The sequence below is a fragment of the Anas platyrhynchos genome, chromosome 30 (assembly GCF_047663525.1).
Source record: "Anas platyrhynchos isolate ZD024472 breed Pekin duck chromosome 30, IASCAAS_PekinDuck_T2T, whole genome shotgun sequence".
In the NCBI taxonomy this organism is placed as follows: Eukaryota; Metazoa; Chordata; class Aves; order Anseriformes; family Anatidae; genus Anas; species Anas platyrhynchos.
The window spans coordinates 1628469-1689416 of NC_092616.1; the positions used below are offsets into that span (position 1 = coordinate 1628469).

At 44.3% G+C, this 60948-nt stretch overlaps 1 protein-coding gene across 1 annotated transcript; it reads left to right on the top strand.

The window, feature by feature from the left end:
* Positions 1–20511: 20511 nt before the first annotated feature.
* LOC113841894 (acid-sensing ion channel 2-like) lies at positions 20512–60731 on the top strand. The gene is made up of 3 exons (XM_038172067.2): positions 20512–21075; positions 59520–59756; positions 60663–60731. Exons 1-3 carry the CDS (start codon positions 20512–20514, stop codon positions 60729–60731), a joined length of 870 nt encoding a protein of 289 aa, XP_038027995.1.
* Positions 60732–60948: the final 217 nt, after the last annotated feature.

Below are 60948 nucleotides of genomic sequence, written 5' to 3' on the forward strand. Positions count from 1 at the left end.
GATTTTTCGTTCGTCTTCATTGCCAGCTAGGGCTATATTTAGGCTTTCTGTGAAAGAGTTAACCTGGAGGGTCCAGTTGCATGTGGGGCTGCGTAAAGGTTCCCCTGGGGAGTTCACTTGTACCCAAAGCTTTCCTTTGGGGGCACTTTTGGATGGGCGAAGGGGGCTCGCAACGCGTTTTCTGGAGCCTGAGTTTTCAGTCGTCTCCCATGCCGGATAGGGCTTATTTAGGGTTCCTCAGAAAGAGCAAACACGGAGGTTCCAGTTGCATGTGGGGCTGCGTAAAGGCTTCCCTTGGAGTTCAGTTGTACCCAAAGCCTTCCTTTGGGGGCACTTTTGGATGGGCGGAAGGGGCTCGAAATGCGTTTTCTGGGGCCCGAGTTTTCAGTCCCCTCCCAAGCCTGATAGGGCTATATTTAGCCTTAATGTGAAAGAGCGTACACGGAGGTTCCAGTTTAATGTGGGACTGCGTAAAGGCTCCCCTGGGGATTTCACTTGTACCCAAAGCCTTCCTTTGGGGTCTCTTTTGGATGGCGAAAGGGGCTTGGAATTCCTTATCTGGGTCCCGATTTTTCAGTCGTATGCGATGCGGTCTAGGGCTATGTTAAGGCTTGATCGGAAAGAGCAAACCCGGAGGGTCCAGTTGCTTGTGGGACTGCGTAAAGGCTCCCCTGGGCACTTCAGTTTACCCAAAGCCTTCCTTTGGGGGCACATTTGGATGGGCGAAGGGCTCGCATCGCGTTTTCTGCGGCCCGATTTTTTAAAACATCTCCGATAATGGCGAGGGTTATGTTTAGGGTTGCGTGAAAAGAGCGAACCCGGAGGGTCCAGTTGCATGTGGGGCTGCGTAAAGGCTCCCCTGGGGAGTTCACTTGTACCCAAAGCCTTCCTTTGGGGGCACTTTTTGATGGGCGAAGGGGGCTCGCAACGCGTTTTCAGGGGCCCGATTTATCAGTCGTCTCCGATGCCGGCTAGGGATATGTTTAGGCTTGCTCTGAAACAGTGAAAAAGGAGGTTCCAGTTGCACGTGGGGCTTCGTGAAGGCTCCCCTGGGGAGTTCATTTGTACGCAAAGCCTTCCTTTGGGGGCTCTTTTGGATGGGCGAATGTGGGCTCGCAACACGTTTTCTGGGCCTGATTTTTCAGCTCTGAAATAGTGAACCCGGAGGGTCCAGTTGCATGTGGGGCTGCATAAAGGCTCCCCTGAGGAGTTCACTTTTACCCAAAGGCTTCCTTTAGGGGCACATTTTGATGGGCGAAGGGCTCGCATCGCGTTTTCTGCAGCCCAATTTGTTAAAACATCTCCGATAATGGCGAGGTTTATGTTTAGGGTTGTGTGGAAATAGCGAATTCGGAGGGTCCAGTTGAATGTGTCGCTGCGTTAAGGCTCCCCTGGGGAGTTCACTTGTACCCAAAGCCTTCCTTTGGGGGCACTTTTGGATGGGTGAATGGTGTTCGGAACGCGATTTATGGGTCTGGATTTTTATTCGTCTCCGATGCCAACTAGGGATATATTAAGGTGTGCTGTGAAAGAGCGAATACGGAGGGTCCAGTTTCATGTGGGTCTGCGTAAAGGCTCCCCTGGTGAGTTCACTTGTACCCAAAGCCTTCCTTTGGGGGCACTTTTGTATGGGCAGAAGGGGCTCGCAACGCGTTTTCTGGAGCCCGAGTTTTCAGTCGTCTCCGATGCCGGACAGGGATATATTTAGGCTTGTTCAGAAAGAGCAAACACCGAGGTTCCAGTTGCATGTGGGGCCTCGAAAAGTCTCCCCTGGGGAGTTCACTTGTACCCAAAGCCTTCCTTTAGGGGCACTTTTGGATGTGCGAAAGGGGCTCCGAACTCTTTTTCTGTTGCCCGAGTTTTCAGTCGTCTCCAGAGCCGGCTGGGGCTATATTTAGGATTGCTCTGAAAAAGCGAACATGGAGGGTCCAGTTGCATGTGGGGCTGCATAAAGGCTCCCCTGGGGAGTTCACTTGTACCCAAAACCTTCCTTTGGGGGCACTTTTAAATGGGCGAATGGTGTTCGGAACGCGATTTATCGGGCCCGGATTTTTATTCGTCTCCGATGCCAACTATGGATATATATAGGTGTGCTGTGAAAGAGCGAACCCAGAGGGTTCACATTTCATCATATCATGCAGCCCTGGCATTGTTCCACATTGACACAAATCAGAATAACACATTTCACAGGGTCTGTTCCAGAAGCAAGTGATCAGATTCAGCTCCTGAGTCGGCATCTCAGGGTCAGGGACTCAAGGTCAGGGCCTGGGGTCAAGGCTCAGGGTTGGGTCTTGGGGTTGGGCCTCTGGCTCCTAGGTCTGTTCTAGGAGTTGCCGCCTTGGGGTCAGTTCTGGGTGGCAGCTACGGGGTCAAGGGTCCAGGGTGATGTGTCCGGGGTCAAGGGTCCTGGTCTGGGACTTGGGGTTGGGGCTTGGGGTAAGCTCTGGGTCTGGGATCTGTTCTGGGGGTCACTGGCTGTGTCAGCTCCATGGTGGGGTCTCCGGTCTTGAGGGTCTGGAGTTGGGGCTTGGGGTTCGGGCTCAGGGTTAGCTCTGGATTTAGTTCTGGGGTCTGTTTCAGGGGTCAGGGTCAACCTTGGTGTCAGGGCTTGGGGTCACCTCTGGGTCAGTCTGGGGCTCGGGGTCAGCTCCAAGGTTGGGGACTTGGGTCTGGGGCTCAGAGGTAGCTCCAGAGTGGGGGCTCTGAAGTCGAGGGTCCTGGGTCAGCTCTGTGGTCAGGAGCTCGGGCTCAGAGTCTCAGTGCTGGAGATCAGGGCTGGGGGCTCAGGCTCATGGCTTGGGAACATGGGCTCAGCATTGGGGCTTGGGGTGATCTTGGGGGTCAAGGGTCCAGGATCAGGATGTGGGGTTGAGGCCCTGGGTCTTGAGTCCAGGTCCAGGTCCAGGGCTCAGGCCAGGGTAGGGGCTTGGGGTTGGGGCTTGGGGTGAACTTCGGGGTCAAGGGTCCAGGGTCAAGGGTTCAGGGCTTGGGCCCAGGTCCAGGTCCTGTGCTTGGGGTCGAGTCCAAGTCCAGGATTTGCGGTTGGGTCTGAGGCTCAGGCTGAGGTCCAGGACCTGGGGTAGGGCTGTGTTCTGAATCCAGGGGTTGGGCTCAGGTCTTGGTCTGGGTCCAGGGCTCAGAGCTGGGTCTGGGTCTGGGATGCAGGGTCTGGTCCAGGTCTGCATCTCAGGGTTTGTTCTGGGTTCAGATCTGGGTCTCAAGGTCAGGGCTGGGGCTGGGACTCGGGGCTGGGGCTCAAGCCTGAGATTCAGGGATGGGGCTCAGGGTCCAGGGTCCGGGGTCGAGGGTCTGGGTTTGAGGGTGTGGGGTTGGGCCTCAGGGTTAGCTGCAGGTCCCGGGACTGTTCCAGGGGTTGGGATCTGTTCTGGGGGTCAGGGGTCGGGGTCAGCTCTGGGGTCAGGGTGAGCTCCAAGGTCAGCGGTTCAGGATCAGGGATTTGGGGTTAGGGCTCAGGTCAAGGCTTGGGATTGGGATTCAGGGTTGGGGCTCCAGGTCCGGTGTCCATTCTGGGGGTTGGGGTCAACCCTGGGCTGGGGTTCTGGGATCGAATGTCGGGGTTCGAGTGTCCAGGGTCAAGGGTCCGTGGCTGGGGTTCGGGGTTGGGGCTCATGGTTGGGGCTCAGGGTCAGCTCTGGGGTGGGGTCTCTGGGGTCAAGGGCCTGGGCTCAAATCGCCAGGGATGAGGGCCCAGGGTCGACGGTCCAGGGCTGGGGCTCATAGTCAAGGCTTGGGGTTCTCTGGAGGTCCAGGGTCTGTTCTGGAGGTTTGGGGTTAGGGTCTGTTCTGGTGGTTGGGTGTCAGGGTCAGCTCTGGTGTTGGGGTCTCGGGGTAAACTCCAGGGTCTGGGGCTCAGGTTTTGGGGCTTAGGTCCAGAGTTCAGGTATGGGGTTCACATCCAGAGTTGGCTCTGGCGTTGGGGCTCGGGGTCAGGGCTCATGGTCAGGGCTTAGGGTCAGGGTTCGGGGTCTGAGGCTCAAGCTCCGGGTTCAGGACTCAGGGTCAGGACTCAGGGTCAGGGGTCGGGGTTAGCTCAGGGTTTCATCTCTGGGGTTCAGGTTTGGGGTTCAGGTCCGGGGTTAGCTGTGGGGTTAGCCCCATGGTAGGGGCTTTGTTCTGGGGATCGGGGATTGGGTTCGGGTCTGGGGGTTGGGGGTCAGTGTCAGTTCCAGGGTCGGGGTCAGCTCTGGGGTCGGGAGCTTGGGGTCAGGGTTCAGTGTGAGGGCTTGTGGTCAGGGCTTTGAGTCTGGGGTCCATTCTGGGGGTTGGGGGCTCAGGGTCAGCTCCAGGGTCAGGGGCTCGGATCAGGGGCCTTATTTGATCTTCTTTGAACTTCCTCAATGTTCTATAATAATCTTTGACTTTCTTTAAACTTTTTCAGCCTTCTTTGACATTCTTCGAACTTCTTCAAACTTCTTTCAAATTCTTTGACCTTCTTTGACCATCTTTGAATGTTGACATTCTTTGAATAACTTTAAGCTTTGACCATCTTAGATCTTCTTTGACCTTCTTTGACCTTCCTTGAACCTTCTTTGAACTTCTTCGACCTTCTTTGACCTTCTTTGAACTTATGTCACCTTCTTTTACCTTCTTTCACCTTCTCAGACTCTCTTTTTCTGCCTTTTGACCTTCTTTCACCGTCTCTGACCCTCTTTGCACCTTTTGGCCTTCTTTCAACTGCTTTCTGACTTTTGACCTCTTTTTGACCTTCTTTCCACCTTCTCTAACTCTCTGTCTTTTCGTGTTTTTGTGCTTTGAACTCCTTTCACCTTCTCTGACCCTATTTAACTTCTTTCTGCCTTTACCTTTTTGACCTCCTTTCACTTTCTCTGACCCCTTTTACCTTCTTTTCATGTTTTGACCCTCTCTAACCCTCTCTGACCCTCCCTGCAGCGTTTGACCTACCCTGAACTTGTTTTCATTCCTGAACTTCTCAGATATTCTTTTCCCAGACTTCCAGCCATCTCATCTTCTCTGACCATCTCTGACTACGTATTTGCCTTTTGACCTTTTGTGACCTTCTTTGACCTTCTTCAATCTTCTTCAAACTTCTTTGACTTTCTTTGAACTTCTTCGACCTTCTTCAACATTCTTTGACCTTCTTTCACCTTCTTTGATCTTCTTCAAGCTTCTTTGAACTTCTTTCACCTTCTTTGGCCTTCTTTGACCTTCTTCGTCTTTCTTTCACCTTCTTTCACTTTTTCTGGCCCTTTTCCTGCCTTTTGGCCTTTTTTAATCTTCTCTGACCCTCTTTCTGCCTTATGACCTTCTTTCACCTTCTTTCTGCCTTTTGACTTTCTATCACCTACTTTCACCTTCTCTGACCCTCTTTATCTTCTTTTTGCTTTTTGACTCTCTCTGACCCTCCCTCCACCATTTGACCTACTGTGAACTCGCTTTTATTCCCGAACTTCTCAGATATTCTCTTCCAAGAGAACTTTCAACCTCCTCACCGTCTCTGACCCTCTCTGACTACATATTTGTCTTTTGACCTTCTTTGAACTTCTTCAAACCTCTACCACCTTCTTTGAACTTTTTTTTGTCATTATTGATTTTATTTGACCTTCTTTGACTGTCTTTGACCTTCTTTGACCTTCTTTAACCTTCTTTGACCTTCTTTGACCATCTTTAAATTTCTACCTTCTTTGACCTTCTTTGATCTTCTTTGACCTTCTTTAACCTTCTTTGATCTTTGACTTTCTTTGAATTTCTTTGACTTTCTTTGTCTTTCTTTGACATTCTTTGATCTTCTTTGACCTTCTTCAAACTTCTACCTTTTTTGACCTTTTTCAACCTTCTTTCATGTTCTTTCACCTTCTCTGGCCCTCTTTCTGCCTTTTGACCTTCTTTGACCCTCTCTACCTTCTTTTTGCCCTTTGACCCCTTTTTGTGCTGAATTGTTCAAGCTACAGGATTTACATACATTCAAGACATACATAGTCATTAGATTTCTGAGAAATATTCAACATATTCATAATGTTTCCCATAACCAATTAAAATATGTAAATGCCCCTGATGCATATGCAATTGTTTCTAATGGTGGTCTTCCAGATGTCTGTGGTTGTTGTCAACAGTCTTCCTCACTATATTCTCTGCTTGAACCCACTTCTTCATATACTCGGACCACCATGTTCTTTCTTATCTCGTTGTTTCAACTTAGGCATACATACTAAGCTAAGTCATTTACACATCCAAGGACATGGGCATACAATGAGTTCCTAACCTATTTTTTCAGTCATATCCTCCAGGCCTAGGTTTTGTTGTCCCTCTCCCCTGGGATACAATTCTGTATGGTCTTACAGGTAAGGATGACTAATGAGTGAGTAAGGTAACACTAGAGATACGAAGTTTCTAAACTTCCTTCTATCTAACTAAACATAGTAAATGTTTGGCCTATCTGTTTCATAAAATATTTTGGATTTGGCTCTATTATTCTATTATGGAGAAAACTGTATGTCCATCTGATTCAGTATCACTAGCCTCTAGACATTGCAGCTATCTCTCATGCACACACCAACACTCACTCTAGTATCTGATTTTTGGGACACACACAATTCCTATCCCTGTGGTTGATGAGGATAATCTTACTGAAACATTCCTGCATTCCGTGCACACATATCAATTAAGGTGTCTGACCAGGTTTGTTTCTCATTGTTGCTGTGGGGGCCCAGGGAACACAGTCCTGGATGACCCACTCAGGGGTCGCTGATGTTCAAAGTATTCTTGGGCTAAATTAAGGTGACATAACACCAAATTATCCATCAAATTTTTTTACTGATGACAGAAACGGTTCTGGCAGAAACTGATTAAACCTTGTTTTTAACTGGAGCTATTTAAACCTTTTTATTTTTTAAAAAGCTGAACAGCCCATAACATACACTGTTGGGGAGAGGGAGAAAGAGAGAGTTAGAAAGGTAGAAGTAAAGGTCCAGATAACCATCCTGGGTTCCAGCGACATCTCTGCTCCAGTTGTTGTTGTGTCTGTGATGGTGGTGGGTGCATATGATTTGTGCACCTCTGATTTGTACACCTCTGATTTGTGCTGATATGAGTTAATGCCAACCTCCAGCTCTTGCTTCATATACTAATTATTCCAAGACTGTGTCCCAAGACTTTCTTGAAAGGTTGTTAGTGTGGTGGTTGCTGATGCCTTTTCTCCTGCAGCTACAGAAACACTGGTGCTAAGGTGTCTCAGATGCTTACCAAAGACAAGAAAATAGGCTCTAGGACAGTGTTATTGCACCTGTCCTTGTCATTTATTAACCAGGTATGTGTCTCTCTATAGTTGTGTTTATGGCTTCCTCCTTTTCTCATCATTTTGTTTTCATTGAAAAGGCCCTTGACCACATACTCTTAAGGGAACAGATGTTTTCTCCTTCCATATAATTTTGGAGTATTTACTGGATATCAGATCTTACCCTGGTTCTGGTCCAAATGAGCTGACTAGATCTCTTGGCATTTATCTTCAAGGGTGGATGGGAGTAGGAGGATGATGGAGACTAATGCTTGGGTGTGACCTCACACATTAGGAACAAACTTTTGTTTTCAATCCATGCTGTTAAAATATGGAAAAATATATATTTTACATATTTTAATACACCCCATTACCTGTGTGGCCTAATTTATTTATTTTTCGAGGTCCCTTCCAACCCCTTCAATTCTGTGATTCTGTGATCTCCAACCCTGTGACATGAAAAACATAAGATTGTGTCAATGTAGGTGTAACAGACACTGTATTGTTACAGCAAGATTGAAATATTCTTTGTACAGCAAGGTTGTTGGAAGTTACAGTTCTTTCACATACAACTTCAGTCAGTTATGAATAACTGGTTCTGTAAAGGTTTGGATAACTCTTTTTTAGTAATAGCCAATATTCCGATATAATTTTGAAAAAAATATATATTATGATTTAAATAAAAATATATATTCCTCCAACAAGATCCTTGTATCAGAGCAGAATAGTTTTCTGATGTGTTGGGTTTAGTCATCAAAGCATTCCCATGAATAGGAAGGATCCATTCACACACAAAACGAACCCTATAACAGTAAGAATCTGAACTTCCCTTTCACCAGCCATAGAGTCAGTTCTTGAAAATATTGAAGTCACAGATATGTCTGAATTCTTATGCATGCAGAATTAAGTATCTACTAAAGTAATATGGAAATTAATCATTTTATAAGCTGAATACTAATTCTATATATTTCTTAATTTGTATATACTTCTGATACAGAATTCATAATTAATAATAAAAAGAAGTTAAGATGTTCTTGTCTTTCTAGGTATATAGGCTGTATATTGTATATTGCCAACCGATTAACATGGAGAATGCAAGTAGCATGAAGGAATTCATTCTTCTCATACTCTCAGAAAATCAAGTAATTTAGAAAATATGTTTTGTTATGGTTTCTTTTCTCCTGTATGATTATCATGCCAGGAAATCTGCTCATTGTTGTTGGTGTAGTGAGCAGTCAACATCTGAAATTGCACACGTATTTCTTCCTTTCCTACTTGCACTTTGTAGATATTTGTTACACTTCTGTCATAGCTCCCAAAATGATTGCTCATTGAAAATAAAAACCATCCCATTTGTGGGTTGCATAGCACAGATGTTGAGTACAATTCTATAGCTGCACTGAGATCTTTATCCTCATCATAATGGTCTAAGACTTTTATACTGCCAACTGCAGACTCCCTAATTATGACCCTAACCCAACACCTATGTCACCAAAGTGTCCCATCAAAAAATGCTCACAATGAAAGACTTTTGGTAGACCTGAACTTCCTCGGGCAGTCTTTACACAACCCCCCATACACAACAGGACTCTGCATTCTCTCTCTCTCCGAACCCTAATAACCCTAACCCTGAGCCTAATAATGACTCTAACCCAACACCTACATCACCAAATTCTCCCAAAACTAACACTAACGCTAACCCTATTTATGACTCTCTATATATCCAAGTAAATGCATATATTTGGAAGAAACCTGTGAATTTAGGGTCTCTGATAGATAGGACTCTGTAAGCAGGCAGCTGTTAATATACTCTTTGCTACTCAGTTTTTGTTCTTCTGGTAATAAATACCTGCATCTGTTGCTGTTGAAATTGCAGCCTTGCTACTAAAAAATGAGAAAAAAGCATCAGAGATTGACATGTGCAGAAATGAAATACAGGATTCATGTCTTGGCTTGTCCTATACTTTTGCTTATCAAGGTCTCAGCCCTAGTTCACTCACCTGATGTTTAACATAATGCTGTGGGACCTCATGCTGGACCACAACACATTGGAAATGCTGTTGGGTTAATGCAATAAATGAGGCATGCAGTGCTCTGCAATTGCTTATAGCAGGACTGAGTGAGAAGCTGGAGAAAGGATGTAATGTTTCTTCCAGCTCTGGAGTAACAGCTGGCTGGGAATTTTGATGAAAGTCTCTTCCCCAAGCGCCAGCTCTGGATTTAAAGCTACTTGTGGGAAAAGGTCAGTTTTGAATTACCTATTTATAAATAACTCTGGGGAAAAGAGGTTTGAAACTACTTTTTGCTTTGATATTATTGAAATAATAATTTCCATTTTGGTTCAGAATTACTTTCAACTCAAGAATTCACATAAAATGAAAGTTTAAAATACTAAAAAATAATGATGAGAGAATATATTGTTCAGTAGCCCTTAAATTTGTGCAAATTTATGCAGGTTCTTTGCAAAGAATGTTAAAGTTTGCCTACAACTGAAGCAGGAAAGAAAAAAAAAGAGAGAAAAAAGAGAGAAAGAAAAGTCAATACAGTCCTTTGTAAATTAATGTTGCAAATTAATTTACAATATATTATTTACAATATAATATTTACAAAATAATTGTAAATTAATGATTCTGCTAAAAGTCGCAGTTCCACGAGAGTTCAAGCCATCCCAGCATCTCTCCTGGTTTTCCAGTCCCTCTGCTCACAGGCAGCTGTTTCATTTCCTGTGGCTCAACAAATCCCTAGTCCCAGAATTCCTGATCAGGGGTTTAGTTAATGTCTAACCCTGATTCCTGTTGACAACAAGATAGCTTTATGTTACATGTCAGGCTAGGGAGCACTGAAGAGGGTGCAAAATTATATTAGCTTCCAGGCAGGCATTGTGTAAGATTGCCTTTGTGTCTCTGAGAATTGCATCTGTGCGGAGCAGTCACAGGGGCAGTGCTTGTGCCTGATGCTATAGGGTAAGAAGTCTTTCATGGTGGGACCATAAATGTTGTGTCAAAGGTGGAGTACAGTGAGAGAGGTGATATCTTTTATTGGACTGACAGATAGAGTCAGAAAATAGAAGAGTTTTGGTATACACCCTCTTCTTGAGGTCTATAAAACACAGCTCTTTACAACCATAAAAAGTCAAGGAAGAGAAACAAACCTCAAGCTACTGCCATCCAGCAACACAGCTAGCAAGGCTGGGAGAAGGAACTCATCTGGACAGCACACATGTGAAGTACTTCAGACCTCAACAGCACAGCCTTGACCTGGGCAACAGCCCCTTGCCCTCTCCCAGCACCTTTGGCTCAGGACAGACCCAGCGACAGGACATGAGTTGCCCAGGACTGGTGGTATTGAGTGGATGGAGCTTATGCCCCCATTCCTCCACCTGGAAAATACTGAATTTCTGCTGTGGGGACCCAAAGCAGACCTAGGCATGTAGCCAAGCAACACTCCCTCTTCCTGCCTTGTCCAAGCTCTGCACTTCATGCTGCCAAGTCTGCTGGGATCAAGCACCTTGGCAAAATGCAAGGTGCTGGGAGAGGCTGTTCAAATCAAGGCCTGATCTTGCTGTCCTACAGAAATGAAAAAAGCATGCTGCAGGCAGCAGCAATATAGCCACATCATATGGCCAGGTGTTTCATCCAGCCTCCACTGGGGTCCTGCAGGAAAAGGGCCAGATCATGAACGACTGAGAAACGTGCTCTTCACAAGTGGAGATAGTGCTCCAGTTCTCTGCTTGGCTGCACAAAGTGGGGTCTTGCCTCCTGACTGGGGGCTCTCTAGAGTTACTGCACAACATGGAAAACTTCTCCAACAGCTATAGGTGCTCCTCAAGGGTCTCTCACTGTGCAGAAGGCCATGGCTGTGGATGTGGCTGCTGGACAGGGGTACGCAGATCATCCTGTCATTGTCATGGAGGTGATTTGGGGAAGGTGCCCACCCACCTCTGCCACACCCTCCTTCCCCATACACGCAGCAAAGCTAATGCTACTGTGATGCTGCATGAAGAACATGGGGGTGTACTGTTGAAAAGTGCATGCTTTCAGCTAGGAACACACATTTCTTGGTTGTTCATTGCTTTGTAGTGGGGAAGATGTTTTGTTAGAAGGTTTCTTTTGCCTTCTCCCTAGATGCACAGTGCTATTTGCTTTCTGAATGTTAGCAAATCTGTCTGTAGCAGTACAGGAACAGAAAAGGCCAAATCCTGTCCCCTTCCACTGTGGGACTGTGCCTGTCTTGCATACCTCACCCTAAGTTTGGAGCAGTGACCTGGAAGTGCATAGATGTGCTGCCCAGTGCTGAAGCATCACAGAAAGCTCCTCTGAGATTTTTTTCTTTGCAGGCACTACCATCTAGTGCAGTGCACTGGAACTTCATGTTTTCTCCTACGATTTTGTTCTCCAATTGCACTCAGTCACTGGAGCTGGTGGAATACTTGGTGCTTAATAAAGTTGCCACTTCACAAAACTATTTATCCTTCTTAACCATTGCCAACAGCTCCCAAACTGGGCATGATTCCTACAGATTAATATAGTGATATATATAGCTATTCCTATAGTGAGGGTGATGGGACACTCACTGCTGGATTCACTTTTTCTGAAAGAGAATTTGCAAAGTGGTACTGGCTGCTCTAAATGGAAGTGATTTCGTCTTCTGGAGCATGACACAGGCAAGCAGGATAGTAGTGGGCAAGGGTAAGGAAAAGGGAAAATCATCGCCTTGCAAGAGGTTTGTGGGTGAACCACAAACCAAACAAGTAAAGGGTGTGGACATTTCTCAAGGACCTTTCTCAAGAGCACCAAATACATTGAGTCAAACCATTCCACCAGGACAGGCCCTTCTTCAGTGCTAGGTACTTTACAAATTTAATCTTAGATATTCTTGATTTTTCTATGATCTGGCTCATTTTTCATAGTAATTGCCATGTAACAGATAACAGTGCAGGCATGGTGGTATAGAAGGCCTTTGCTCCCCAAGCCTCATTGCTGGATAAGCTGCAGGAAGGGATACTGGAAGATGCAGGAAGGGATACTGGAAGATGTCTTTCCTGACAAAGGTCTCAGTGTTGGAGTGGACCATGCCATGTGTGGTGGTTTCACTCCAGTGTTCTGATATCACTCCAGTGTTGTGGAGTTTGTGTTTGTTGTGTCTATTGCTGCATAGTACAGAGCAGAGCACTGTGTGGGCTGCTGCAGGGAAAGGTGACTCCATCCCAGACAGACCCAACACACCATGACTTTTACTAAGGACTTTTGGAGCTAATACCTGCAGGGGTTACAGGCTAAGCTGGAGAACTTGCCTTTTCTTTGTGGACCAGACTGTGGAGCAGGGCACTGCCAAATTGCCACCTGTTTGCACTGTCAGTGTCTGGGGCAGCCCTCCATCCCTGATGGCTGCTCACAGTTGAGCAGAAGTTTCAAGCAGTGGAAATAAAATGACATTATTCCAGGCAGAGCTGATTTCATGAAAAATGCATTGTCTTTCTACAGCTTCAACAAAAATTCATTAGCTGCTGCCAGATTTAATTAGAAGCCATCTATTAAGCCATCTATTCTCAAAACTTGGGAAGAACAGGCATGAGAGGGGAGTGAATACAAAAGGATTGAGATGCATCAGGTCTATGGCAGTGAATGAATTAACTGACTTTAACCATTTGCCTGTAAATGAAAATAGTCACGTCTCCTCCTCCTGAATGTGCACTGGAAAGTAATTAAATGGAAATATTAAAATGTCTATCTCTTTCTGATCTGGGTTTAGGAATCATTGCTTTGCTGTGGTTTTGTTTTGAATGTATAATTTTTGTCCCCAAACATGAGGCAAAGCTATTATTTTATTAGAATTTATGATTAAAACTATTAACCTTCCCTAAAAAATAGCGGTAATGTTGAGTTTCACAGAAAGTTACATTCAACAAAAGTTGTGGTGTAAATGCCTGAAGTAACTAGGAAAATAAAACTAACATTCACATTTTTAAGGAAAAGGTACAGCTTTGAAGAGGCTTTTAGGGTAGGGCATAACTGCATTATCTGAGCGTTCCCTAGGCTCCCAACCTTAGATGCTATCGCGCTGGGGAAACTTGGTGTGCTAGCTCTAAGGAACACCACGGAGCGTAGAGTGGAGTGGAGACACCACGGCTAGGCTCTGTAATCAGGTGGGGCCTCGACTGTTCTTGTGCACAAAGCTGCACTTTTTGCCACCCTAAGCCAAAGACCTGTCATGTTTTGACAAATGCTGTACCCTAGTGTACTTTTTGCTCATTATAATATCATTATAATACCAAAACACACCTCCATCCCAAAAGCTACCCGCCTCCAAGGTGCGACCACCCCCCACCGAGCATGCGCCCTGAATTTCTTGGAGCCTATTACTTTAAACGGAGACGGGAAAACTTTACACCAATCATAACTAAGATATGCTTGACTAGAGCCACTCAAGCTCCACCTAAAAGATAGAAAATAATATAAATTGGCCCAAGAGAGAGGGGATGTTAGGGAAGATACCATCGTCAGGGGAGATACCATCCCAAGGACATACAACATCCTTAGGACCTCCTGACTCCTGGGATCAGTCGACGGGCTGAGCCTCTCTTCCCCCCCCATTGGGACGCCTTTGGGTGAGATCTGAATATTTGCTTATAAATCTCTATAGAGTCTTTGATCCTTTTAACGCGTTTATTTCTAGGCTGTGCACCTGTAACACTTGTAACACCTGTGTTATTTCATGCATACTAGCTTGCTTTTGCAGATAGTCACTATCACCGGCAATCCAAAAGAACCTGATTATCTGTTGCTGTAATAAACCATACTTGATTGCATTGTGATAGCTCTCATTAATGCAAGTAGGGTGAGGGTGGTTATCCGTGATAGTTCAGTGTTCTGAATCTAACCAGACCCCCAGACGGTTAATGCATTGTTGGTGAATGTCTGAGCGGACCCCCAGGCGATTATTACGTTTTTGGTGAATGTCCGAACGGACCCCCAGTTTTGGTGAATGTCCGACTGGTTCAGTACTCTGAATCCAACCGGGCCCGTAACGGTTAATCAGCTACACCCCTTTAACGCGACAAAAGTGAAATGCTTCTGTTTAATTTAAAGATACTTCAAATATTGTTTGTTTCCTTGTTTTGCTTTGTTTGTTTGTTTGTTTGTTTTCCTGATGCCATTAACCAGGGAAAAGCAATTGCTCCTCCATCTTCTGGAGTGAGCTTTCTGTTCCTCCTATAGAGAGGAGACCAGCAAAGACAGCAGGGCTGGAGCCAGAGAGCAGACAGAGGGGAACAATCACCATGGCATGAAGTTAGCATGGAATGCCAGCAATGGACATCGAGGAGAAAGTGAGTGATGCTGTCTGGTCAGGTCATTGTAAACTTGCAAAACCTTTTACTGCTGGGTCAGGAAGCCCAGACTGCACAAGTAGATTTATTAATAACTGACATCAGAGGGAGTTGTTTTTCATTTCTTTGGGATGTCTGAAATATCAAGCAGGAAAAGTCAACTGCAGATGGAACAGATCATTTCAATTTAGGTCTTAGGTCCTTCTCCTTTTGGTTTTAATTTGTGATGTTTTCTTTTGGTGTTGTAAATTTGGACACAGTATTTGACATGAAAATCTTGCAAAAAAATCTATTGATCCCAGTCTGCATTTTTCCACATTGAAAATAGGCAAATCTCTGCTTCAGTTTTTCTGAGCCTTTCTTCTCTCTTAAGGTTACGTAGGACCTCAGTGAAACTCCCTGTCTTCCTGCTTCTCCCACTAATAGAGAAAGACAAGCACAGCAAATGTTTGAGCACCTCCTCACTCAGCTCCTGGAGGCCAGAACATGAATGATCTCAATGTGCTCATCAAGGATCCAGCCCTCTCCTGTGCTGCCATATGATGATGCCTACAGGTGATGAACAGGGCAAGTGTATATGATTTTCCTCTACTCCCCAGACACCCACATTTCCACTTAGAAGATTCCTGGGATGGTTTCTGTGTAACCACCAGCAGGTCTTTGTACCATGGGCTTCTCCCATGTCCTCCCCAGTCCACACAAAGCCTCATGCAATCTACATGTGTCTCTCTACCAACCTTGGATGAATACCTATGATAATTACTGAGCCAACATGCCTCTCTTGGTGAGCTGGATTACAGCCCCATTTTATGAAAGCTCAAGCTAATTTAAAGTGCTCTACACTAAGATCAGCTTGCCTCGTGGTTTGGTAGAACCAGGTATTGGGACTTGTGGCACCCCAAGAAGTATCACAGGTACAAGGATTTTTGCAAGAACTGTACAGAAATGAGTACACTGGAAAGTTGCCTGGCATGATGTCGCTCCACAAGAGCAAAAGGCATATGGTAAGGCCCTCTCCTGTCACATACTGGGCAACATGAAGGGAGTCTGGGCAGCTCCACTGAGCAGTAAAGCCTGTACAGCTCAGTTCTGCAAAGGGAAAACTCTGCTCTATGCAGTTATTTCTGTATCACTTTGCTCTGACTTAAATTATATCCAAAAGGAATACAGAAATTTAATCTATTCTTCCCTTTCAGAAATGACAAAGATTTAGGATGACACTTGTATTCTCAGTTCAGGAACAGCTCCTCTCTGGCATGGAAATAATCTTGCTGAAGAGTAAATACCATAATCTGGTACAGTCCCTGTCCACAGCTGCTTCACAGACCATTGAATAAACATCAACTAAGTCATCCAACACCCCGAAGGAAGGGAAGGGATTAGGCCCCTTCAGCACACTGGGAAGCAAAAACAAATTGATATATGTGCAGGCAGTAGCATAAGACCTGGGAAGCAGACACTGTGAGTAGACTTCTTCTCCCCTTCCTTATCCATCTCTCATTCCATAACAAGATGTTTAATGGTGTCGGGGACTCAGCTAGACATGTAAATTGGTCCCCACAATACATAGAAATTTGGGGAGTCTTTTTTAAGTCCAGCTGCCCTCCAGAACCCCATAATGAGGACCACCACTGACTTATGGAAATGGAACAATTTTTGCCAAATGAAGTTGAAACAGGCTTAAAGTAAACTTCCCAAGACTGACATTGTCTTGCATTCATATTGTCCTCCAGTGCATCACCAGAGACCTAACCCAAGCTCCAGAAGCCTCTGGAAAGGCAGAGGCTGAGCGCAATTCATGCCATAATCATGGCACAGCTCCTGGCTCTGCATTGGTTGGGACCAAGCACCACCACCATGCTGCTGGCATTGCCAGTGTCACATCCCAGGGCCACCAGCACCAGTGAGAGGAAGTGGATGGGAGAGCAGCAGTGAGAATCACACCTCCATTATAACAGCCCTGAGCAGCCTTATTAATTCACTCTAATGATTCAAGCTGGGATTTGCTCTTGATAAAAGCAAAAGTTTTCTACCTGCTGGCTGAACAAAGTCAGTTAGGGCTGGGAAATCTTGACATGTCCTTGTGGCGCTCAGCAGGAGCTTGAAGCTGGATCTGAAAGCTGCTCATGACTGTGACATGCCGGGAGCAGAGCCAAGTCCCTCTTTCTCTGCTCAAATGATTGAAGCTTTTGTATCAACATCAGCTTCTCTTTTCCTCTGACAAGAACATGTCACTAGAGTAAATGGCTCGGATGTTTTGAGTTTCCTATACAAAGCACTTCCCAGAGCAAATGTTACATAAGCATGGGGGATGTGCTGATATCCTGATGGGGGACATCCCCCTTCAGGACCCTCCGTGGGGGTCTCCTTGTGCATTGCTCTCTGCACTCCCTTTGAATACCCTGGAGATTTTTTTGACCCAACCAGACCCAGGGAACAAATCAGCTCATCCTAAAGCAGATCCTTACTAGGGCCTCTGTGGTGTCTGCTGGGAGCTGGGACCCCCAACTCACATCCCAGCTTTGCTCTTTTGGCAACAGGAAAAACAATTGCTTTTTAAATTGATTTTCTTTTTCTTTTTCTTTTTTTTTTTTTCTCAGTTCAGTTACTTGAGGAAAGACAAACAACGTTGCCATAGTAATAAAAAGCTGGGTTCTTAGTTTGTGGGATTCTTTGTCTTAATTATTCTGAATCGTAGTTCTGTGAAAATTGCGTTCTTTGGAGAGTTTGAGTTGGGAGCCATGCCAGCACTGAAGGAGAATTTAAAAATAGAAAAAAGGTGATGAAGATATTAATGAATTTATATTTATTATAATTATGTTATAACTATATTATATATTTCAGTGAGTTTTCCTTGCCTATTTCACGTGCCAAAAAGTGTAAATGCCTGGTGTTATCCAGACAGAAGCACCTGGAATGGCCCCTAAACTTGAATTATTTCTGAGTAATTCAAGGTGCTTTCATAGGCTTTTCAAAGAACAGGCAGAACCAACACCTACAAGTCAAAACAAAATCATGTAAAGCTTAACAGGGAATGAGTACTTGATTCCAGGGGTCATTTAAAAGGGGAGATGCCAGAGGAAAATTTTCATACATTACATTTTTCATTCCCAAATATCCAAGCACAAGACACAGGCTAGAAGCAGCATTGCCTTCATTTTGTAATGTAAAAACATCTTGGCTTGCTCAGCATCCCTCAGCATGGCAATGGCATGTGAGGATGGAGCTGGAGGCCCAGTAGATAAATATGGCCCCGGAGAGAGCTAATAAATCCAAGTTATTGCAGAGGTGCTGGGAATGTCAGAGCAAGTGGGACAGGCTTTGACTGCTGAAAAACACTGCTTCAAATCCAATATTCCATTTCTGTAATAAAATCTGCAGATGTAATTAAGTTGGTTTGCAAACTCTGGGCTGGTTTGGGCTTGGAGTGATCTCTGTGCGCAGGGGAAGCCTCTTCCCCTGTCACCAGTGAGGTGACCAGGGGGAAAATGATCTTGTCTCTGCCCTGGAGAGATGGTGAGAGGGAGGGGAGGCAGCTCTGGTGCTACAGCCCCTCTGCCCTGAGCTGTCTTACTTCTGGTTCACACCTTGCTTGGATCTGCTCTGTGGTGTCTTCTCCACCCCTCCTGGACAGTACAGGGCAAGATACAGGAGGCTCCTAAGGTTTCAGAGAACCATTATGATGCTCTGAAAGACCTAGCAGTACATTCAGCTCATAGCCACAGAAAGGGCTTTCTGGGTGACTGTTCACAAGTCCTTTGGCATCTCTTTGCCTCAGTTTCCCTGGTGTAAAATGGACAGACCAGCATTGCACTGCCTGTGTCAAGTTGCGTGGCTCAGCCTGAGAAATGCTCCAACAGGATGCTTTAGGCTGGGAGATGACACAGCTGGGATTTGGCTGCCAGGGCCAGATGTGGGTTTGGTTGTAGCAAAAGCAGAAACTGCCTCATTTTGGTGTTATCTCAAGGTGAAAAGCATCAAGGGAGGACAGGGCAGCTCATGGTAATGTTGGCTGATGTCCCTGAAGGGACTCGGGTGTCCACTGGTGGAGATAAAGCAGCTGATGGGCCAAATGTAAAATGTGGGGCTCTTTCAGAGTCTACTCTGATGATAACAGGACCAAAACTGGGCTCATTTTACCCTGGATAATCTTTGAGTCTGCCCTTGAGATATCTTCACAGGTGGCTGAGAGCCACTGGGTGTCACACCACAGACTGTGGCAGGCTCTGTCTGTGCTTTCACCCTCTGTTCCCACCTCATCTGAGCTGGGAATGTCACTTCCTGAGTGCCACCACAGCCCCCGAGATGCTCACCTGCCATACTGCTGGATGCTGTATGGAGAGACAAAGAGTTTTTCTCTTCTGGATCTCTGAAAAAAAAACAGGCAAAAATGCAGCTGTGCACAGAGCAAATGTGGAATGGAACTACCCCAGACCCTGCTCAGCCGCAGGGCTGAACCCTGCTCATTCCTATCTCCTACAGTGTGCAGTAAAGCTGCTATCATGGCTGGAGGCATTGTTGCAGGATTTTGCAGTATCTCTCATGTAGGAAAATTTTCCCAATTTGCCCCCCCCCCAACATCCCTGTTCCTCCAAACCTACCATCTGAACCCATATCTAGGAGCAGCTTCCTGAATGCATCCATCATAACTGCCTTCCAGAGGCAAGAAAAAAAAAAAATCTGGATGCTGCTGTCTGACTGTCTTCCAAATCCTGAGCTCAGGGTCCACAGGTGCTGCTTGGAACAGCAGCCCTGGTCCTACCAAGATGTGGACACTGATGAACCCACCAGTGGGCAGGAGCCGGGGGGAGTACAATTGCAGTCCCTTGAGTCCTGCCCTCCCTGGGATCTCACCCTGCCGCGGGGCTCCAATTGATGCCGGGCTCCGATTGATGCATGACTCACAGCTCTCACACTTCGCCTGCCAGGAGTCCTGAAGTGCAGGGAAGCTCTAAGACAGAGGAGAGGTGTTGCAGCTCCTCTCCCCTTCCACCTCTCCCCTTTCCATCCTCTTCTGATTTCTTTTTCTTTTTCTCTGAGCTGCTGCACAGCAGAGGAGAGGCTTCATGCTATCCACCCTTCTCTGCTCTGCATGTGGATGTGTGTGCATGGAACGGAGCAGCTTTGCCTCCCCTCCCCACTCCCGCTTTTCTTTTTTTTTTTTTCTTTTTTTTTTTAACCTTTCCCCTCCCTCTCTTTTTCCTCTCTTACTCCTCTTGCATTCTCCCACTGAATTAGCTGCCCAGCTTTCCCTGAGAGAAACACTTGGAAATAACACTGGCAGCAGCACAGGGTGGCTTTCTGGGGAGGAGGCATATTTCTTGGAGCCCTGCCCAAGCCAGAAGGGTGGGGAGGAAAAAAGATGATCAAATCCAGCAGCATTGTCAGAGCACAGGAAGGATGGTGCGATTGGTCTGAAAGCCCTGCTGCGCTGCAAGCCATCGGCTCCGGGTAGAGACATCCTTGGGCTTTACGCACTAGTTAACAGGTTTTGAGCTGCCTCGGCTTGTTTTAAGCTCTCCCTCTTGCTTAATCTCATCTCTGCTCAGATGTGTGTGCGTATGCATGCGTGCATGCATGTGTGTGTGTGGGGGGGGGGGAGGACTTTATTTCTATTGGCTTGGCTTTCACTTCCCACCCACATCTCTTCCACATCACCTTGGTGTCTCCCTAAATAAAACCAGCCCTTCTTATCGCACCGAGGAAATCAAGAGATAGAGTTTGAATGGATTTTCGTATAAATATTTACCCCTACAAAGGTACTGCTGAGCTGGTGGGATAAACTCAGAGCAGCTGGCCTGAGACTCATCTCATCTCTCTCTCCCCTAATAGGGTTTGATTACTTTCCAGAGGGGAGGGGAGAGATACGGATCCCAGTTCCAGCTACAGACTGACCCAAAAAGCAGTGCCAGGATTTCGCTAGCTACTCTGCATGGATCTGAAGGACAGCACCAGTGAGGGCAGCATGGGGAGCATGCAGCCTTCCAGTATCCAGATTTTTGCCAACACCTCCACGCTCCATGGGATCCGTCATGTCTTTGTCTACGGGCCAGTGACCATCAGACGCCTGCTCTGGACCTTGGCCTTTGTGGGCTCACTGGGGCTCCTCCTGGTTGAGAGCTCAGATCAAGTGGCTTTCTACTTCTCCTACCAGCATGTGACCAAAGTGGACGAGGTAATGACTAACAGCCTGGTCTTCCCCACTGTCACCATCTGTAACCTCAATGAGTTTTGCTTTTCCCGGCTCACCACCAATGACCTGTACCATGCTGGAGAGCTTCTGGCCCTGCTCAATGTAAACCTGCAGATCCCCAACCCTCACCTGGCTGACCCGGCCATCTTGGCCATCCTTCAAGAAAAGGCCAACTTTAAGCAGTATAAACCAAAAGTTTTCAACATGCAGGAGTTCCTGGCACGGGTTGGCCATGATCTGAAGGATATGATGCTGTACTGCAAATTCAAAGGCCGAGAGTGCAACCATGAGGACTTCAAAACTGTGAGTATGAGCAGATGTTCTGCTTTTCTCTACTCTGGGTGTGTGGACGGTGCTGGTGCAGGACCAGGACAGCTAGGATGTCACTGACCAACCTGCGTCAGCATGGTGCAATGAGCAGATAGTGTCTGTCAGGCTCTGGCATGGCAGAGGAGAATGAGGCATCCTGTTGAGTTGAAGTTTATTTGCTGGAGTCCTTCATTTGCTTCTTCCAGGCATGGCATGGGGTGATGTGGGGGCAAGCAAGGGATCTGCAGCAGGTCCACCATCCATCTTTCAGGAGACACACAGCTCCCAGGGTGTTTGGTGTCAAGCTGGGGCATCAGATGGGTCCTGCTGAGCAACTAAGGGGGCTTGTGAGGTCTCTTGCTATGGTCAGTGAGAGGGCTGGAAAGAGGCCAGAGAGACTGGAAGGCATTTGAGGATGGTCTGAGCAACATCCATAAGCCAACTGAATTTCCTTGGGTGTTTGTACCCTTGCTGAAATTGTGGCTTCTGATCTAACTGGAAGGGGAATTTTTCTGCTTGTTCATTGTGGCTGTGGCTCATAAATCCTAGTTTGCTGCAGTGTGGCCAGCAACCAGGTCCCTTCTTGGTGTTGTTTTAGAAAAAGGGAAAAAAATAAAATAAAGAAGAAAAGAAATCAGGTTCTGCTCTTATTCCAGCCTGCTCTCAGGCTGGCAGGGAGGTGGAGAGTGCTGGGTAGCCTGAGGATCCTGAAGGCAGCAGACACTGCTCAGCTTATGGCTTCTGGGTGACACCCTGAAAGCAGTGCAGGCTGGCATGGGCATCTCAGCTGGCAGGCATTGTCAGCGTGAAATAGGAAGAAAAAGTAGGTTGCTTGGAAGAGGTGATCCCACCCATGCACTGGTGGTTGAGAGAGGGGCTGCAGAAGGGGCTGCTCCCCCCAAACTGGTGTCTTGAATCCTGCCTCAGCAGAGCTGCAGGCATGAGGCATGGGATGAGGCTAAGTTGTACTTTGCTCTTAGACCAAGCTGGATGGCTCCTTCTCACTGATTCTCCCTGGCATGCCCTGGTTGGGGGCTTGGTGACCCTGGAGTCAGCAATGCCGACAGATCTCAGCCCACTGTTTCTCTGGGAGTAATGCTGTTTTTTCTGCTCCATGTCCTGCAGACAGGCAGGGGCTGTAACAGGTTTCGTAATGTTTGCCAGTAGGATTTTGGTCTGTTTTTAGGAGAAGAGAGTATTTTGTGTCTCTGATGCTTTTGGATCCCCCAGCAAATGAGTCCAACTGATTCATGCTCCAGAGTCACTGCCATTACCTGGACTGTGCTCTCTTTCAATGTCTGAGCAGGAATGTTTTGTCTGATGTCTCAGTTGTTGCCTGTGCGTAACCCTGATGCCATACCCATTTTGGACTGGATAACAGGCAAACTGCTCCTTTTCTTCTGCTTCTTGGGCAGATCTGATCAGAGGTAGGGTGGTAGGTCTCATTCTCAGATGAGACAGGAGCTCTCGCTAGCTTCCATAGGAAACAAGAACTGTAATTTCCATGGCCACTTAGTTTTTGAGGTAGCTGCTTCTGAAACAATGTTTTTTATTTCCATGGGTACACAGCAGTTTCCAGAAAGGTTAAACTCTCCCTGGCTGCTAAATAAATCCCTGTTCTCCTAAATCAGGTTAGGGCCAGCTAGAAACATATGGGCCGACAGCTCTTGTCCTTGTTAAAGCACTGCAGAGATTCAGAAACAGGGAAGTGAAACACTTTAGTCCGTTATGCAAAGCAACTCCTAGATGATACAGAAGACATTGTCTTCTACACCTTTCTAACACAGAGAAATATGTTAAAGGAGATGCTGAAAGCACAATTAGGTTTTCCAGTCTCACTGACTTGAGGCACTCCCTTAGGTTAGGGAAATCCAGGGAGCTGTGCTCAAAAGGGACTGAACAGCCTTGTTTTCCTTCTAGACTGTGCTTCTAAGAGACAAAAGACAGCAAAAAAAGCCTGCTTAAATGCTAAATAGATCTTTCTGGAGGGAGCATGCTGTTAAGGTCTTTGAACTGCCTCTGTGCTGAATCAGAACCTCCAGTTCTGGAGGAATTTTGTGTTTAATCATCAACAACCTGTTGCAACTTTGTGTACGGACTGTGTGGCAGCTTATCCATTCTGCTGCATTGCCAGTTGGAAAGAGGGAAGCATCATCACTGAAGGCTGATTTCTTTCCTCTCAGGAAGCAGAGAGTGTAAATCCCAGAGCAGTTCTGTAATACGTCATCCTGATGAAGAACTTCAGCTCTCTCTTTCCATACTCCCCAAATTCATGCAACTGGGAGAAGAAGAAGTAGGAGTTTTGCAGTAGGAAGCTGCATCAAAGCAGAAAACTCTGCAATAAGATGCTCCTGAGGAAGTTAGTGCCGTAGTGGCAGCTGGTCACCTGTCCCACTTAGAGTATGTATCTATGTGTGTTGTATGCAATGCTGCATGGGAAAGCAGATGCCCATGAAAACATGGCAGTGCCCTGGCACACTGAAAACGTGAATTTACTTTCCCTCCTCCACTTCCGTGTTCCAGTTCTTTGTTGCAGATTTTTTAACAGGATTTGAGCTGTGCTCTCCTTGCACTCAATGTTCCTTCTCCCCAGATGATGTCTAATGCTTTTCAGACAACAGGTCCCCATATTATGGCCTGCTCAGAAGCATGAGTCCTTTAAGCTTTTCTGCAGAGATACATCCAAAGGGAACAGCAAGAACTTAGCAGAACATGTGCTGATTCCTGAACTGGCATGGCAATGTACTGAGCAGCAGATAAGATAATGCTGTAGGCAAGGTAATAAAGAACAAGAAATTGGCAGAACGAGCTTCAGCAAACCTATTCCTTTATTGTATTTGGAGGAGGAAAACCTGATAACAACATCAGCAGCTGAGGAAATTCCCTCTTTTTTTTTTTCTTTTTTTTTTTTCTTTTTTTTTTTTTTTTGTGTATTGCTCCTTCCAGGAGGTCTCTATTGAAAATGACCTCACAGACGGCATCTTTCTGGAGGAGCTGTGCTCATGCTGCTCAACATGACATTAAAGTCTTCCCAACCTACTGCTGCTGAGAGTGATAAAGCTGTGACTCGTCAGCCCTAGACACACAGCTGTGGTTTTCTGGTTATCTCTATGAGTGTGCTGGACCAAAGCCTCCTTCCTGGGTCTGCACTCATGGCTTGTGGTCCTTTGCCAATCCAATATGGGATGAACTGAGCAGTGGCAAGGGGACCTTGCAGGAGAATTTCTATGGGTGGCACAGCAAACACATGGAGTAACAGGGGAGAAAAATCTATGAAAACTGTTTCACCCCATGGGGAAAAGGGAGAATGACAGATGGCGTGGTGGGGTTGCAGATATCTAGAATATGAGGAGCATGGGGAATAGGATATCTCAGTCTCAACTTGCTGAGAAAATTAGCCCCAGCAGCCAAGCCCTGCCTGAATGATTCAAGATACAGCAGTGACTGCGCATTTTGGTATGTGAGCAAGTGTGGTGGTTTTACTCAGGTGGGTAGTTGAGCTCCACCACAGCCACTCTCTCACTCCCCCTCCTCAAAGAGAAAGAGGGAGAAAATACTGTTTCTCACTCCTCTCTCTCTCCCAGCTTCTGTATAGCCATGTTTGTTTGTTTGATTGGTTGGTTGTGGTTTTTTGTTTGTTTGTTTTTGTTTGTTCATTTGTTTGTTTTGTTTGTTTTTTGTTTGTTTGTTTGTTTTCCCCTTTCTCTCACAGAGGTGTAAACAACATCACTTATTGGTTCAACTCTAGTCAGCAGCAGGGCCTTTACCTAACATGGGGCAGCTTCTAGATTCTTCTCAGAGAAGCCACCAGTATGGCCTCCTGCTACCAAAACCTTGCCATGTAAACCCACTACGTTAAGGTTTTTCTGTCATGTCATTTGATAAATAGAAATTGTAGCATGTACTTCCCCACACGTCCATCTCGTTTCAGAGGTAACACAATAACTTAGCTTGTGCCTGCTATGCTTACATTGCCGGGTGTCTATTTATTTTCCATGTCTGTGACAATCGAAGGCTACAACTCATTTATTTTTAATACACATTCTTGCTGATAGACAGTGTCCACATAATGGAGAGCATTTCATGTGAATACTTCTATTCTGAGACGCAAGTTTATGTCAATCTATCAGTCACTCTCTATGCATATATTTTCTGCCATTCTTTCTAGAGTACACATGAGGCCACTATATAGTAAATAGCTTTTGCTTTTTAGGCTGATTAGTCCATTCTCATCTTCCATTAAACAACTTCCACTTTCCTCAAAAATAAGTAAATAAATAGAAATCATGATGTTGTCTGCTTGATTCAGAAAAACATGACTGTAATACACAATAAATGTTTGTTCATTGTCTTTTGTATTATAAAAAAAAGGAGTTCTGTTTGAGGAGCTGGAGTTGCGAAACCTCCCTGCTGAAGTAAGGAGCTGGATAATGCTTGGCTAGACACTATGAAAATTCTTTTGCTTAATGTAACAAAAAAGGGAACCCCCTCCCCTTCTCTCCTTCTGCATCTCAGTTGCCTCTTTTGTTTAAAGACCCTGCTGCAAAGCTCATGTAACCATCTCCTGAGAAGTTGCTAACCTAGCGTATCAACATCCTGCCTTCCTGTCTCACGCTGGGCCAACATGACCAAATAAAAAAAGAAGTTGAACCACAACGCCGAGGAAGACTACGGCCTTCATCTTCACGACCACCAGAGGGACAGAGATGACCCCCTAGCAACAGTGTGCGCAGTCGCAGAATATACCAGTACGTGCTGCATAATCCCGGAATTACCAAGATATAAAAAGGGACCCTGGCGGGGGTGAGGTGCACGCCGTTGGCGGAGCCGAGACTCCCCGGCCTCCCAGCGCTGTTTTGCTTGCTGTTGGCTTACTCAATAAATTCCTTTCTATTATTAATGCAATGCTCTCTGAAAATTAATTAAGGGGGCAATTTATAACAATGACCACTTTATATTTAATATTTTTTCTGAAAATCATGACTTTTTCCAAAGTTTGCCTCAGTCCGTTAAAGATGCCAAAATGGGATCTGCCATTTTCTGCTAACTTTTACACAAATAAACGGTTCTTGCACTAGAAGAGCAAATATTTCTGCATCTTTCTGAGTCTGTGCTTAAACACCTTGTGTTTGCACATGCTGTTGAATATTGGTGCCTGGTCTTAGGCACGGGAGGGAATGCAGGGTTATTGTGTTCCTGTTGTAGGTGCCTGAGTTCGGTGTCTAAAAGTAGATGGATTGTATCTGGGTCATATATCTGGCTTATGTACAAACCTCATCCTTGAGAAATGTAGACCTTTATTCTACCCAACATTAGCCTTGTCTAAATTTTTCTGTCCCTCAGACATCTAGTTGTAAAATGATTATGGTAGGTCTTGTCCATGGAGCTGATGGGCTTTGTACTTCCTTAATTTATTACAGAATATTGGGATAATGATTTGAAATTCACCAGAAAGGTTCTTGGGAGGATATCTGTTGTGATGAGTATCTGTTCACAAATATAAAAGTTTCCTGTGTAACTTGAATGGATATTGAGGTTAAAAAATAAAGAAGATAAGCCTGTGGAACCTCTCAGTGGGGTCTTTTTGTGGCAAATCCAATTATAAGTCATTTAATACAGAAAGCATTTACACTGGATGAAACAACTCACGTAAGACCAAAAAATCAGAGGTGTAAGTTATTTACTTGAGATGTGGGTCATCTGTGTCTGAGAGACTGCTTTGACTCAAGACCTGATCAGCTCAGTGATTAACTCTTCCTTAATTTTCTTTTTAAAAGTCTGTGGTTTGTTCTGATTTAAGCTGTTTCTTGACTGGGCATACTCCTCTTCTCATTAGGAGTTTTGGGAACAAAAACTAAAGATCTGATGTCACAGAAAAGAGCACATCTGAAGTATCAAAAACATCTGCAGATCAGTGGGCTGTGAGTGCAAAGGGAGACAAGACACCAGAGCAAGAAGGACAAAGCACTTCTGTGCCTAAGAGCCAGATGTGAGCTCAGCATTCCCTTGCCTATGGCCTTGGTTTATATGATGCACCCATCCACTTCATTTGATGAAGAGGAAGAGCCACTCTCATCTGTTAAGTGATGTCTATTCATCACAATTATTTGTCAGGAGGCCAAGTGAGTGTGGATTCCTCTGTCCCCCATCCACAACACACCTGCTAAGGGCTTTGCACATAAGATGGCATCTGGAGCTGAAGCAAAATGAAAACACTGCTGTGAGCAGAGAATAATGCTGTCAGATGAGGAGGAAATACTCAACAAGAAGGATTTCATCAGAGTTGCAAGGATGGAGACATTTGAGGGCTGCAGAGCTTCACCTGTTTTTTGTTTTTTTTTTTTTTTTTAATGGAAATTGCATGAGGTTTTCCCATGCATTGGAAATATCTCTGAGTCGGACTTTCTGCACATCAGCTCTCCTATCTGAAAAATGGGAGGAAATTACTTTTATCCATGGAGAGACACTGACAAGTAAGATGCTGGAAAGCTGTGAAGAGGCAAGGAAGTAAAACTCAGAGCTCAAGGTTGTGTCTTTAAGCCACAGTGTTCTATTGTTTCTTTGCTGTCTGCAGTGGACAAAGTGTTAAATGACCTGAAGCAGTCAAATGTACCTGTGCTCTTTCTACATGAACCACATTTAAATATAGTCATGCCTAAAACTGTAAGTGAAGACTAGGAAAAAACAGGGACATATTAAAAAAAACAACATGGTTTCTATCTGGAGAGAGAAACTGGAGCAACATAACTTGTCCTGACCTTCCTCCATATACCTCATGCAAGTTCTCCATTGAGACTTCTTGAGAAATAATATATAACCTCCCAGATATTCACTTTTGTGGAATTTTGTGCTTATTTGACCAAGTGCATGCTAAAAACCATGATGTGACTGCTGTGAAACCATGTTGTATATTTACTCTAAGTGCTCCTAGCAAAGCACTGGCCATTACAGGTCAGTGTCTGTGATCCCAATGGAAGGCAATGGGCACAAATAAAACTGGTGATTGTAAACAAAGGCAGGAGAAGTTCTTAATAAAAGAGAAAGCAGGTCTGACTTCAGTATTGGCCTGAGTGGCTTCTTGAGGTCCCTTCCAAACTGAATTATTTAATGTATACATATATCTATATACATTATAAAGTATATCATATATTTCCATAATAAAAAGTGGGTACATACCTACTGGGTTTTGTCCCATGTTGCTATTTGTCATGCTTAATTCACTCAATCTTTACTGTGAGCATGAAAAATAATTTTGAGAGGCAGTTACCCTCCCTGTTGTGAGCCTTGCATATAAGTTTGAGTTTATGTTATTGACCTGAGGAAAAAAATATGGCATTAAATGCACAGTTGTTGATGACTCTCTGCATTGAGCATCTGAGGCATTCACAACTCTGATACCATAATAATGATACCTCACAGTCTCTCTGGGTGGGTGTCTGTCCTTCTCCATCTTCTGGAACCATTACCATGCAGTTTGAAAGGAGACAGCAGAGATACCCTGAAAAAAATACCTCAAGTGCATTGTTCAGCTCCTCTTTGCAGAAAAAGCATGCCTGACAGCTCTCCAGGAGTGCAGCCAGTTGCAGGACAGCAGGGACAGAGGGCACAGAGGTATCTCCATCTCCTCTGGCAGAACCTGGTGTCCAGAAGCTTTGCATGGCTAGTCCGTCCTGTGCCTTTGCAAAAACATTTTTTAAAGGAATTTATATCTGGAGTGCAAGCCAGACCAGGCTTGGTTGTCACAGCAGCATTATGCATGAATTGGCTGTAATGGGGACACACAGTCAGTGTGTAGGCAATAAAATGCTCAGCTGCTGTGATAAGGTGGGACCAAGCAGGTTGTCAGGTGGATGTCACAGCTCTACCAATTGTATATAGTTTTCAAAAGAGATAGCAAGTATTTTGCCTAGTTTCATTGATTGTTCTTTTAAGATTGCTGTGACATTTTGTGTGGATTTCCATAGCAAGAGCTCTTTGGAAAACCACATCCATGAGAACTCCTTGCCTGAAAGACAAACAGAGCTATGAGAGCTGTGTAGTGGTGAGAATGAGGGAATGAAGGTCCTCCCATAGATTCAGAAGGATTAAAACATGAACAGTGGCTATATTTACAGGTTGCAAAAATTGTCGGCTATTTTGCCACCTGCATCTGCTGAGAGGTTTATTTTAATTATTATTTAAAAAGTTTTAAATGTATTCTCTTTATTGAGGGATATTCTCTTTATTGCGGGATGAACACAACCTGAAAGGGACTTGGCCCATCCAGGTATTTTCATGTAGAACAGAAGTTGCTTCATTGATGACTCCTGTGGATGAGACAGTTCTTCATGGAAATTTCCTTCCTTTTCCACTGTACTGGCTCCTTAGGGGCTGGAATTTGAGAAGAAAATCAGAAATAAAAAAGACTGAGCCAAATTCAATTGACTCACCAGGTGTTTCTTCAGATCAGCTTGACCTGCACATGAGAAGGTGATTCCAGGTTCTGCCCAAGCAGGGTGAGCTTCATGCCAAGCCTGTGCAATTTCCTCTTAGCCAGAAGGTTGCTCAGATCGCACTTCCAGCATGGGTTTTTTAGAAAATGGAGTTTGTCCTGAGGGAAACTGGCAGCTCAGAGTCTGTCTTTATTGCGTATCTGGAAAACAGGCAAACAAACAACCAAACCAACAACAAGAAAACAAACTAGGTTGAAGGCCAAAAGTTTTATTGAGATGAAGTTTTAGTCAGTTTTAAAAATCTGAATTTTCATGGTGCTTTTTTCAAATATATTAAACGCTTGGCAATATAAATGAAAGCAATATAAAGATAGGCATGAAATTAAATGAATTTAAAATGTTTGCCTTTTCAAAGCTTTTTAGATTATTTGGGGAAGAAAATCAAAACTATTCATTTAAACATTTTCTTTTTTTTTCATGTTTCCAAGCCTTCTGAAATCCCATGCTCCCATGGTGGAGGACAGTCATGCAAGGACTTCACAAGACAGCTGAATCCCATGGCAGTGATTCAAACTGTTCACCTGAACGTTTAAGAGAAATTAATCTTAGGCCAGGAGATGAGAATAAATAAATCCAAGCAAATGTTCTCTGGTGATTTAACTGCATGTACTGTGAGCAACATATTTTAAGGGCTCAAATCTCTGCCACAATGCAGGGTGACATATGTCCCCCAGCTAAACTAGAAAATGATGAGCTGAAGCCCTGGTACAGCAGAGGAGTGCATAATTGTCATGTGGGATCACTCAATATCAGGCAAGAAAATATCTTCACAGTATGTAATCAGCTGGACAGTAAGGGGTAAATCCACTGAACTGATTGCAGAGGAGAGTAAACAATCAGTGAGAAGAATTAATGTAAGCTTAACCCTTGAGTCACTAATTTTTCAAGATCACACTCTACTGCTCCCTGGTACAAAAATGAATGGGATATATAGAGCAGTCCTTTAGAGCCTCTGTATTTCTTCTACTGCCACTTGCTATGCTTTGGAAAAGCAGCATGTGTGATGGTTCCATCTTTGCCTACTATGCATGAAACAGCAGTGTTAGCAGCACTGTTAACTCATCAGCAATTTTCCAGTGATGGAGACAGCTGAACAAGAATATCAGGCTTCAGATCAACCTCGAATGTTTGATAACATTATGTTTTGGGAGAGCTTGCTTTTTTATTTTTTTTTTCATTGTATTCCTATTTTCCTTAGGCTTGTTGAACACACTGGTTGGATTTTATCTCTCAGAATATAACACAGTGTCCTCTTTTGCTACAGAGGTGATGGCTGGTTACAGCAGTTGCACAGTCCTGTTATATACATTTTTTTTCTTTGAAGCACCTCATATTTGGGGATTTTTTCTTTTTACAGTTAAAGGACACAGAATCTTCCCCCAAAAGCTTTTGTGAAAACTGCCACTGTGATTGCTTCTTAAACATTGCTCCCATCTAAACCAAATTTTACATAAAAATTTGAGTCAGTGGCATGGCCAGACAGAGATGTTGATGTCATGTCCTCATTAGAAGGAGTTCTTTTGCCAGATGTTAACCCTCATACTTGTTGACTGAAAAGCATTTTTTTTGTACTCCACCCTGGTAATGAATCCCACAGCTACCATCCCTTCTACAGATGCTCCAGGAACACTGTAAGTGGCCATTAACTAATGTTAAATTATGATGGAACGTCTCCTGGAATACACGTGACATCCACGTGCATAATAAATGAATTCATTCCTGTCAAGACAATGACAATGGATTGCAGTTGAATTAACACGAGTGTCATTTACTGCTCTACACCAACTGCAACAAGTTCCTTGTGGGGTGCATGTAATTAAGGAACATAAACAACATGACAGCAGAGGGATGGCATCAGTGTGAAGATGTAGCACTATAGACAGCCATTAAACATAAGCTGTGGAAGAAAGCAAGTCCCAGGCTGACAAACCAGTCCTATTCCTATTGAACTTCAGTGGAGTTTGCTTCTTAAAGACATTAGTGAGAGTGAAATCAGGCTGTTAGCCCCCACAATTGCATCTATCCCTGGGAAAATCATTCTCTCACTTAGTAGAACAAAAGACCCTTAGAGGAGGTTAGGACTATGATGACATCTCTGTGTGTGAGCATCACTCCAAGGGAAACTGGGGCAAGGAGGGAAAGGTTTTTTGGTGGTGTTCATACACAATACTAGAAAAATACACAGTACTCTTGGTATTGGTGCATATAGAACTCTACAAATCATTTTTCTGTGGGTTGTGTTAGTGTTCAGAAACTTGTGTTACATATCTGCTTCCGTGTGTTTTGTCAGGTTGAGCTGTGGCTGCGCGTTCCTTGCTCACCATTTGTGTTGCATATCTTGAGGTGCTCTTCACAGTCTGCAGGTTAAATGAGGGGAAAAAAAGAGGAAGGGGGAAAAGAAATAAAGGAAGAGAGAAGAGAAGGTAAGACAGAAATAGGTGAAGACTGCTTATGTCATAAAGGAAAAAACCCTGAGGTTGGCTCAAAGAAAAACAAATTCATTTTAGAATTCAATTTTAGAAGCCAGCACAGGTTTTTGAAACATGGGTTGATGAGCCTGGAATTGGTTTGTATATTTCTATTGAAAACTTCTCTCTAGAAAATGCATTCTGAATGAAAAAAAAAACAAAAAAAAAACTCTTTCCTAAAGTTACACTTACTGAGATAAGATTTCCCATAAGAAAAATGGAGGCTTTTTATCTTAAAGCATTTATTTTTTCCATTAAATTATTTTAAATTAAAAAAAAAAATCTTAGAGCAAAACCAAATCTTGGAAGGCTGGGATGTTTTGTTAAATGGATATTTTGATTTTCAGCTAGTTCTGATTAAATAATGGAAAAAGTCACCCAGAGCTGGGGGATTTGCCACCACTTGGAGTCTCTACATCTTACACTTGTAGACCATGTGCACACCTGAGTCTATTTTAAATAATTTAGGGCAAAACCTGGTATTACCTGGTATTATGTATTATCAAAGGTGAGTCCTGAGTTATATGCTCCTATTTGCTATTCCCTGAAGAAGGGGATTTCATATACTACTTTCAAATTAGCTCCCCCCTTCACCTCCTCTTTGACGGGACAAGATGCCTTCTGACAGACTATCCTCTGAGCTTTCTGGAGATTGTTAATCTTTAGCCTTTTTTCCTGATAATACAAGGTTTCAGAAATTTAAAAATTGGATAATTTTGCCTCAGTTTGAATGACCAGGAGAAGTCTCAAAGATATTAGGTTTCTAAAAGTATCATGAAAACTGGCAGCTGAGAGATACCCAAACTCATGTCCACCAAGGAAAAGCAGGGACAATGACATTATGTATTTTGTCTGACAACAAACAGCTGTCCAACAAACATATGTGCCCCACTTTCTCCAAAATCAGCCTGGCGGTGGCAAGACAGCTTACACTCTTCTGACAGCATGGACAGTATAACAAACTGAAAAATTAGTATGCATAGGGCTGTGCTTCCCATGGGACATGAAGAAACAACCCAGAGGTAGACAGACATGTGCACATGCAGATAGGTACATGGATGTGGATGATAGCTGCTCCTGGATTACTTTGTTGTTGTTTGTTTGTTTGATTTTTGGTGGGAATCCTCAGGGACTTCAGGCAGAGCAAGGAGAGGTTAGAAGATGAAATATCAGCAGCCTTTGGAGAGCAAGCTTCATTAATTCTTCTGTTTCAAGAGCAACTTTTTTTTTTTTTTTTTCACTTACAAAAAGAATCACAGAAAAAAATCATAAAGTCCAGCATCTTCTGAACATCCATCCCAGCTGCTCATCCCAGCACCACATGGATGAGATTTAGTGGGTTCAGAATCTGCCTTTGCATGAAGCCCTGTGTGTGTTACAAAGGCAGAAAAGACCAGCAGCTGCTTGCTTGCCAAAGAGTCTCTCTTCTGCTATGTGAGTAACTGAACATGCACGCAAGCAACCTATATACATGTGTATTGACCTGCTGGGCTGCCGCTCTTCCTGCTGGGAGCACAGGTCCTGCATGCTGATTTTTTAACCACTATGCTGTCCAGACAGTGAGAGGAGCCTGTTTTGGTTTAATATTGTAGCATCTCTTTGTAAGGTTTATAGTGCTATATATACGACATGAGCTATTGAGAGAGAGAAGACTTGGGGGAGACCAGAGCCTCATGGTGTAGACTGCTTTATGCAATAAACATAATTTATTATTTATTAGCCACACCCCATTTCTCAGAAAGAAGGTGAGAATGTTGAAGAAGGACTGGGAGAGCAGAAACATCATTTTATTTTTAAGCTAAAGCCCAAAATAAAACGCATGAATCTGATTCCTCCCCTCTGAGCTTGGAAAAGTGCATGAAAAGATTGAGTTTAAACCATTTTAATACCCCTTCTTGCAGGGCTCTGCAATTTTGATTTGTTCTTGACCATCCTAGTGTGACTTCTTTTGCACTCTGTGTCCCATGGCTCTCCAAAAGAGGTGGGAAAAGGCAAAGAGTTGCTGCATGGAGCCCTCCAGCCTTGTTCCTGCTATGCCCTCTGCTATGCCTTCTGCTCCACCCCATGCACAGAAGGCTGCGAGCAGAAATATTGCCATTTCTCTTCAAAACCCTGGTTACCCATTTGCTCCCATTGCATCCATGATGGTTTGCTCTTGGGCTCCAACCTGAAGTGAGCCAGCAACAAAGGATATGAAACAGGGGCATTGATGAGTTTCCCAATGGAAAACTCAGGACAGATGGGATGGATGGGAGCTGCCTTGCACAGCTTATCCCAGGGATAAGAATGTCACCACAGGTAGGATGTATAAGAACAGCCCAGCTCTGTACTTCCATAACACAGAATTCACACACTTCTGTTTGGATTGTGATAATGTTTGTCAGCTCCCTGGGGCAAGGACTGTCTTCCTGGCTTACGTTTATTATTAAACATTTATTTCTAAAATTGATTAAAATTTAAATAAGGGAGGGAATTTGTTTTAGCTTTCCTTGGAGAATGACACAGGTTGTGATTTTGTGCAGAAACAGAAGAATATCTAATGTTCTTCTTTGGAAGGAATTAAAACCACGCATTTTTCTACAAAAGTTTTTGCTCAGAAACCATTTTTATGGCCTTCCTTCCTATATTTGCAATTCATGTATGCAGTGTACCTGAGCATCCACAGCTATTCCCAGCTTTGCATACCCCAGATAACTTCTGCAAGTACCTACAGGCTAAACAGCATCCCTAAACAAAGCTCCTGCCTCCCGTCCACTTTGGAACACTGTTAAATGTGAAGGGTGTTTCTAAGCCTAAAATTACTTGCCCATTTTGTGTGCCATTGGCTGTTTATTGGTACAATTAATTGCAGCATATTTTCCTCCCATGTTTCAAAACAATCTATAATAGTACCCCTTGCAGAGGGTTAAAGTACAGCACAGCTACTACAGGTAAATTTTCGTGAACTATTTCTAGAGATCAAGCAAGGACAATTTAGTTACCAGGGATAGGGAAATGCATTGTGCATTTATTTTGTTGCAAATCAGATAGGTATATACACATTTGCAATGTAATCCAGGAAGCTGGGAAAGAGGTGTCAACAAATTGTTGACACTGTTATTGTTAGTCCTTTTAATGTGTGTAGTCTGGTCTTCCATGCTTTTCTGCAATAAGAGGAGAAATAAATGTATGAGTCAGGTATGTTCTTGTAAATACACGTCTTTCAAAAAGATTCATACACACCAGTTTCACTAAACAATAAAACCAGAAAGTGGAATACAGCTTCTTTGCTAAGAAAAACTTCAGTCTGTCCCCCACCCCAACCCAAAGCTGTATGCCCAAACAGCCCCATCTCACTGCAGTATTTCATGGTCCCACTTGCAACTGGACCAATTTGCTCTATATATGAAGTACGTGCTAGTGGCTGTGATGTGGGGGGATCTTCTGGTGGCAGTGATGTGCAGGTCTTGGGCTGACTCCAACGATGAAAAGAACATGGGTGTTCCTCTGCTCCACTCAGTAAAAACAAATCATGGTGTAGGAGCACCATATCAAGCATTTTCTTGAATTGCCACACTTTCCCAGGATGCAGGAATGTTACCAAATGCAGCATCACATAAATGTACCTAGATTGCTTTGGGAATGCAGGCTCATCTCCTTCCATAGCAGTTCATTCTGGGGTATCCACAAACTGCATTGCATTGTGCATTGCATTGCATTTTATGTAAAAACAAGAAGAGAAACATATCTAATAGTTACAGCTGATAGCCTTATTCTACCAACTCTGAGATCAGCTGCCTTCTGTCCTACTTGTGTGATCTTAACTCCCAGAAAAGATTTGACTTCAAGGGAGTTAGGGACACTTCACACCTTGAAGGTCTGAACCTCCAGTTGCTTGAAATACTGCTTAGCAATACTCTTTGCCCATAATTTTTGTGCCAAACTATCATAACAATACATTTCCATACTAAATTTCCTCCCTCCCTTATTCAGAAATTAGAATTATCTCCCTGTTTCTTTGAAATTCTGGGGTTTAGCAGGTATATAATTTATACTTCTTAAAATCCAGCCCCAGCTATGAAGCAAATACTCCTTTCCTGGCAGGGAACCATTCCTTTGCCTAGTTATTTTGAGCTTTGTTACAACTGTTACCATGCAATGTCAAATTTGTGAAAAGGAGGTTAAGTGCTAAGGTTCAAGCATAATTCAGAGTGCCCTTGGCAAAGACAGAAGTGTTACTGGGTCTCATTCATCATTACCTGACTACTTAAGGTGCTGGAGTGGCTCATTATTGTTTTTATATAACTTCGTGAGAGCTGTAATAGTCAAAGAGAGGAGTACCACAATTTTCCTCCCTTAAACCACATTCAGTGGGAAATAATATTTAAGACCTCAGAGAGCAATGCAAAACAGCTTCCTCTTCAGTAACCAAACACCCCTGCATGAGCTATGTGGAGTGGCTCAGACTCAGCTCCATTGAGGTTTTTGTTGTCTCTGGTGTGCAGCATTTTGGAGCTGATAGTGAGGAGCTAGTTTTGAGAAGGTCAGACCTACCTTCAGAGAACTATCACCTGCTTCTAAGGCAACCAGTCAGCTACATTTAGTCAGCTACACTTTTCTATTATTGATCCTACCTGTCATTCCTCCAGCCTTCTTCCCACTAGGATCACAGTCCCAATTTCCATACCACATACAAATATCAATTCCTTGCTCATTCTTTGCTCCCCCACCAATTTTCACACCATCTCAATCCATTTGCACCTGTGCAAGGTGGCAGTGAAAATATACCAAACTGAGACATTCACGTGGCATCCTCTAGCAGCATTAGGCTTCCAGGCAGCAAAGTAACTCAAGAGGAGGGTTGAGTAAATCTTCAGCAGGGGCATGGCACTCTGCAGCGTGGGGAGAGATCACACCATCATGGAGTATTAAAATAAAAAGCTTCTGAAGTATAATAGATCTCAAACTTTATGGAGCAAAGACCTCCTTGCTGCTTCATTCTTACCTATTTGTCTTGCTCCCATTGACTCCAGGCAGTGGCTCAGAGTAGTCCATACCTGATAATTTTTGAACAAATAACCACCAGATTCATAATGCTGAAGCCCTAACTATTTTTTATGTTATGTGGCTGTTTTAACTTCGTGCGTGTTGACAAGAATCTTTACAAATTTGTTTCTTATAGCCATCAGGATTTGTTACTGTCTATTGGAGAAAGCAGTAGCAAATACTACTGCAGGGTGAACAGTAACAGGCATTCAAATGCATCTGAACTGACTGGATCAGGAATAGAAAAAGAATACTGGGAGGATTAAAGAAAAGCACCTGTTCTAGAATGGAAGATTATGAGAATTTAGATTGTTTAAGCTAGCAAGGCAAAGGCTGTGTGAAGATATGCAATTACTTTGTAGAAAATATGTCAAGGGGATAAGCACTGAGAGGGAAATGGAGCCATTTCAGCTAAATGGTGATGCTGGCTTTGGAGCAAATGATATCTATTGGTCATGCTGGAAGTTAGAGGTGCTTGATTTTTTAATGCTTGAAGGAATGAAATCTTGAAGTAACTGCTCCATAGAATCAATGGGGGGGGGGGGGGGGGGGGGGGCAGGGAAGGAGGGAAGAAGAGGGGGAAAGGGGAGAAACTGGCAAGTTTTAAAACAGTATCATCACTTGTGGATGTGATTATATGATGAAGATGCTGGTAACAGGAAGTTGAGCTCAAGTACCAGTTCAATGCGCTGCAAAATTTTCCTTTACTGAAGGAAAGGATTGGTTGTACACCTGGATCATGGGTTGTTAGGCATATCTGATGTGGGTTCAGAGAGGTGGGAGGATGCCTGTGAAACCCAGGTATCTGTGGTCACCTCCTGGACAGGATCTTTCACCTCAGCTCTGGGAGGCACATAGTGTGAATCCTATGCTTCTTGACCATAGGAAGATTTTAATACACAGCTTGTCAGATTGGGAAATTTGATTTACTCACTCCCCACCTGCGTCTGAATGGAGACATTATTATTTAGTCCACCAGAGTGCAAGTCCACTCTTTTTGTCCATGAGGCTCCCATGTGGAGGCTGAAGCAGCTTTTGTAGATGACGGTGTCCATGTTGCATCTACCTAAAGTATGAGTGTGAGAAACCTGAACCACAGACCATCTTTTGTGAGTGTTGCTTACTTATGTGCTAATGCCATGCTAAGGATATCCCTAAATATTTGCCAGTGTTTTCACCTTCAAAGGGTGGCAAGAACTTCCTGGGAGCTTTGCCTGTGTACAATCTAGCTCAGATCAGGGCAGCAGATGTATAATTTTTGTTTATCAGCTGTATTGATAGTTTGTCTGTGAGCCCCTGGAATGCTGTTGTGTTAGAGTTGGTATAAAAATTGTTGGAATGATGGTCTCTGCTCTCTGTTGCTTAAAGATAAGATAATATTCTCTCTGATTTAAGGGGAATCTGAGTAGCAAGGGGAAAAAAATAGGGGGAAAACGTTGGTAGACTGATTCTGACCCATATAGCTTTCTACCATTCATAATATAATAGATATAGAGTTGTCTTTATCTGATAAGACAATAATACAGCCCAGCCATAGAAATTAGTTAGTTGATCTTGATTTTTCCACCTGGGAACTCTGATTATTGTCTTGTGAAGCAGAGCACCTGGTCTATTATCCCATAAATAAGTGAGAGCGAATGCACTGTGTTTTCATTACAAAGCACGGCTTCCCTGCAGGGCTGCTGTGTGTATTGGAATATGCTGCAATACGGGAATGAAAGTTGGAAATTTGCCCTAAGGTTTCCTGGAGAGACAGGGCTGTAGTAGCAGTTAGAGAAATTCTTGCTCTGCCCACCGGGGTTCCCTTCCACAGCTAAAAATGTGATTGTTGTTACTATTAATTAGAGCTGTATGGAAACATTCACAGGCAAACCTCAAGCCACGTCAAACATGCCTCTCAGGGTTGTGTTACAAGCTTAAATTGCAAATCAACACTGGTGAAAAAAGCACTGAGATGCCTGAAGGGAGTGGGTGAGTGAGCTAGAGCTCTGGCATCAAATGCTGTGGGAATATATTTAGGGCAAACCAAGTCCCAGATGTGGACTAATTAAGACTCACTTTCAGTTGACTTGGGGGATATTATCTAAAAACTCCAGGACTGCTGAATGTGCAGTTCAACCTCCTTTCTTCTTGATTTTAGTGCCCACACTGAGATTTTGCACTGAGTCTATTTTGTTCCCATTTAAATTCTAGATGTTGTGCTCAAAAGCTCCACTTAAAAAAAAAAAGGACAGCAATGACCCTGCTAATACCACTTGGTGCTGCAGTCAGACCTAGTACAACTGAAAGCCTTTGATGCTTTGCTCGATGTAAAGGAGGTGTTAAGGATCAGGCCAATGAGATCTAGGCTGATACTGCTGCAAATGGAGGGATGCTCTGCTTAATCAATGAAGCCACTTAGGAGAGAGACTGAAAAGTAAATCCGTACTGGTTGCTCAGTACATAGTCCAATAAAGCTATTCATATAGGTGGGGAGACTTTGCTAGAGCTCACTGGGATGCTGAAAACATCTCTCCTGGTTAGCAGGAAAAGGCTTATGCAGCTGAAAATGCAGCAGGAGGGAAGTATGAGGGATCTACCCCAGCATCACCTGTGAGATGTGTGTCAGACTGGGATGTGAGAGCTTTCCATCTCTCTCTGCCCTGTTCCAGATCGTTTGTTTTGACTGTGTGCATATGCTGTCAATTCACCAGCATCTCTACACAGTCAGTTACAATTCACATTTGTTGCTTTTTAATGAATGTTTGTTCACTGGAGCATTTTCCAGGGAGTTTGCATGGTGCAGAGAGCCAACCCACATCCCATCAGCCTCCAACACAATTTAAGGTGAAGAAACAAGCTCAGAAACAACTCAAGAATATATTATGTGGCATCTGCCTCCTGTGGTGTCAGACAGAAAGAGACTCTGTGAATGGGAGCCTTGCAAGAAAGTCCTAACAACCATGTGGATTGAATAATTATTGCCAATGCAGTGGAAACTCCCAGGGAGAATCATGGCCAGCTGAGACAGCTTTAAAATCAAAATACAATCTCAGACACCACTGCACTGAATCATCTCACCATCTTCTGTTCCTACCACAAGGACATTATCTGGGATGCTATTCCCATCAGTGAGATGGAGAATGGAAGCAAACCAATGTCTATTGATTGCATGGTGATGAGTGGCCCTTGAGAAAAGATTTCTTGTCTGCCCACACAGCAAGCTCAGAAAGGTGGCCCCACCATGCTTGCTCCACATGGTGTCAAAGCACCACCACACACAAGTAAAGTACCGATTCAAAGGCTACTCTTGATGTCCTGTGAGGCCTCACTACCTAATTCAGAAGTGTTTGGCATCACAAAAATATTCCCAGGAGCCCCAGATCTTTGGGAAGTATTGTGAGACAGAAAGGACAAAGCCAAGACAGAAAGACAGAGCCAAGACTGACTGTGATACTTCTAAAGATCCAGGATTTGTGGCAAAAGCGAACTCATAGGCTATGTGAATTCTTCAGTGAGTAGTGGGAGCCCAATCCACTTCACTGATGCAGAGCAAGGCAAATTCAAAATTACTGTCAATAAACATGTTGAAGTTAATTAGTTCTACCATTTGATGTCTTTGCAAATGATACAATGACTAACAGAGACTGCTTTCCTTTCTTTGCTGTGAAAGCCAAGGCTGCAGCTTGGGGAGGATGTGTCAGGAATGCCAAGGAGTAGACAGAAGAGTGGACACCAGCATCAGGTGGCTCTGAATCCTGTTGGGGACATGAGCCTGAGACCAGGAAACTGGGCTCAGGTGGCAAAAATCTTTTACTTCCATCTCATTGTCCTCAAATGCCCTGCTTGGACATTAAATCCAACTTGGATTTAAAGTAGGTCAGACTCTCTAGAATTGAAGTCATCTAAGGATGCTTCACAGAGGAAGAAATGCATGTCAGTGTGACACCACTCTGTACAACGGCATTTAACAGAGTTGCTCTCCATTTGCTGATCCACATGATTCAGACAGTGGCTGTAACACAGAAGAAATGCTGCATCCGGATAGCACAACACATGGGTCACAAATCCCAGATGAAGGGAAGGACTAGAACAGAGATGAAGACAACACAAGAGAAATATGGGAGCAGAGTCCAATATTTCAAGGTGCTTTCAACAAAAACAAACAAAATAAAATGTGGAGAAATACTAGCATCCCAAGCACCTTTTAAGTGGATTTGGGATCTCTCAAAAACTGATGTATCCACTCAGATTCAAGTGTTTCATAACGTAATCCCAGGTTTTTGGGGGTACTCTGTTAGCAATTCAGTCTGAACTATTTTAATAGCATGAGGGCATCATGGACACTCCTTTTAGGTCTCACATGTCTTCACAGTTTAGCATTTTGACCTGCTCATTAGCATTTTGGGACTCAGGAAGGCCACACCAATGAATCAGGATTTCAGGCGCTTGCTCAGCACCTGTGAGTTTTGTATCCTGCATTTCCAGGGAGTTTAAAACCTGCTTCCAGGGAAGTGTTTCCATTGGCCTGGAGAGAAATTCACATTTTGTATCCTGTCATTCCACAGCAGTTGAATGTTTCTGCTTCATTTTCATGGGAGGTGGCAGTCCCAGGCACTGCAGCTGCTGAGCTGCAGTTTGCCCTGTTCACAATACACTCTGAAATCATTTAGTTTAACACATTAAGTCAATCCATTTCCTAAACCTAGCTGCAACTATAACCCTCCAGGGGTTCTTGGCAGCACTGCTGAGCCAATACCACTCATGGGCACTGCTTGAGCACACAGATTTTTTGGGAAGGCAGTGGAGTGGAGAGGAGGAGGAGCAGATCAGCAGGGCGCTTCTGAGCAACTTTTTCTTCTCCCAGAGCCTCCTACCATTCAACAGAAACACAAAAGAGAATAGAAAAATAACATTTACTGACTCTCAGAGGAATGCACGTCAGAGCCAAACTCCATGTGAGGAATCTATGCATTATTTATGTCTCTCAGTGCTGTTCACTATCCCTCACTGGATGAGCAAGTTCTCTTGTTCAGAGAGATGCTTTTAACAGACAATTCTGTTTAAACCCAAATCCCTCTTTTCTCTACTCAGCTGGGACTGTAGAACATGGAGGCGTCACTGTGTTCATTTCATCTCCCCAGGTAAGAGCAGCCAAAAGGATTTGTCAGACCACCTGTCTGCAGGATGCGAACTCAAGCCTACAGAGCACATGGCACCTTCGTCGGCTCTATCAAAGCCAGCAGATCAATGCTGAGCTAGCTTTGCATTCTCCTGTCTAGACGGGCCTTGAAAATGGTGCTTCTGAGTTGAGATCTTCCAGCTGGGGGACGTTGATTGCACAGGCTTGCCTGAAGGTTTCCCTTGGAAATGAGGCTGGTCTGTGATGGGTTCTTGTCCTGCTGGAGTACAGCCCAGTAAGACCTGCTTGTTGAAGTATGCCAAGCCCAACTCATGGGTTTTTGCTCCTTGATGCAAACCAGCTTCTTGTACAAGGTACAACATGAGGCCTATAGCCAACTTTGGTACCTGCTTCACTCCTTCCTGCATTTCCCATGGGTCTGAGGTCTTACTCCACCTCACCAAAAAGCAGGAAGAGGCTGAGCCAGGCAAAACCTCCCTATGGCTCAGGATGGACAGACAGATCCCTGCTGAGGAATCTGAAACTGTCTCTTCTTGGTCTGCAGTAAAATAAATTAGAACAAAAATCAAAGCAATATGAAGGTAGCAACTGTAAAGTACGTTTCAGATACTGATATGGGCTTATTTGAATTTTACTTCTGTATTAACCTAAAATATGAACCTATATTTTAATATAACAAGTTTTTATATTGTGTCATACTAGACTTTGTATATTATTAAAAGTTTATATTAAATACAGTATTAAATGATTTTATTATGTACATTTATTAAGTGGATATTTAGTATACATGTGGGTAGTTAGGGTCTGGCGGCCGGAAGATGTCGCGATGTACGGAAAGGTGGAGCCCCTCCCTTGATGGACAGTAGCGTGTGGCCTGTGATGTAAGCAAGCGGAAGTGACGCTATGGGCCTCGGGTATATAAGCCCATGTGACTCGACAAGAAACGCCATTTGCCATCCACCACATTGGTGTCTGTGAGCTGATGGACCGAGCGGCCTGGGGTTGGTCGCCGTGCCGTTCCTGAACCAGGTCGCCACTGCCCCCTGAAGGCAACAAGTGGTGCCGAAACCCGGGAAAACTCCTGATTTGGGTGAACGGCGGCCGGAGCGGCGGGACCAGCCCGGCGGGGAGGAAGCTCCCGGACCAACAAGGAAGATGGAAACCCTTGTGAAGGTCGTATCAAAGTTGTGGAAGCTGTGGGGTGGCTCGGCTGAGGAAGCCAGGGGTGCCGGTGGGGAACCAGAGCCTGAGGAAATCTGGGAGAGACCACGGCCATGTGCGCCCCAGTACGGTGCTGAACTAGAAGACGAAGAATTGGGTGAAGAAGCCTCCGGCGGGAACGGGGATGAAGCGTTAGGTTTTACTAACAAGTGGAAATACGAAAAAGAGAACGGTTGCGGGGACGACCGGGGAGGAGGTAGAAGCGTGAGAGAGGGGCAGAGAGCCGATCGGAACGGCCATCCGAAAACACGCTCCTGTGGCGCAAACGCCTCGCTGAGATGGCGGCGGGGCGAGCCACGAGGCAGGGAGCGGCCCCCCCGCAGGGGTGGGGGGCGGGGCCGGAACTCGATGGGAGGGTACCGGAACTCGGAGGTGAGCAGTCAGTAAAGCTCTGACTCCGGATCAGATACCGATTCAAATTCGGAGGAGGAAATGGGGACAGATAGCCAAAATATCCCCATCCGAAATAAAGCTGCACCGCGAGGCAGAGAAATTCCTCTCACAGATTGGAGGAAAATTAAGATTGCGTGCACCATCTTAGCTCTATCGGCCGTGCTAGCGTTCCTGGTCTGGGTGACAGACGGGGGGCAGAGGGTTCACTCACCAACAAACCCTAAGGATGTACAAGCGATTGTTAAAGCCATTGTGGATAAAGGGCTTCATTCTGCAATGGTCTCCACCCTCATAGATGGTGTTGTCAGGGGAGACAACATGCTCCCGTTTGATATAACACAAACTTGTAGACTGATCTTTGACGGGGGTGGGATGATCATTTTTAAACGAGAATGGGGGGACAACTGTATGAGACAACTGGCCCAAGTAACTGGGACGGATCACACACTGTATGGCTCCAGCCTGCAGCGGCTAATGGGTATGGACCCAACAGTGATCACCCCCCAGGTGCAAGTCCAGGGCCTGAGGGCCCACAAAGGTATGGCAACTCGTACGTCCAGAGAAGCTCCAAACAGCCGACGCCCCAACTTCAGAACAAAACTAATGAAAACTGAGTTTCTGTTCACAGGAATGGATCATCGGGCACCCCCGTAATCTGTATACCCCAGCGACATGAGAAGACAATAAGTCAGCAGGCATCCTGTCTAAGCCTGAGAGTTCCACACTGGCAGAATCCAGACACCAGCGAAGCGGCCTCCGTGGGTGGGGGGCTGCAATGCGTTTGTGTGATCTTATCTTTGGACCTTGTATACTAAATATGCTTGTGTTGTTTGTTAAAAGTTGGTTAGAGAAAGTTAACATTATGTTGGTAGAACACCAACAACTACTTTAAGAGTGTATTTACTCAGGGTTACCAGTTACCTCTTAGTTTTCTCCTGGTTATTGTGCCCTATGTTTTTTAGTTAAGTTATGATGTCTACATCTTAAGATTGTTATATGTTAGCTAATTTGGGTGTGCATAGGGAGGGGGGAAATGTGGGTAGTTAGGGTCTGGCGGCCGGAAGATGTCGCGATGTACGGAAAGGTGGAGCCCCTCCCTTGATGGACAGTAGCGTGTGGCCTGTGATGTAAGCAAGCGGAAGTGACGCTATGGGCCTCGGGTATATAAGCCCATGTGACTCGACAAGAAACGCCATTTGCCATCCACCACATTGGTGTCTGTGAGCTGATGGACCGAGCGGCCTGGGGTTGGTCGCCGTGCCGTTCCTGAACCAGGTCGCCACTGCCCCCTGAAGGCAACATATACATTAGATGCTTCTGTAATTATAAAATGCCATCAGATATGTATATACACTGTACAAATATGTACAGCAACATGCTGAAAATAAAATGGATTAAAGCAATAAGTGTGAATGGTCTGTTTTACCTACCAAAAACAAAATATGTTAACATTGTTGAAACTAAGCTAGGAAGTCCATGTGATTCATTTAGACTTTTGTCGTGAAGTGGATTACACTCACTCAAATTGAAACTTTGGTTTGAAGGGAAAGAGAAGAAAGGGGAAGAAAACACATTTTCCTCTTAAACATTTTCTAATCATTTTTCCCCTCCATGCCTGTCCCATGCTAAGCATAGGAAGAAGCAGCCTTCAGGGCTTGGCCACGGGGGCTCTTGTAGGCTGGTGGGAGAGCAGAAGCCAGGGGGGAAAGGTTTTGGAGTGATTGCAGAGGAAAACGCAGTACCACTTTGGTGGTAAAGCAAGTGTGGGTTTATTCCTCTGCCTCTAGCGTGGTCCTAATCTCTTGGGCTTTCAGTGCGATTAACATTCTCCAGTGCTCATGTATGTACAGCAGGGATCCCCACCATACAAACATCCTGAACAACACTACGCTAGCAGGTATCCACACAAGCCTCCTGGAACACAGCCTTCATGGGTACAAGTGGTCAAAACCATGCTATAAAATACCCAAACATACACATGGACTCTGTGCCATGAGGGATTCCCTTTCAGATCATATCCCTGTGCTGGAAATGGCCTTTTTCTCTAAAATGCAAATTTTTCAGCTGAACAGATCCTAATCCCAGCTACACGTGCACACAGGCTGGGTGAGGTTGCTCATGAATGGAAGGCACTATATGGAGCTGGCAAGGCTCATGAGCCTTTGAGCACACGGGATCTCTCATATTTCAATTAGTTGGGCACATTGGATACTTCAATTAGTTTTGCAGCAATTCTCCCTGCAATCACATACACACATGCTGCAAGGGGGAACTGTGAACACTCTTGAAGATGCCCGGGCAGAAGGCCCAAGTAGGAACATTCAGAAAGGCAAGAGCAATTGCCAAGAGCTTCCTTTTTCTTCTACACCAGCACTATTTATCGTGCCCACAGACCAATTCTCCATGTTGAGTTCCTCTGGAAGTTACAAGCAATGAGGTTTCGGAAATTCAGGCTCCATGGTTGGCTCCTCTGGTGACAAGCATTTTTGAGAGCAGACAAGACAAGCAATTTTACACCAGTGGTTATGAGTGCTTCAAGGAAGTGCTTGTAATACAGAGATAAATACTGGGCTCAGCTGTATATAGTGGCATACAGGGGAGGATAGGCAGGTGTCAGAGCTCAGTCCAAGCACCTGGAAAGCTCCTTTCCTGAATTAGAATCATAGAATCTTAGAAACATAGAAACACAAGGTTGGAAAGGACCTACAAGATCACCTAGTCCAACCATCCTCCTATCACCAATACTACCCACTAAGCAATTAAATCATATATCATAGCACCTCGTCCAGGCACTTCTCGAACACCATGAGGGATGGTGACTCCAGCACCTCCCTGGGCAGGCCATTCCAGTGCCTGACCACTAGTCAGTGGGGGCTTCTCAAACACAGGTACCCCTGTGGCTTTGAACCTGTGGAGGAATCCATTTTCCTAGCTGCATTTGTTAAGGGCTCAATGAGAGCTCATAAGAAAAGCACTGAAGATTTGTCAGCATGGCCCTGGAAAGACATCTCAAAGGAAAACATATTTTTTCCTCTTCTTTCAAGGATCTCCCACTTTTCATTCCTACCATATGCACACAAGGCAAGGGTCAGACGTGATGAAGAAGAAACACCTTCCCCACCCCTTCTAGGAGGTGTTCATCAAGGAAGAGGCACTGTAAATAATCCTTCTTTCCATTCACAGTTGTGGGATTTATGTAGTGAGAAACTAATGCCCTGCTTGCAATAGAGAGCGTTTGAAGCATTTATTTCCAATCCTCTCCCCCACACACCCACCTTGGAATGACAAATAAAAGATTGTAATTTTCTGGGAGGCATGGTTTATGTGAAGCAATGCATTTTACTGTCCAAGCAGCTAAATATTATGTAGCACAGCAGTTGATATGAGGTTTGGGCAGTATATTCTTTGGCAGACTTTCCATGATTTTCTGATTCACTGAGCTAATATGGGATGATTAAGACAAGTCATCCTTACTGGCTACTACTCTAATTTCTCCTCTGCATCATGTAATTTTTCCCAATTTACTTTTGCACAAGTGGACTGTTCCTCCTTTTCCATGTAAGTCTCCTGTATAAATTTTCTTTTTCTTATGCACCCTTGGTGGCTATGTCCCATGGAGAAAGTTCAGGAAGCATGTCTGTGTGTCTGTCTTAGTCGTGCTTAAGTTCACTGATCTAAAAGCTGGGAAACCTGGAGGATGCAGACCGCTTGTCCTGTGACTTGTGACTCCAAATCTGTTTCTGCACTGAAGCACAGCCTGTCCAAAAGGGCTATGCTGCAGATGACCCTCAGTACCTGAGACACATTTCTTGCTTAATATTGAGGACGTCAGTCAGCAACCAAGTTGCCCACACTGCACTTCTTTGTTTAAAGCATACACAAATCTCATTGGTACTGTGGTTCTGTAATTGTTAACTCTATTTTAGAGAGATTTAATGGCATGTCTAACTCTTCCTCTGTCTTCATGAAATCTCTGTTCCTGATACTGGCATTTAACTGGCTAATATCCTTGTCTTGACATAATTTGGATGCTGTCCTGTAGTTAGCAGGTTATAATATGCCTATTTAACAGTGCAGATAATTTCCTCTCCTTGGCTCTGGGAATTTACATTTGCCAGCTTCTACAAACCATTGCATAGCTGCCCATCTCAAAATATAATGATGTTGGCTCTGCTTTTCTTCTCTGTCTTCAGGCTCTTTTGTTGGTGTTACTGGTGTCAGTGACCCACCACGAGCTGGTTACAGTTTTGCTTCTAGCCTCAGCAACGCATAGGGAGCATAATAGAACTGTAAGCATGTCAAAGGACAGGCAATCTGTCTTTATGTTTTAATAATCTTAACAGAAAAGTTAAGGTTAACATGGTTACTTTCTGCTTTACTTTGGAGCACAGCATCATGTAAGGTTATCAGGTTCCTTGTTTTTCTGTTTTTTATTCACTCACTGAGTTTACTAGAGGATGCAGAGTGCAAATAACTGAAAGGGCAGGCTACATACACATCATAAGTGGATATGTTAGCATAGTTCTAGGTACAAATTCTCTCATGTATTACAGGAGCAGGTTAATATTCCGCACCAGTGGTAATGGTAGCTACATAACAACTGAGATATAGAACACCATAATATTACCAATATAGTCTTGATGACTATCACTAAATTTAGAAATTGCATTATCCTCTTCATTTGTATTTTGTGACTATACTTGTGCTTATGTTATTTCTGCTATGTGATGAGAGAACATTATTTAGAAAAGAAGCAACAGGAGTTGTCATTGGCCTGGGGACAAGTGTAGGACACTGCTTGTTATTGAACCAGGATAAGGGCAAAGGCAGATCAAGGTAAAGCATTTAAGATAGGGATAGAAGAACATTAATGCACATTTGTATGCAGAGAAATTCTGGTCACAGGAAGAAGAAATCATAAAATAAATGGATTTCCTTTGACCTCCTAAATTTACAGAAAAAAAGAGCTGAGAGAAGAGCAGAAGGGTCTAAAAATACATCAGGAAGCCTCTGGAGAGAGGACAGGGATGACATACTCCATAACTGCAGTGATAGAAGATTCTGACTGTGTAAAAAAAGCATTGTAGATGCGTTAATGAAGCACTTGAGTAAGGTGTTTGGGAGCTTGGAAATGGTCCATCATCAGTAGCCCTTAAGACAAGGAGAGATAAACACCTGCAGAAGCAATGTTAATAGAACTTACTGAAACAGAAAACCGGTTAAAAATCACTTTGCATTCCTTCTCATTAGAGTTGTGCTAACTTCCACCCAGAGGTTCTTCACTGAGAGGGTTGTAGCGCACTGGAACAGGCTCCCCAGGGACGTAGTCATGGCACCAAGCCTGTTGGAGTTTAAGAAGCGTTTAGACTGTGCTCTTAGTCACATGGTCTGAATTTTTGGGTAGACCTGTGTGGAGCCAGAAACTGGAGTCGATAATCCTTATGGGTCCCTTTCAACTTAGAAGATTCTATGATTCTAAATGAGAAGTTTCTATCAGGTACTTGCAGGGTTTTAGACGTGAAGTTTCCTCTATTCCCACATCATTTTTTTAATGAGTGAAGCAAGAAGACTGCTCCTATTGAGTATGTCTGGCAATACCCAAAACACACTGCCCTGGCAGTAGCAGCAAACTTTTAGCAATTGCAACTCCAGACCAGTGAGCAATACAACCACTGACTTTTCCTGGTGGGGATGGATTCACCATGAATAGGTAGTTACTGACCCAGTGGTTCTTCTGATCACTGCTGGGACAAACTGGCCAAAGCCAAACTTTGGATGGGAGGGGAACATGATCTTAAATAGAAAAGTCAGGAGAGCCTTTGAGCATATAACTAACTTGCATTTGTGTCCCATCAAAGCTAGTGGAATGAAAGCTCATGGAGAAAGTGAACCCTGGAAAGCTGGGAGAGCTACTAAAGAGACACATTAGATGGATGCCCCTGATGCTCACCACAGCTTGGAAGGGACCCAAAGTCCAAGAAGGGAACAATCCCAGCAGAGGATTGTCTTAAGCATGGGCAGAGTGGGAAGATGGACAAATGGTTTGGAGTTGCTGTGGGAGCAACAAGAGCCTTTTTGGGAAGCTCTCAGCAGTGCTCACAAGACATTTCTGGTTGGGTCTGCTCCATGCTGGGCTGGATGGCAGCTCATACAGGTCCTGAAGTGACAGTGCTTGAGGGACCTCAAGCAGGGCCCTGGCAACTGTCCTATGTAATAAATAGTCATTACAACCTGTCATCCAGTGACTTTGCTTCACAACCTTAGCTAATACAGAGACAATTTATCTGTGTTATATTCTGTCCTTATAAATAGAATGTCATCAACTCCTGTTATAAGCATGAGAGTGGAGTCAGGGTCTCTTCAGTGAAGGCCTCAAATCCAGAGGAAAGCCGAAACATATCCCAGGTTATCCAAGGGGTGTCCCTGGCCTTTCAGTAGTAATTAATTTTGTTGTAGGCTGTTTCATGTACATGTCTCTGGGGATGCAAATTCCACCTGTTCAATTAATTTGTAGTTTTGCGTCCTGGCTAGCCCTCAGGTACACTCATCTCTCATCATTATTTACTAGTGCACATCATCTTTCTCCTCTCCAAAGGCATTTCACCAGCTAGACAGACTGTGGTTCTGCAATCAAAGCATTTTGTGATGAGAAAGGAAAGTTAGATTGGAACAGTAGACACCATGGAGGAAGGCTCAATGTATTTGCTCCTCATTTACAGTTAATCATCTTCCCACAGCATAGTGCCACAGGCCCTTAATTGTTGAATGTAGTCAAGTCTTTGGGTTTGCATCCTGTGAAGGGGGTGGTGTGGTGCTTTAGCCCCATTCTACAGTTAAAACTTGAAAGATGACATATGGAAACTAAAGGAATCCATTGTACTGGAAAAAGAACTGTTTCCTAGTACACACAAACATATGTAGCTTCCTACAGAATACAGAGAATTGTTTTTTTTTTGTTTGTTTGTTTGTTTTTTTTCCAGTATCCTGATCAGAAAGCTAAGCAGCTCATTTCTGTCAGCTAGAAGCCATGAGACTCGTTTCTGTCAGTTAGAAGCCATGAGAAAGCAAAGGGAAAAGGATGAAAAGAGACAACAACTGTTACAGGTGTGTTTGTGTTTTTGTTTTTAAAAAAAGAGGGAGAAAAGTGTCTTCTGTCCTTGGTATCATGCTACATTAGCAGCATCAGAGCTCTAATAGAATTCAGAAAGGTATAAGATAAAGATAACAGAAGAAATGAATCCCAGTAAAGACAGGACTATGATCATTAAGGGAATTTTAACTTAGCCTGAAGTGATGCACTGGAAACATCTTAAAACATAACCTCTCCATGACCTTGAAAAAGATTTCTCCCTGTTTGAAAATAAAATTCAGAAGGGGAGAAAGAAGAGAATTGATAGAATAAGTACTCCAGACTTTAAACATAGATGTTACTGAATCCAGCCTACATAAAGCTTTCTCATGAAAAAGCTTCTCTATTGTTCCACCTTATTTGCGTTTGGAAGAGTGGCTGACAGGTGACTAGGATACTAGATTAAGCACTAAAGTTTGCAATCCTTTATATATGCAGACTGAAAAGGAGGTCCAGGATTAGGGGCTGTTCTGTTACCTATTTGTAATGCAGATAACATATACTGCATTTCTTGCCAGTGTTTCAAAGCTGAAAATAGAACTGTTTCTTTCATATTCAGCATACAGGAAGAATCGGAAGCCAGCGAGCATGGACAATTAGGCATTTCACGCGAAAATATTTCATATGGTTAGTTGTACATGACCAACAGGCATCAATGAGAGAAACAATGAGTAGCAACAGCTACTTTGGAGTAGAACGAAGAACATTGTTGGCCCAGAGCTTACAGATATCACATGTGAGATTAGAGAGGACAAATTGAACATCAGAGCATAATGTTAGGCAAGATGCACATGACCTCTTTGTCCCACGGAGACAGAAAAACTTTAGCTACCACCTCTATTCCTCCTGATTCATCTGAGTGTCAGAGGAACTGTGCAACATGGTTTTGATTCCAGTCAAAAACTTGGGTAGGCTCCCTATACTGTCACAGACTGGGAAGTTCTACAGTAGCCACAGTTGTTTGAGCTGGGTGGGCCATGGACATCTTGTCTCAGTGCTGGTGACCAGTCACCAAGACCACTATCTATAGGTTGAACACCAGCAGATATTAAAACTGCTCACCTATGTCACTTGCTATGACCAAACTCAGGGAAGTTTTGTTTTAGGTTAAGTACATAACAAGCCTGCCTGAAGTGAGGTAGTCTGGTCAAGACAAAGGGATTCCTACCTGACTGGATTTGTAAAGGGACGGGAAGGTAACAAACACACCACATGAAAGCCAACTTTTATAACTTATTCCATGACCAGTCCATTCAGCTTGGTCAAATAATTTATTTCCATCTCTTTGGCTTGGGATCTGGCTTGCCATCACTGTCATGTTTTCCAGGTGAGGTGAGAGATGGGTCATTATGTTCTTGAGGAAAAACTCTCTTCACAGCAGTAATAGCTACTAGCATCTTGACTGGCCTCCCATCTCCTCCATCTCACTGCTGATGGCCATATCAACATCTGGATTACTTGATCTCCAGCAGAGAAGGATGCCTTAGGGCTCTGGGCACATTCTGGATTCTTTTATACTCTTTGGGACCTCTGCCACATAACAACAAACTGGATGATGTCAGCAACCTGCCAGGAAGAGCAGGAAGGCAGCTTCACCTCTTCTGAAGCTAATAAGCTATAGAAAAAACACACTTGTCCTTCAGACTTCTTTCTATTGGCCACCAACACTGATCTTGGCTGATGACCCAGGAGAGTTCATACTGCTCTGCTCCCCTCTTATACCATAGGGATCACAATGACAGGTGGTGGGAACCTTTCAAGGGGTGTCACAATAGCTCTTTCTCAACCTTGTTAAAGTAACTGCAACAGTGGAGGCTACAACTCCTTTCCTCAATGGTATCTGGGAGGCTCTTCTCTGAGCGGCGTTGGCAGGACCTCCTCATGGAAGTAATACTGGTTTGGATTGTTCTCAATGTGGTACACACAATTACAGCTTCAAATTCTTGTCATGTTGATTCCAGGGAAATAATTGGTTGGGGATAAGTTTTATCCATTTTTGGTTTATATCAGGAGAGTTCTCTTCTTTCTGTATGCATGTTTGTGAGAAGTCACTGCTCTTCAATGGCATTTGTAAGCAGCGTGGCCATGGTGAAATGCATATTTACAGCCAGACTTGCTCTTTTTTAACAGGTCCATGCAGAGCATCTTTTGCTTCTGGCAAGAACAGCCAGACACTCCCCCAGCAAATGCTAGAGCCAGTAGGCAGTCCATCTCTCCACTTCCTTCTGAAGGTTCAGCTATTCTGCAGCTTGAGGTCCATAGGTGAGGTCCTGACGCCCACTGAGGAGGTGAAAGGCAGAGTGCGTGTGGTAATGTATATCCTAGGAGGAGTTAAGTCTTGATGTGCTTGATGCTTTCTCAACAGAGCATTTCAGGGACACGGTTGAAGTAAGGCCGTGATGTGTTAGCCTGGAATGTTGTGGTAGTGTCAAAGCATTAATAAGATCAGACTGAATCTTTTGAATGTTGTTTCCTCCAGAGGGAAAGGGGGTGGTGATGTTGAAAAGATGAAAGGGAAGAGTGCTAAAGTTCTTCTTCCTGAGGAAAAGGAGATCACAACCTTTTAACTGTGGATTACCCCTTTCACCCCCTCCTCCCCCAAAGCCAGACAGAATGGAATGTTGTCACGGGAGGAGCAAGTATCATGTCAGTGTCACGTTTCCTTTCTCCACAGCTGCCACTGGATGGGAGTAACATGAATCACCAAACACCACAGCTATGTGGTGTGGCCATGCAGGGAGAAGAAGCATTGAACCCAATAACTTGTTACCATCCCAAGCTTGGACCAGCCATCCCAAAGAGGGATGTCACTATGGGTATCTGTACCACAAGCAATGCCCAGGAGGTGCCACCATCTCAGTTAATGCCCATAAGAAGAGGACAGTGGTTCAGGAATGACTGCGAGAGGAGGAGAGCAGCCACAACACCAAGTACTTCATGGTCCTGTCAAGGATCATTTCACAGTTTGTGTTTTAAGAAGAGAACTTTAGACCCAATTTTGGATTTCAGACAACCTTTGGATGTTACCTTTCCATATTCTCTGAAAAAGTTGTCATCTTAGGTTTAAATAGTACTTAAAAAGTACAATGTCAAAAGCAAACCTTTCACCTGCTTCCAGAAGACCAAGATGCTGCATAAGAGATTTAAATCTTCATTTGTAAACCTTCCCAAGGTGTTAGGTAGGCAGACAAACACACCTCCCCAGTATCATATTTCTGGCCTATGTGGTGACCAAATTGCAGACACTGAAATATTGTGGGAACGCATCCCTCTGTTCCTCATTTCAATGGTTGTCATAGGATCTCTTGCGTGGTTATTATACATGGTGTTGATGGGGTCATAGCATATATATTTCAGGTGTAGTGTCCATAGGAGAAACTGGTCTCTCATGGTGTTTCCTGTGTCAATCCCAGGTTGTGATATTTGATTGAAGATTGCAAGATTTGACTGACAGGTGAAGGCATATCTGGTTCTCATTTGGGTTTTCCAGTTCAGACTGTCTTCTTATTTTGTAGCACCATGTTCCTGTCTGGGTTGAGCATGTAGCCTGAAGAATTTGCTAGTAAAGGTGACTGACTTCTCTTTAGAGACGTTAGGGTGCAATCTGCTTTTCATTTCTGCTCAGATACCTGTGGTATGTGTTAAAATTGGTCAAATTAGTTTCTCCCACTTTAGTACAGAATGGGTTGAATACAAAGAATATTTATAGATTTACAAATGATACTTGCTTTGATTGAGCACTGATGACAACTACAGAGGACTTCACTCTCCTGGATGATGTCTGTGTTTCTTCTCACTACATGTGAGCTCTTTTCCTTGTGAGCAATGAATTGCTTCTGACAGTCTGTTGTCATTTGCAGCAACACTTGAAAACAGGTAGTGTGGTACCTTTTTGGACATGAGGTGTAGCCTTCATATGTCTTCCAGAACTTTACTCCAACTGCCAAACACAGAATCGAAAGAGGACACATCTTTGATACTAAGACGGGAAAAAAATAAGGATATTTGTCACTACCATGTACAATTTCAAGAAGCTGTGGAAATCAGGCACATGGTTCTTTTCACGATCATCTGGAAGGATTCTGTTGCAGAGGACACAAGGACAGCTTCTTGTCAGTGTGGTACTGGAAGAGATGATTCAGGCTCTGAAGCTCATCACAATCCATCCTAGAAGACACAAATCTCAGGGGCTGGTTGCCTTCAAGAGTTATTTCATATGGATCTAAACAGCCATGTAAAACTCTGCAAGGGGCCAAGTACTACGCTTGCTTGAAGGTGCTGGAGACAATTCTCATTCCCAGAGGAAGGAAAATATTATCCAAGCACTCTGGGCCTTATTCTGGAAAAGAAAGATACTGCTCTGCTTTACATCCCAATTATTTTGGTAACTGCATAGAATCACATTAAAAGAGATGTCCTGCCATGGCAATGGACTCCATGTTAGCCATGTTGGATCTGGAAAGTTACCCAAAATGAGACACAAGTTCTTGCTACCAAGTCCTGGTTCTTCAGTACTCACATCCAGTACAGCCAGATGTCTACACCACAAATTGTTATGCTTGGTGGGATGCTGAGCTGTCACTCAGTCATCAAAATGTGCTACCTTGATCCCACTTCATTGGCAATGTTCCCAGTGCAGCAGGTTGGCTGGGTAACAAGAGCCCATTGAGTTTGCAAGCTGCCCTGCTAAACCAGATTTGCTTGGTACACAAAGCATCATGCAGCTTTGCATACAACAGTCAGGAGACTTGGAATGAGGCAGAGTGTCATGATAGCAGATGGAGGCAGGCGCCAACAAATGCGCACCTATCTCTTCCCATGGCAGCTTGCCAGAGACAACACAGGATAGGCAACCCTGGCAAGGTTCTGGGAAAGGGATTCACCACTGCTCTCAGACCCAAATTAAAATCCCACAGTGGAAAGTAGTGGTCCCAGGATTCAGAGGAGATTGTCATGCACCAATAGAGAAAAATGGATGAGGTATTTGAACTCTAGAGCTGTCATCCTGCACAGTTTCGTTGGCAAGGGTCCTCCAGTTCACAAGCAGAGCTGGCTCAGATTTTTCCAGCTCAATTATTTTTTGTCTGTTTTATTGAGACTTTGAGCTAAACTGCAATGAGTTGTTGCTTGAGAAGAGAAAAGAAAATAAGTTTTGTTTGAGTAGGAATATTCTATTTGCCACTGGTACAGCACAACCTTGGAGATTTTCATTTACTTTGATGCTAAATGGGCTTTCCCTATTTTTTTAAAAAATATACTTTTTTTTTAAAGAAAAGCCCTACTCAAAATAAAGAATGTCAAAACAAACTATTCCATCTCAAAGGATGCTTTTTCTCCCCCTCTCTGCATCTCTTCCTTCTTATTTATTTGTTTGTTTGTTTGTTTGTTTGTTTGTTTTAATTAGGGTTTGGTTTTACTTTGTTCAGGTTCAGGAAAGAGCAACTGGTGACACGCTGGGATTTTTGAAAGAGGCAGTTGTAAGGTTTTATCAGCCCAAATAGGGCAGTTCTCTGGAAGCTTGGGCAACATGTCAGCCCTGTACTTTCCTGCTCCCCTTTGTCAAGGGCTAAAATTCCCTTTGCAACAGGATCCAGCGCACACCTGTAATGAGCTGGGCACAAAAGCTATTGCCTGGTAGGCTGATGATTCTGTGGGAAGAAGAGAAAAACTGGCCAAAGTATAAATAAATTGAAAGTAATAATAATAATAAAATGTGGTTTAGAAATGAACTGAGTATGTCTTATACAATTCTGGCATTTCTTGACTGATTTTCTGTTAATAAAAGTCTAATTGAAGGAAGTTTTGAAATGAAATATCACTTCAAATGAAAAAAAAAAAAAAGATAATTGAAGCTTGTTTCTTCTCAAAGTGCCAGGTTAACACAAATATTAAAGACTGAAATATTTGTGTTCTCATTTTTTTCCAATTAACACCTTGAATTTACAATATGTACTAGAATCAAACTTTTTTTTTTTCCCAATTGGAAACAAATATATATCTCCCCTTCTCCAAACTAATTGAGTTTTATCTCCTACTTGTTACAATTTTATGCCCCTGCCAAAACTCAAACATAACACAAACTTAGTGCTAAAATTAAAAGGAAGATGCAACCAATATGTGCTGTTTGCTCTGGGTAAATGAGGCAGTCACTTTGCACTTGAAAGACAGTATTATAAGTAAACTTGAAAGTAACATTTTTTCCTGAGAAGCATCCAAAATTGATATTTCACCCAAGGATGTCTCTTCCAGATGCTGTGCAGCATATGATGCTTACTGTCACAGCACTGCTGTGCATGCATCCCTCGGTACAGCCCCTTCACCACCCTTGTAAGTGGTGATGAGTGCTTTGGGATTAGAGATTCAGATACATTTTGGAGAGCAGCACCTTATCCTTATCCTTAACCTCATCTTATCCTGAAACAAAAATTTTGTGATGGGGAAGCAAAACATCACAGAGCACTAAAGCAAGATTGAGGGATGCCAGCTGCAGAAATCTGTGCTCAATACCACAGTGAACACCACACAACTAATTTAGACTTGTAACTTTCAGGCATCAAAAATTAAGCAAGAAACCCCAGCCTTAGTTGCTCTGCTCCCATCTGTTTGCTAGAGATAATGGCAATGTTCTATTTTCAAGCAAGGTTGTAAAGAGAAATGTATCCTTCAAGTACATGAGAGAGAATTGCAAAGAGAAAGGCAGTAAAGTGGTCTCCTTGTCCATGGGGATAACATGAGAAATAATGGGTTTAAAACATAGGAAGAAAGATTGAGGTTAGACATTAAAAAAAACTTCCTAATGGAGAGAGAACGCAACCCTGCAATAGGTTGCCTCAGAAGTGGAGTCTCCATCACTGCAGGTTTTTAACAACATGTTGAACAAACATCTGAAGTGTTTTTGGGAAGAGCTGCTGGTGGTGGGGAGGGAAAGAGGTATGTGTGTGTGTGTGGGGGGGGGGGGGATTGCCTGGGTGACCTCACAAATCCTCTGGGTTCTGCTTTCCTTTTCATGTTTGGAAGACTGAGGGACTTGGTAACGGGCATCTGGGAAGTGCCTTCACTGAGCATTGCTTTGAAATAGCCAGGGACGAAGGCACTTTAGTGCCTTCTTCCTATGCCTCTCCCCACTCTTTCACAAAACAAGCAAAAACAAACAAACAAACAAACAATACAAAACAAACCAAGTACAAGCAGGCATTAGAAATAAGTGGTATTGTAGAGAAATTGCAGATGCTCCCTCATCCCTGCTCTGAAGGCATTGTGTCAAAAGAAGAAGAGAGACAGGGAAGAACTAGGCAAAATCCAGCTGAGGATAAGGCATAATCTAAAGAGAGTGTTTGTTGACCATAATAAATGCTCAGGTAGGAAGAAGGCAGATTCTCTTTTGCAGGAGATGCTTAATGCATTTTTAAGGCAAAGGGCTGTTTCGGTTGGTGGGAGGGGGCCAACTCCACCTTCTCAAAGCCCTGTGGCTACTTTAGGAGAGACCAGAGATGGGAAATCATGTAGGAGCACAGGGGTTGGCACATGTGGGACCTCAATGGCACTTACGCAAAATGCACTCATGGTCTGGGTGTGGAACAGAGGTGGATATTTGTGTGGCCATGCCTTATCACTGCAAGAGCTTGCTTGCGTGGAGATCAATTTTTCAAATCCTTTAAGTCTGTTGTCCTCTGGATTCCTGGAGGTGTTGGCATTAGATCCCTTCAGAAACAGCAGGTGTCTGAGAACGACTGCAGCCCAGAAACTGGGATCAGCGCAGACATAAATAGAGAGATTGCTGGTCTGAAAAGACAGATCAGACTTCATACTGATTGCTCAGATATGCTACAGAGAGCCTAAGACACAGCAAGGAAGGAGGGAAACACTGAGGAGCATTCACTAGCCAGACCCGTGGTGCTCTGGCAGTGCTGGGAGGGCAGCAGGGGGTTGCGCTTCAAACCCTGCAGCCCTGAACACTTTTCGGGAAAAAGCAGAGAAGTAGCCCCAGAGGCTGCCTATCCAGAGCTTGCTGCCCTCCTTGCCAAGCAGCAACACCTGCCCTGGCATTTAAAGGGAGCCGGGCTAAATGTCACTGGAGTCTGAGGATCACTGGCAGTGGAAGAGGGCAGGGGCAGGTTTTTCGCCACAGCTAACAAGTTTCTGGCTCCCCTGGTTCAGCCCTCGGTACAGTTTCAAGCAAGGCTCCAGCTAGGAGGTTTATTGGGTGAAAGCTATCCTCTTTTTCCCCAGTTTTGCATGAAGAATGTGTTAAAATACAGAGAAGACAGGTGTCTGTATAAAGAAAGTGGTGGAGGAGCCGACGAGGCACTGGGTGCTTCTGGACCTTGTTCTTACCAACAAGGATGGGCTTTTCAGGGATGTGATGGTTGGGGTTGCTTGGGATGCAGTGACCGTGAGATGGTGGAGTTCAAGATGGAACTTGGTGGAAGAAGTAACGCTAAAAGTAGGATTGCTACCCTGGACTTTCAGAGAGCCATCTTTTACCTCTTCCAGGACCTACTGGGGGGTATCTCATGGGTAGATTGCTAGAAGGCAAGGGTGCTTGTGAGAGCTGGGCAACATTTAAACTGCATTTCTTCCAAGCTCAGGATCCATGCATCCCTAAAAGTAGGAAATCAGGGAAGGGAGGCAGGAGACCTGTGTGGATGAGCAAAGAACTCATCAACAAGATCAAAAGGAAGAAGAAGGTCTATGAAATGTGGAAAAAGAGCCTGTCCTCTTTGGAGGAGTATAGGAGTGTTGTCAGGGCCTGCAGTGATGCAATGAGGAAGGCTAAAGCCCAGCTGGAGATCAAGGTGGCAAAGGAGATAAAGAATAATAAGAAGGTGGGTTTTTTTGAGTATATAAATGTAAAAGGAAGACTAGGGATAATGTGGGTCCCCTGCTGAACGAGGGGGGTGTCCTGGTAACAGGGGTTGCTGAGAAGGCAGAGATACTGAATGCTTTCTTTGCTTCAGTCTTTGCTTCAAAGACTCCTCCCTGGGACTCCTGGACCCTGGAAGGAGGAGATAGAGTCTGGGAAATACAGAGCTCCCCTCTGATTGAGGACGGGGTGGTCCCAGAGTGTCTGTTTGGGATCATCGCACACAAATCCATGGGCCCTGATGGGATGCATCCACGTGGGCTGAGATAGCTGCAGAGATGATTGCAGAACTGCTCTCTATCATCTTTGACAGGTCTTGGAGAATGGGAGAGGTGCCTGAAGACTGGAGGATAGCCAATGTGACCCTGGTCTTCAAAAAGGGCAAGAAAAAAGATCTGGGAATCACAGAATCACAGAACTGCAGGGGTTGGAAGGGACCTTGAAAGATCATCGGGTCCAACCCCCCTGCCAAAGTAGGTTCCCTAGAGCAGGTTGCACAGGTAGACATCCAAACGGTCCTTGAATACCTTCAGAGAAGGAGACTCCACAACCTCCCTGGGCAGCCTGTTCCAGTGCTCTGTCACACTCACCATGAAAAAGTTCTTTTGCATGTTGGTGCAGAACTTCCTCTGCTCTATTTTGTGGCCATTGCCCCTTGTCCTGTCCCCACAAACCATTGAAAACAGGTTTGCCAAATATGTGTCCAAATATGTATCCTAATATGTTATATGGAAGACAGTAGCAAAAACTCCGAGGAGACTGGCGGTGCTGGGAATCACAGAGGGCTCAGGACTTCCTAGCACTGAGGCAGAGGGGCCAGGCTCGGGCTCACACCACCTTTTTTTCCTCCTCAGCTCCTGACCCCCAGATGCCTCCACCGCCTCAGGCCAAGCAGCAGCTGCGTGACAGTCACACAACACCGAACAGGGACTGGTAGAGCAATTTAAATGGCTGGGGTTGGGGCCTACTCATACAGTGTTTCCTTTGGGGAGTGAGGCAGCCCTGGGGCGCCTGAGGGGTTTGGGGGAGGAGGGGGCAGCGCTGTGCCCTTGGCTAGCAATTGGCCTGTAGGTACATCCTGTCCTGTCCTCTTCTTTAAATTGATTAAGTAACCCACAAGTTCTTTTTGTGGTTGTTTCTTTACTCCACGATCT

Coding starts and splice junctions, on each gene's coding strand:
- LOC113841894 (XM_038172067.2), top strand. CDS start 20,512: ATGGATCTGAAGGACAGCACCAGTGAGGGCAGCATGGGGAGCATGCAG. Junction 21,076..59,519: donor ACCATGAGGACTTCAAAACT/GTGAGTATGAGC, acceptor TTCCAAGCTCAG/GATCCATGCATCCCTAAAAG. Junction 59,757..60,662: donor AGATAAAGAATAATAAGAAG/GTGGGTTTTTTT, acceptor CCTGACCCCCAG/ATGCCTCCACCGCCTCAGGC.